Source organism: Zingiber officinale, chromosome 8B (assembly GCF_018446385.1).
Source record: "Zingiber officinale cultivar Zhangliang chromosome 8B, Zo_v1.1, whole genome shotgun sequence".
Classification (NCBI taxonomy): Eukaryota; Viridiplantae; Streptophyta; class Magnoliopsida; order Zingiberales; family Zingiberaceae; genus Zingiber; species Zingiber officinale.
The window spans coordinates 5,321,693-5,393,781 of NC_056001.1; the positions used below are offsets into that span (position 1 = coordinate 5,321,693).

Below are 72,089 nucleotides of genomic sequence, written 5' to 3' on the forward strand. Positions count from 1 at the left end.
TACTGCCTGGACTTCAGAGTGCTTATGTTTGTACATCAATATAAGTCTGGGCAATAAATACCAAAATCAAATTAATCAAGTTAAGTTATCCATGCTTAGTCAAACTAACTGGAATACTTATTTAATTTGACTAACCAAGTGAAAGCTACTACCTCATAGTAAACAGCTAGTATCTAAAGGTTAGACATTTGTTTAAAAGTAGATGTTTAATTTTGAAAATATGTTGTTATTCATGTTTGGACTCTAGGACTCTAAAACTTTAAAAAGTTTTTGACATTAATCAAGAGGGGAGTGAAAAGAACGAAGTTAAATATCTTTGAAAGTTAAAGTATTTTTTCTCAAAATTTCAAAGCTAAATGTTTTCATTAAAAGTTAAAAGTATTTTTTTTTTTAAAAAGTTCAGTTTTTATTTTAAAAAAATATCTTTTTTTGGTTTAAACAAAATTATTTTTAAGCTTAGTGCTTAAGCAAAATTATTTTTAAGCTAAATGTTTAGGTAAAATTATTTTTAAGGTAAGTGTTTAAGTAAAATTATCTTAAAGCTAAGTGTTTATCAAATCGTTCTAAACCTAAGTGTTTATTAAAATCCTTTCAAAACTTAAATTTTAATTAAATGTTTATTGAAAAAGCTAAGTATTTTCAAAAGCATTTTTAATTTAGTTAAGTCTTTATTATAACTAACAAGCTTCATGAAATTTTTTCCATACTCTTAAAAACTAAAGTATCTAATTTTTTGATATATGTCAAAGGGGAAGAGAAGCTAGAAAATTTTAAAGTTAAGAAAAAAAATTAAGTTAAGTGAAAAGGGGGAGCTATAACAAGGATTGTTGTTCTAAATGTAATTTTAAATTAAGTGAAAAAGGGAGAGCTATGACAAGGATTGTTGTTCTAAATGCAATTTTTTGTACTTATGCTACATTACTTAAAATTACATTTCTGTTCTACATTTCTTAAAATACATTTCTATTCTTCATCATTGCGTTATGTTTTACTTAACTTTGAATTTTGTTGCCATAATCAAAAAGGGGGAGATTGTTGGTACGAGAAATATTAGACGATCGAACATGAGTTTTGATAATGACAAAGGGTTCAGAGATAAGGTTATTTGTGGTCTAACGAGTTTGAAAGAGATTGCAGGAAAATCCTAAGTGTACTTAGACAAAAGCCTAGCTGCGGTTAGGCAGGTGGAAAACTCTAGGGGCGGTAACCCTAAGTCCTATGGGATGGTAACCTTATACGGAAAGTCTTGGCGGGTCGAGTGCTTTGAGCAAAATTCTAAAGTTGGGGGCTCTAGGTTGAAATCCTGGTGTCACGAATAGGGTGGAAGTCCGGACGGGTCGTGGAGCGGACATCCAGCATAAAGACCGAAAGCCTCGGGCGCTGAGTAAAAGTCCAGTCGGTCTGAAAGACTGGTCTGGCAATGGATAAACTCTCCCGAGTGGAGTAGGTGAGGGTGCGCTCCCCAGTGAGGGAATAGTAGATGTCGGTTCGATCTAGGGTTTCCGGAGGAAATCCGGAGTCAGAATCGGACAGTCCAGTGACTGTCAAATACTTATATTTATCTTATTGTGCTAACTTTATTTTGCACGGTATACTTTATTTGTGGACTAATATGCCTTGCAAAAAGGGAGTTGCACAAGAGAAGCCTATGATGAACAGTACCCGAGGCACCCCCCATAGAGTTTGGAGGAACCTCGAGTGCATTAGTCGAAGACTCTGCGCAGCAGGACAGAAGGCGCCCTCCAAGGCTGCTGGAGGCGCCTTGGACGCTGGATGGAGGATGCTCTCCATAGAGCTTGGAGGCGCCTTCGGGTGGATAAGCAGCGGGTGCTGCGCGTGTAGTCTTCCGACGCCCGACCAATGCTACGTGCACGGCCGATAGGCCAATTAGGGTTGTGTGCGCGTTCAGCTACCTTGCCAGTGTTGCATGCACGACTGGCAGGCTAGCTAGGGTTGCTTGACGTTCAACTTCCTTGCCAGTGCTGCGCGTGCGATCGACCGATTGGCCAGGGCACGAGGTTGAGGTCGCACCCGACCTCTCGACATTGTTGCAAGGTCGTGCCAAGGTGAGACCTCGCTAGTAGGCCACTTTGCCAAGTTGTGACCTTGCTACGAGGCTACCACAAAGGCACGACCTAATCACTGGCATGGTGAGTTCACACCTCGGTTGCCCTACCAACAGAGGTGAGAGGGGAGAGAAGCTTACAAGAGGAAATCACGTGAGGAGAGTGAGAATTGGCCGCGATAGGAAATCCGGAGAAGACGAAGAGGAGATCAAGAAAGGAAATGGGAATCGTGTGAAAATTGTAAAAGTGATCGCGGAACGTCGAAATGTGAAATCAAATAGTGATGGAAAATTAATTCCATAGCTATTTAGCGATGGAAAATTTAATTTTCGTTGTCATTTCAGTGACGGAATATTATTTTCGTCGATAAAATAACAAAAGAATTAATTTTTCATAGCTAATTTAATAAAACATATTCATATATATAGGCATTTAAGGATCATATTACAGACTAGATTCTACTTCTATCACTAAATTAGTGATCGACTTAATGTTCGATCGCTAATTAATGACAAAATATATATTCCGTTTCTAATGAAAGATCGAACAAGCGATGGAATCATTCTGTCGCTAATTCTAATGCTTTTTTTCACAGTGCGTGTTATGTTAGGGATATAAGTTGGAACCTTGCAACCTGAACTTTGCTAATTAAAGATATTTGTAAAATATTGGATTCATCACTATTCACTGATAGCATTTAGTCAAAACTTTGATAAGTATAATTGGAAAGTGTAATCCTCTGAGTCGGAGGAAAGACTAGAAGTTGATATATATTATAACTTAGCTATCAGAAGGATCATAGGTTGACAGAGAGCTCTTTCGAAGAGGACTAAGTTGAGAGGCTGTTAGAGAGCCATGACTGATTAGAGAGTAACAATTAGTCGAATCTTTGACTAATATTCTGTCAGGACTGAAGAAAGATCAATAAATAATATTTACTTGAACTCCAAGGATGCAGCAAATATGTCGACCAAGACTACGAACGTCATTTCATCGATGTATCTTTCCCCGACTTTAGACTGATTCAAATCAACCACATGCCCAACCCCGTCGAAAACGTCCGACAACTGAAACTGAAAGAATGAATCCTGTCCGAGACTGAATTCGCATGCGTGTACCCTTTCTTATTGATTTTAACACTAAAGAAAAATTATAACATCCTATTAATACATGCTCTTAATCCTATCGCACAACAGAAGTCAACAGTCAATGATGTTATTATTTCTTTTTCTTCTTTTACATACAGAAAGAAATATATATATATATATATACACGGTGAAGGGAGTTCAATAGTACCAATCAAGGAGTCAAGGATGACTGCAAGCGGTATCGGCGATGGCGAGAAGGGGGCGGCAGCGTTGTGGTCGATCGCGGCCAGCGCTATGTTCCTTTGGCCCTTCGTTTACCGGTACTTCCCCGGCATCCAGTACTATCTCGCTAAATACTGCCACCGCCTCGTCTCTCTCGTCTCCCCCTACATCCACATCACCTTTCCCGAGTTCTCCGGCGAGCACATGAAGCGCAGCGACGCCTACACCGCCATCGAGTCTTATCTCGCTGCCTCCTGCACTCAATCTGCCACCAAGCTCAAGGCCGAGCTCGGGAAGGACTCTTCCTCCCTTACCCTCAGCATGGACGAGCACGAGGAGGTCACCGACGACTTCCGCGGCGCTCGAATCTGGTGGACCTCTGTCTCCCGCTCACCACCTCAGAACTCCATGTCCTTCTACCCGCAGCCGGACTCCCGCCGCTACTTCCGACTCATCTTCCATCGTCGTCACCGCGACCTCGTCGTGGGATCCTACCTCGACCACGTCCTCGCTGCGGGGCGCAAGGCCACCTTCGCAAATCGCCGCCGCAAGCTCTACACCAACAACCCCAGCAACAATTGGTACGGTTACAAGAAGTCTGTCTGGAGCCACGTCACGTTCACCCATCCCTCGACGTTCGCGACCATGGCGATGGACCCCGACAAGAAGAAGGAGATCGTGGCCGATCTGGAGGCGTTCCGCAGCGGGAAGGACTTTTACGCCAAGATCGGCAAGCCATGGAAACGCGGCTACCTCCTCTACGGCCCTCCAGGAACCGGCAAGTCCACCATGATCGCCGCCATCGCCAACTACCTCGATTACGACATCTACGACCTCGAGCTCACCTCCGTCAAGGACAACACCGAGCTCCGGAAGCTGTTTATCGAAACAACCGGCAAGTCCATCATCGTGATTGAAGACATCGACTGCTCGCTCGACCTCACTGGCGAGCGGAAAAAGAAGGACGACAAGGAGGACGACGACAAGGAGGGTAGCAGTGACGGAAAGCCTCCAGTGAAACCGCCCGGGGATAATGAGAAACAGAGCAAGGTGACCCTCTCGGGACTTCTTAACTTCATCGACGGATTATGGTCGGCGTGCGGCGGCGAGCGGCTCATCATATTCACGACCAACTACGTGGAGAAGCTCGATCCGGCGCTGATACGGCGCGGAAGGATGGACAAGCACATCGAGATGTCGTATTGCTGCTTCGAGGCATTTAAGGTGTTGGCGGCCAACTACCTCGGGATCGTCGATGGCGAGCACTGGCTGTTCGAGAACGTGAGGGTGCTGATAGATGAGGTGAAGATGACGCCGGCCGACGTGGCCGAGAATCTGATGCCCAAATCGGGGGGCGATGCAGAATCGTGCCTCCGGAGGCTGATCCAATCGCTGGAGGAGGCCCGGAAAAAAACGACAGCGAAGGCGGAGGAGGGAAATAGCACCGACGGGACGGCGGAGAGCGAGGTGGTTAATAATTAATTAATACCTAATTCCTAATTAGAATTATAATTTTACAAATTACTCTTAATTTGTAGTGGTCATATCGATTCGCAACTTGTTTGGTGGAGATGTATTGTTAGAAAAAGAATTATTAGAGAAGAAATAAAAAAAATATGGGAGAAAATAATATGGAAGAGGAGGATAAATTCGAAGAGAAGGAGAATAAAACAAAACTTAACTTGTTTCATTCATAAAAAATAGTATATATTTATAGATTTATTGGATAAGCATCAAACTTAGATAATTATGATTTATTATTATTATTATTATTATTATTATTATTTTATCTTCACGAAATTCTTGTTCCTATCATGATTGTCATTTCATCTATTCTATCTCCACAAAACTTTATCAACAACTTTTATATCTAAAAAAACAAGTTTAATTTTCAACACCCCTCTTAAACTTGATTTTGTGACTCCAAGCAAATATCGCATCTTGATGAAGTCTTCAAATTTGAGTGACTTGGTAAAAATATCAGCAACTTGATCTTGAGACTTTATGTATTCCACTTGCACCTCTTTTCTTGTAATACACTCTCTGATATAGTGAAAGCACGTATCAATGTGCTTGCTTCTATCATAGAAGACTGGATTTTTTACTAGTTTATTGTAGACTTGTTATCAACTCGAATCTTGGTTGCCTCTTATTGTGGTAATTAAACTTAACTCATTCAACAAATTTCTGAGCCAAACAACACGACAAACACATGAAGTCGCAGCTATATACTCTGCTTCACAAGTAGAAAGTGTGACAATAGGCTATTTTTTGACATCCAAGCGAAAGCTGTATCTCCCATAAAGAACACAAATCCTGTAGTGCTCTTTCTATCATCTATATATATCTCCACCCCAATCACTGTCGTTATATCCTTCAAGTTTGAAGTGGTTAGATGTTGAATAAAGTAATCCAAAATCTATTGTACCTTTGATATAGAGCAAAATTCTCTTAGCGATCTTAAGGTGGGTAGTAGTTGGATCTTCCATGTAGCGATTAACAAGTCCAACAACATAAAGAATATCAAGCCTTTTGCACGTTAAGTATCATAAACTTCCAACCAAACTCTTAAAAAATATTGGATCAACTTTTTCTTCTTCATCATGCTTTGACAGCTTGACTCCATATTCTACTGGGATATTTATAGACTTACTGTTATCCATCTTGAACTTCTTTCATATCTCTCTTGCATAACCTGCTTGTGAGATGAAGCTTCCATCTTCCCTTTAGTTCACCTCAATGCCTAGATAGTATGCCATGAGCCCAATATCAGTCATCTTAAACTCTTTAATCATCGCTTCTTTAAATTCTCCAAACATACTTGGATTGCTTCCTGTGAAGATTAAGTCATCAACATATATGCATACAATCAAAACATCTTTATCCTTACTATGAATGTATAATGCATGTTCATAAGGACATTTGATGAAACCTTTCTCTTTCAGGTGCTTGTCTATTCGGCTATTCCATGCCCTTGGTGCTTGATTTATCCTGTATAGTCTTTTTCAATTTTAGAACTCTGTCTACTTGTCCTTTAACTTCATAACCTGATGGTTGCTGAATATAGACTTCTTCTTCAAGAACTCTATTTAAAAAAGCAGATTTTACATCCATTTGATGTATTTTCCACTTATTTTGAGCTGCTAAAGCAATGATTAGTCAGACAGTTTCTAATCGAGCAATGAGAGCGAATACCTCATCATAATCAATGCCAAATCTTTGATTGTAGCCTTTTACCATCAATCTTGCTTTATATCTTTCAACTTCTCCTTTGGCATTCTTCTTTATTTTGTACATTCACTTCACACCAATTGTCTTATGTACTTTAGGAAGTGATTAACTCTCATGTCTCATTCTTCTCTATCGCCTTGATTTCTTCATCCATCGCATCTGATCCGGTGATAAGGATGGGGGACCCTCGTCCGAGGAAGGTCAATGACACGCGGAGGTCAAAGGTTAAGAGATTCAACCCTGAGACCCGACCGACCGGACTGAGAGGGCCGACCGGCCACCCGACCTACCGAAATGAGATGGTCGATCGGCCGGGTATCCCCCGAGCCGAATAAAAGACAACCCGACTAAGGGTCGGGTTTCCGATGCTCAAGGTAAAAAGGCTTCATGGCCGAGCGGGCTGTCCGTTCGGCCGGGGCACAAGGCAACAAAGTTAGACAGGAGCAATCTCATCCGAGCATACGATTGAGGCAGAAGTGATATGCCCGCCGAGCGGCCGAACCGCTCGGCCCTGGAACAGACAGGAAGTGTAAGAGGACAAAGGAGACAGGGGATAACATCATCCTCGAGACGTCTGCGGCCAATAGGCAGCAAGGTTGGCGGCCGAGCCATACACAGGATCATATGGTGGAAGCCTCCACCGTCACATCCGGGATATGCTTGGATGATTGCGGAATGGTGCCAGAGGTACTTTTCTGATAGGGGCTCATTAAGGTATGTTTGGGGAAGTGTGCACGCATAGAGAAGCATGCCCGTGCCTCCCCGGGGTCCTATATAAGGACCCCCAGACGTCGACGAAGGTATGCGCAATCTTCACTGTAGCCACATTTACGCTGCCTCTCTCATTTCTCGTTTCCTGACTTGAGCGTCGGAGGGACGTCGTCGGGAAACCCCTCCCGGCTCGGCTTCTTTGCAGGTTCGCCGGAGATCTACACCACCAGCCGGAGACAGCGGAGCGTGCCACGTCCCCAGCGTCCGTTGACTCAGCGCTCGGACAGGATCAAATTGGCGCCGTCTGTGGGAACGCACCTGAATCCGAGCCTAGAAGATGGAAGAAGCTGGACGTCAACTTCTGGTAACGCTCTATCCTGAGGAGCTTGAAGCACTCATCCAAGCGCGAGCAGCAAAAATAGTGGAGCAGCAGCAGAAAGCTCAGGCCGAGAGGGCAGCACAGCAGGTGACATCAGCATCGGGGGATCGAGCTCCACCCGAAGAGCGACCGGAGCATCTCTCAATATGGGGGCAAAATAGGGGACCGACCAGCACCCAGATGGGGGCGTCGCTCGCCCCGATACCTTTTCATCGGGCTCTGTTCCAGACGCCCTCGGAGGTCGCGCAAACTAATTAGGACAAAGGTTCTTCATCAGACCAAGCACTCGTCCGGGACGTCAGAAAAGGAAAAGCGCCCCGAACGGATGCGTCACCCGAGCGGATCAACCGGCAGTTCTCAAATGTCATCCTGCGGGATCCACTGCCGAAACATTATGTGCCCCCTGCGATCGGGGAATACAATGGGATAACCGACCCAGACGACCATCTGGGTAAGTTTGACAGCACTGCTACTCTACACCAATACACAGATGGTGTGAAGTGCCGAGTGTTCCTCACCACCCTCTATGGGATCGGTGCATCGGTGGTTCCGAAGGTTGCCGGACGGGTCTATCACGAGTTTCAAGGAATTCCGAACGGCGTTCCTCCATCATTTTGCGAGCAGCAGGCGCCACCAAAAAACCAGCGTCAATCTATTCGCCATCAAGCAAGGCACGAGAGAGTCGCTCCGAGCGTACATCCAGCGCTTCAACCAGGTGGCCATGGACATTCCGACGGTCACCTCGGAAACAATGATGAACGCGTTCACGCAAGGGCTCGTGGACGGTGATTTCTTCCGCTCGCTGATCCGGAAGACGCCTCGGGATTATGACCACATGTTGCATAAGGCCAACGAGTACACCAATGTGGAGGAAGCCCAGGCGGCGAGAAGAAAGGAAGCCCTGAGTGACCAACCAGCTTCCACCGAGCGGAAGCAGCCCGTCAGTCATCAGCCCCTCAGAGGATCGCGAGCCGAAGCCGCCCATTCTAATCAGCACATTCGGCCACACGCCGTCCAGCAAGTCGCGGCTGATCAGCCCAAGCCCAAGGGGAAGGTATGGACCCCAATGTTTTGTTCACTATATCAGTCAGCTACTCACAACACCCGCAACTATCGGAGCCTCCCCCCCATCGCTCATCCTGCACCAAGGAGCTACCGCCACCGATCACCTTCACCAGACCGACGACATCGACAACGGAGCCCCGTTCAAAGGATAGAAAGGAGATCCCCCGAGCGGTAGCATCGTCAGCAGCTCAAGGCCCACCATCGGGCGTCGCATGAACGACCTCGACATCCGCTCGGGAGGAGGAGGAGAACAGGGGAAACACATCTCGAGGCGAGATCAACATCATCGCCGGAGGCCCGACCGGAGGAGACTCCAATAGAGCCAGAAAGGCACACGCAAGGCAGATGAGGATACACGCGGTCGGCTGCAGCCAGGAGAGGGCGAGCGGACCCGAGATCAGCTTCGGGCCTAGGGACCTCGAAGGAGTCGAAGTCCCACACGATGACGCCCTGATCATTTGAGCGATAATAGCTAACTACACTATTCACCGCATTTTCATTGACACAGGCAGCTCGGTCAATATAATATTCAAGAAGGCCTTCGACCAACTACAAATCGACCGAGCTGAACTACTGCCAATGACAACCCCCCTCTACGGGTTCACTGGGAACGAAGTCTTGCCGGTCGGCCAGGTCTGGCTGGCTATCTCGTTAGGAGAGGAGTCGCTCAGAAGGACAAGGACCACCAGCTTCATTGTGGTTGATGCTCCTTCGGCGTACAACGTTATCTTGGGGCGACCGGCTCTCAACGAGTTCCGGGCGGTCGTCTCTACCTTCTGCCAGAAGATCAAGTTCCCGGTGGAAGATCAAGTAGGGGATGTGCGGGGAGACCAGCTGGCAGCTCGAAAATGCTATGTGGAGATGGTCCGAGTTGAAGCCAAGTCCGCTTGGAAAGTGCCATGAGTCGAGGTAAATACTATAATCGAAAAACCACCTTCTATGGTTTATGAAGAAAAGGAGGTGGTGCAGATTGACTCTTTCTGACCGGAGGCCACCACCTTCATAGCGTCCGACCTGGAGGAGAAGCAGAAGGAAAAGCTGATCAAATGCCTCCAGCGAAACTGCGACGTCTTCGCTTGGTCGACCCATGAGCTGTCAGGGGCCTCGCCAAGCGTAACGCAGCATGAGCTTCACGTCCGGCCAGACGCTCGTCCGGTGAAGCAAAGGAAGAGGGACTTCAACGTGGAGCAGAATGTAATTATTCGGGCAGAGGTAGAGAAGATTCTGGAGGCCGACCACATAAGGGAAGTACAATTCCTGAGTTGGCTCGCAAATGTGGTACTGGTCTCCAAGCCGGGCAACAAGTGGAGGGTCTGCATCGATTTCCGGGACCTGAACAAGGCATGCCCGAAGGACTTCTACCCCCTGTCCCGGATAGATCAACTGGTAGACTCCACGGTCGGGTGTGAGCTGATATGCATGCTGGATGCATACCAAGGCTACCATCAAGTGTCGCTCGCTCGAGAAGAGCAAGAGAAGGTCAGCTTCGTCACGGCGGACGACACCTACTGCTACAATGTAATGTCGTTCGGGCTGAAGAATGCGGGAGCTACCTACCAGCGTTTGATGAACAAAGTATTCAGAGAGCAGGGGTCTCGCCAAGCGTAACGCAGCACGAGCTTCACGTCCGGCCATACGCTCGGCCGGTGAAGCAAAGGAAGAGGGACTTCAGCGCGGAGCAGAATGTAATTATTCGGACAGAGGTAGAGAAGCTTCTGGAGGCCGACCATATAAGGGAAGTACAATTCCCGAGTTGGCTCACAAATGTGGTACTGGTCTCCAAGCCGGGCAACAAGTGGAGGGTCTGCATCGATTTCCGGGACCTGAACAAGGCATGCTCGAAGGACTTCTACCCCCTGCCCCGGATAGATCAACTGGTAGACTCCACGGTCGGGTGTGAGCTGATATGCATGCTGGATGCATACCAAGGCTACCATCAAGTGCCGCTCGCCCGAGAAGAGCAAGAGAAGGTCAGCTTCGTCACGGCGGACGACACCTACTGCTACAATGCAATGTCGTTCGGGCTGAAGAATGCGGGAGCTACCTACCAGCGTTTGATGAACAAAGTATTCAGAGAGCAAATCGGACGCAACTTGGAAGTGTACATGGATGACATACTTATCAAGTCCTTCCGAGCGACAGATCTCTACGCGGATATGGAGGAGACTTTCCAAACGTTAAGAAGATACGGAGTCACGCTTAACCCTCAAAAGTGCCTGTTCGGAGCAAAAGGCGAGCGCTTCTTGGGCTACATCGTGACCGAGCGGGGCATAGAGGCGAACCCCAGCAAGATAAAGGCATTACAAGACATGTCGCCTCCCAGAAATCTTCGAGAGGTACAACGTCTCACCGGTCGAATAACGACGCTGTCAAGGTTTATTTCTAAGACCGCCGACTGGAGCCTGCCGTTCTTCAAGATTCTGCGTAAAGCTACCAAGTTTCACTGGGACAAGGAGTGCGATCTGGCATTCGAGGAACTGAAGACTTACCTGAATTCCTTACCCGTGTTGGCAAAACCGACAGTAGACGAGTCACTCCGCATTTATTTATCTTCAACCGAGCATGCTGTGGGCTTGGCATTAGTGAGGCCGAACGGCAAAGAACAGCCTGTGTACTTCTTAAGCCATATCTTAAAGGATGCTGAGTCTCGCTACACCGGTCTCGAGAAGTTGGCCTTCGCCTTGGTCCTTGCCGCTCGGAGGTTGCGCCCTTACTTTTTGGCGCACACCATTATTGTGATGACGAACAGCCCGTTCAGAAGGGTACTCCTGAACCCTGAAGCATCCGGACAGCTCATCAAGTGGACGATGGAGCTAAGCGAATTCGACATCCAATACCAACCCCGCTCGGCGATCAAGGCACAGTCCTTAGCAGATTTCGTGACTGAGGTACAAAAGCCCGAGCCCAAAGCTACATGGAAAGTAAATGTGGACGGGTCGTCCACTCGGCTTGGAAGCGGAATTGGGATCCTGCTACTTTCCCCTTAGGGAGAGCGGATGCATTTGTCCGTCTGGCTGGACTGTCGGGCAACAAATAATGAAGCAGAGTACGAAGCCCTCATAGCCGGATTGTAGGCCGCACGGCATGTTAGAGCCAGCCGGGTGGTGATCCACTCGGATTCCCAGCTAGCCGCTCAACAACTCATGGGAGCCTTTGAGATAAACAATGCAAGACTCAGACTGTACGCGGAGGCCTTTGAAAAACTCAAGACTAGCTTCACCGAAGTGGTGGTCCAGAAGATACCCCGAACGGAGAACCAGGCGGTAGATGAATTAGCCAAGCTCGCAAGTTCGATATCGCCGGTTGTCATCCAGCAACCAATCGAGCAAGTATCCTTGGTAGCGCACGTGGATCGGATGGAAGGCCTCACCTTCTCGAACGATTGGAGAATAGCCATCGTGGAGTTTTTGCGCTCAGGTGCCACGCCGTTCGATCGTGATGAGGCCCATCTACTGAGGAGGAGAGCCGGCCGGTTCACGCTCATCGGCGATCATCTTTATAAAATAGCATTCTCCCGACCTCTGTTGAAGTGTGTAAGTTCGGAAGACGCCGAGTACATTCTCCAGGAGGTACACCAAGGGTCTTGCGGAGGTCATCCGGGTGGCCGGTCTTTGGCTAGGAAGATCTTACTGGCTGGATACTTCTGGCCAACTCTACACGAGGATGCCGCTCGGACTGTCGCAACATGCCTCTTTTGTCAGAAGTACCACAGTTTCTCTCATAAGCCGACGGAGGAATGAAAACGTCCACAGTGTCCTGTCCGTTCGACCAGTGGGACATAGACATCGTAAGACCTTTCCCTATGGCAACTGGACAACGGAGGTTCCTGTTGGTAGCAGTCGATTACTTCTCCAAGTGGGTGGAGGCTGAACCATTGGTCAAGATAACCGAGCAGATGGTCAAGAAATTCATCTCGCAACACATCATCTGTCGGTTCGGCATCCCACGTCGGCTCGTGTCGGACAATGGGCGACAGTTTGTCGGAAAGCAACTCGAAGAATGGTGCGAGGGATATGACATTGAATAGCACTTCACGTCTGTGGCGTATCCCCAAAGTAACGGTCAAGCAGAAGTAGCTAACCGGGAGATCCTCCGAATTCTTCGGGCTCGACTCGACCACATGGGAGGAAGCTGGGTGGACGAGCTGCCGGGAGTCCTATGGGCCATCCGCACGACCCCCAAGGAGGGAACGGGAGTAACACCTTTCCACCTGGTGTATGGAGGTGAGGCGGTCGTCCCAGTCGAAGTCGGCGTAGTGTCCGTCCGGATCCAAAACTACGACGAGGATAATTCCGAGCGGAGGCAGCTAGAATTGGACTTGATCGACGAGGAGTGAGCCAAAGCGTCCGTCCGACTGATGACCTACAGGTAGAGAATGAAGCAGAACTACAACCGCCGCGTGATTCCCCGAGCATTCCAGGTGGGTGACTTGGTCTGGAAGAAAGTGAAGCCGGTCGGGGACGTAGGCAAGCTGGAGGTTCCCTGGGCAGGACCCTTCAAAGTTGTCGAGAAACTCCGATCGGGAGCCTACTACTTGGAGGATGAGGATGGGCGGCGGCTGGATAGGCCATGGAGTGCAAACCACCTCCAGCCCTATCGGGCCGGATGAAATGTGCGCCGATGTAATATATTTCATGAATATTTCGTTCAGATGTATCCTTTAGCTGCAGGAATGAAAAATTATAAGAACAAAGCAAAGGCATGAGCAATGTGCGCCAAGCGGGTAGCTGCATGAGGGCGCGGGGAAGACCCCGTGCCGTTCGGCCGGGCATATATTATCCGAGCCACGGGCTCGATGTCGAAGACCCCGTGCTGTTCGGCCGGGCGTATATTATCCGAGCCACGGGCTCGATGTCGAAGACCCCGTGCCGTTCGGCCGACCGTATATTATCCGAGCCACGGGCTCGATGTCGAAGACCCCGTGCTGTTCGGACGGGCGTATATTATCCGAGCCACGGGCTCGATGTCGAAGACCCCGTGCCGTTCGGCCGGGCGTATATTATCTGAGCCACGGGCTCGATGCTGAAGACCCCGTGCCGTTCGGCCGGGCGTATATTATCCGAGCGACGGGCTCGATGCTGAAGACCCCGTGTCGTTCGGCCGGACGTATATTATCCGAGCCACGGGCTCGATGCTGAAGACCGTCGAGCAACGACGTTAAATCTTAGAGTCGGACCGGCGACTATAAACCCTCCGGCCAGAAGACCGTCGTGCAGCGACGTTAAATCTTAGAGTCGGACCGGCGACTATAAACCCTCCAGCCAGAAAACCGTTGAGCAGCGACGTTAAATCTTAGAGTCGGACCGGCGACTATAAACCCTCCAGCCAAAAGACCGTTGAGCAGCGACGTTAAATCTTAGAGTCGGACCGACGACTATAAACCCTCCGGCCAGAAGACCGTCGAGCAGTGACGTTAAATCTTAGAGTCGGATCGGCAACTATAATCCTCCGGCCAGAAGACCGTTGAGCAGCGACGTTAAATCTTAGAGTCGGACCGGCGACTATAAACCCTCCGGCCAGAAGACCGTCGAGCAACGACGTTAAATCTTAGAGTCGAACCGGCGACTATAAATCCTCCGGCCTGAAGACCGTCGAGCAGCGACGTTAAATCTTAGAGTCGAACCGGCGACTATAAACCCTCCGGCCTGAAGACCGTCGAGCAGCGACGTTAAATCTTAGAGTCGAACCGGCGACTATAAACCCTCCGGCCTGAAGACCGTCGAGCAGCGACGTTAAATCTTAGAGTCGAACCGGCGACTATAAACCCTCCGGCCTGAAGACCATCGTGCAGCGACGTTAAATCTTAGAGTCGAACCGGTGACTATAAACCCTCCGGCCAGAAGACCGTCGAGCAGCGACGTTAAATCTTAGAGTCGAACCGGCGACTATAAACCCTCCGGCCTGAAGACTGTCGAGCAGCGACGTTAAATCTTAGATTCAAACCGACGACTATAAACCCTCCGGCCAGAATACCGTCTTGCTTGGACGGGACAAGTCATGCAGGCTTCGGCTCGGTGATAAACACCAGCAATCGACAAGCCTTGTTCTTAGGGGCAAGAAGAAAATAATAACGTACTCCCGTCCGGGTCGATCGGCAAGAAGATACTAAAAAGGTCGGCCTATGAGCCGAGCGGACGATTGGCCAAGTTACAAAAGGTCAAGTTACAAAAGGTACTTCGCGAACATCTAACGGGAACTCCATTTAAAGAGGTGGGTGTGTTCAGACGAGCGACCCAGTTATCGAAAATACTTTGTGAAAAATTCCTTTGGAGAGCTAGGAAGGCAGGACGAGAGACGATTAACGAGAAGGAAAGGTGTGGGATGCGAATGGTGGTAGTTCGCGCTCCAATCGGAAGACACAGGTACTGGCGATTTAACGAAAAAAGAGTAAGCTAACAAAAGGACGGCATATCTTCATTAAAATTCAGGCCATTAGAGCCGGTCGGAAGGATTACAAAAAATACTTTATTCAAGGAAATCATAAATGGTTTTCGGGATGGAAGAAAGGAGCGCCGCGTAGTCTTCGGCCGGGATGGTAGCGGAGTCGGGAAGCTGACCCTTGGACTTCAGATAGTCCATCGTGGCGGCAATGGCCAACTCAAAGGCAGTATAAATCCGCTCGCAAACCTTCTCAGAAAATTCGTTCGAGCGGATGTGCTGCAGCCTCATGGCTGCGACCCGGCCTGGCTCGGCCTCTTGATACTCCTTGAAGGTAGCTTGGGAAGCTTCAAGAGCCTCCCGCAAGGTCTTCGGTTCGTCCTTGTGTTTGGTCGCTTCCCCCGAGCGGCCCGCCTTCTAGCCGTCCAGCTGCTCCATCAACTCTTTAACTCGTTGCTCCAGGCCCCGCGCCTCGACGTTTTTCTTCTCCAGATCGGCGATGGCCGTCTTCTTCCAATCGGTGGCAAGGCTTATTTTCCGGTCAAGACTTTTGACCTGTTTTTCGAGTTCGGCCAGAGTATTGGCCTGGTCGGCCATCTTCTTTCGCTCAGCCTCCAACAAATCTTTGGTCTTCTTGAGCTCTTTCTGTAGCTCGGCATATGAGGGGCCCTGGGAGGACGGGCCGCCTGAACTCTTCAGCCTCTTCAGCTCTTCGTCCACCATGGCCAGTCGATTGGCGACAGCGATCTCCTCCACCCATCTCTGACATAAACAAGAGTATTAATAGCCGATAGGAAAGATGGCGTAAAGGACTTCGGAAGAAAACACACTTACCGCAGTGGCTTGCTGCATTTGGCTGTTGGCTAGGTTGCCAAGCGGAATCATCGCAACACGGGCTCGAGCATCGACCCACATCTCGGCGAGAGACCCCTTCATGGTGATCATATGCTCGGGCGCGGTCGGCCGATCAGACTCGGGCAAAAGCTCCTCGATGGGAAGGTGCAGGGTGGCCCTGATGGTGCGGCTCCGGCCGGGAGTCGTGTGAGCAGATGCAGAGGGAGCAGAGGCCGGGGCGGAGAACTTGGACAAAATAGTCGAGCGCTGGACCCGGCGGGAGGCAGGTGGAAGAGTGCTGACCGGCACAGCCTCAATAGGGTTGGCAGGCGAGTTTAGTTGAGACGGAGTCCAATCGGAGGATAATGCCTCCACCATTGGAGTTTTCCCACGAGAATCGGATCCCGCCCGCTCGGATACACGAACAGCAGAAGTAGCCGATCGCAACGGTGTCTCAGTCCGACGCCTTTTTTGTCTGAGCGAGCGCTCGCCTTCCCGATCGGAGCCTTCTTCTTGAACGGTCGGTTCCCTGTTTGACGTAGCGCCTCCCGTCACCTCCACGGGGGAGGCCTGAGCGGTCGACTCCTCCGTGTTTGTCTCGCTTTCACCCTCGTGAGAGCCGACCGGGGTGATGCCCAGTTGCTCCATCTCCTTGGCAGTTGCCGCCTCAAGCGCCTCAGCTTTCCTCTTCAAAATCTCGAGCATCACGGACTCCATGACGATATTTGCTGCAAAGGAAAAAGAAGAAAATCAGTTAGCACTCAAAGTACATAAGTAAGTGAAATTCTTACCGAAGCTGCTCGGGAGTGGAGTACGGCTCGGACTCAGGCCGAATATATACAGCACGCCTTCAGGTAGATGCTTGTTGATATCGAGCTTCAGACCGGCGAGCATGTTCGCGGCCTGGAGATAGTCCGGTCGGGTCTTAAATCTTTTTAGCTCAGGAGAAGTAGGTGGTCCGACCTGCCATTTGGCTTGGAAGGGAGCCCGCTCGGGGAGACGAAGATAAAAGTAGTTCTCCTTCCAGTGTTTATTGGAGGAGGGAAGTTTATCAAAGAAGACTAGACCGGGCCGAGCCCAGAATAGATAGGTACCCAGCTCGGATTGCTTGGGATAATAAAAATAATAAAAAAATTTCGGGCGGAGAGGAATGCGGTGTATCTTGAACAGTACCACCACTCCACACAAAAGGCGAAAGGTGTTGGGAACTAATTGGGCGAGCGGAAGACCAAAGAAATTGCAAATGTCGACGAAGAAGGGGTGGAGAGGAAACCGCAGACCGGCTGTGAATTGGTCGCGGAAAAAACAGATGGCTCCGCTCGGCGGTTTGTGAGGCCGAGCGGATGGTGAGGGTAGAATGAATTCAAAGTCGGACGAAATATCATAACCATCAAGCAAAGCCTCGGCGTCACGTCGATCGAAGTGAGACTCCATGGTAGTATACCAGGGACCTAAAGTGAGGTCTGCGGGTCGGGAAGAACTCGCCATTGTCCGATCGGACAAGAAAGCAAAAGGCAAGAAAATGACATACGGCAGAAGGAAGGAGATGATGAAAGGGACAGCAACCAGAAGACAAGAACTCGACAAAAAACACGAGGAAAACAGAGAGGAAAGGCGGAGGAACCTTACGAAGAAGCTGGGGATCGAAGGAAGGCGGCGGGGAATCGTCAGAAAACAGTGAAGCGGAGTCGCCGGAACGCTGAAGCACCGAAGAAAGGCGGCGGGACATGCGAAGGCAACAGTGCGGCGGAGGAAGAAGGTGACGGCTTTATAAGGTCGGGCCCGATCGGCTTCGACCGTCGGATGCAGGTCACAGGAACCGAGGCCCACATCGGGCCATTCATTTCAAACCGTCGATGTCCCATCGAACACATCGCCGAGCCGTACGATGACACCAGCGGAGGCGCCACGTGGCACCATGCCATAGGGGCACATTTAATGGGCGCCATTACGGCACGCAGCGCGCGTGCTCGATCTTAATGGAGAGGATTTGCATGAATCCCGAGGAGATCCGAAAGGCGTCAGCGTTGACCGTCGACACGGTAACAAAGCCAACGGCAGTAAGAGGCCGAGCGGCCGTGAGGAGGAACATTCTAGAAAGTGACAGAGCGGTGTCACTCCGGTCGACAGGCAGTCCAGTCAGTCGGACTTAGCGCCTCCTTCGACTAGACTTGAGGGGGAGGCATGTGATCCGGTGATAAGGATGGGGGACTCTCGTTAGCGGAGGTCAATGACACGTGGAGGTCAAAGGTTAAAAGATTCAACCCTGAGACCCGACCGACCGGACTGAGAAGGTCGACCGGCCACCCGACCGACTGGAATGAGATGGCCGACCAGCCGGATATTCCCCGAGCCGAATAAAAGATAACCCGACTAGGGGTCAGGTTTCCGATGCTCAAGGTAAAAAGGTTTCATGGCCGAGCGGGATGTTCGTTCGGCCGGGGCACAAGGCAACAAAGTCAGGCAGGAGCAATCTCATCCGATCATACGACTGAGGCAGAAGGGATATGCCCGTCAAGCGGCCGAATCGCTCGGCCCTGGAACAGATAGGAAGCGCAAGAGGACAAAGGAGACAGGGGATAACATCATCCTCGAGACGTCTGCCGCCGACAGGCAGCAAGGTTGGCGGCCGAGCCGTACACAGGATCATACGATGGAAGCTTCCACCGTCACATCCGGGATATGCTCGGACGATTGCGGAATGGCGCCAGAGGTACTTTTCTGACAGGGGCTCGTTAAGGTATGTTTGGGGAAGCGTGCACGCATAGAGAAGCGTGTCCGCGCCACCCCGGGGTCCTATATAAGGACCCCCAGACGTCGACGAAGGTATGCCCAATCTTCACTGTAGCCACAGTTACGCTGCCTCTCTCATTTCTCGTTGCTTGACTTGAGCGTCGGAGGGCCATCGTCGGGAAACCCCTCCCGGCTCGGCTTCTTTGCAGGTTCGCCGGAGATCTACACCACCAGCCGGAGACAGCGGAGCGTGCCACGTCCCCAGCGTCCGTCGACTCAGCGCTCGGACATGATCAACATCTTTCCACCTTTTTCTCTTTATAGCTTCTTGGAAATCTATAGGTTCGCAATCCGTAAAGAGACAAAATAGAGTAATATTATCTTGATTTTCAGTTACCTCATAAATGTCTCGTAAGTTTCTAAAGTGTGGTACTCTATCACTTAAATTTTCACTTGAAGTTGATGCAGATGAATTTCCTTAAGTACTTGATGTTGGTGTTACTAGTGGAGTAGTAGGTTCCTCCCTTGGTTGCTCCATCCTTGGTTGCTCCACCCTTAGTTGCTCTACATATTCTTCTTCAAAGTACGGGAAGAAGTTGTAATCTTCATTTCGAGATTCCCAATTTCATTCTTCTTCTTCATTAAATATGACATCTCGGCTGATGATTGTCTTCCCAGTATCTGGATTGTATAGCTTATACCCTTTTGAGTTAGTATCATAACCAATAAAAATAAACTTCTTACTTTTATCATCCAATTTGCTTCTTGCTTTATCAGGCACATGTACGTGGGCTCTACTTCCAAAAACTTTTAGATGAAAAATCTCAGGCTTCCTTCCGCTCCACGTTTCTTGTGGTGTCTTGCCCCACACACTCCTTGTTGGTGATCGGTTGGATAAGTATACTGCACATGCAACCACTTCTGCCCAAAGTTCCTTTGGTAGCGTCTTGCTTTTGAGAATGCTCCTTGCCATATCAAGGATGGTCCGATTCTTTCTTTCTGCCACTCTATTTTGTTGAGGGGATCTTGGAACTGTCAAGGGTCGTCGTATTCCATTGGCTTCACAAAATTCTTGAAATTCCTTTGAGGTAAATTCTCCTCCTCGATCAGAACGCATAGCTTTGACCTCGAGACCGCTCTCCTTTTCTATGGTAGCTTTAAATTTCTTGAATATGCGGAAGACCTCCGATTTTTTCTTCAAAAATTATACCCAAGTTTTCTGAGAAAAGTCATCTATGAAAAGAATGAAATAATTACTCTTACCAAGTGAACTTGGCTTTATCGGCCCGCAAATATCTGTATGTATAAGTTCAAGTGGTTTTTGAGCTCTTGAACTTGACTCCTTTGGAAAATCTTTTCTAAATTGCTTCCCACGTAGACATGCTTCACATACTTGATCAGGATGTTTAATGCAAGGTAGTCCTCTCACCATCTCTTTCTTTGAAAGCAGTTCTAGTTCTTCAAAATTGAGATGTCCAAATCGAAGATGCCATAGCCAAGTGATGTCTTTGTAACAAGCTTTGAGACAGTTGACAACATCATTTTGAATATTAAGTAAGAACATTCAATTTTTTGGCATAGACACCTTAGCAATTAAACAACCAATATGATCTTTCAAGATGAGCATACCATCTTTTAGATGAATATCATATCCTTTTGCCAAAAGTTATCCTAAGCTTAGGATAAATTCATGTGAGCAACCCAAGATGAGCAACCCAATGTGATCTTTTAGATGAATATCATATTTGACACAAAGAAAACATTTGAGATAAATTCATGTTTTCCATTCTTCAAACAGATGAGAATGTTACCTTTGCCTTTTGCCTCAATCTTTGATTCATCTCCGAAGGATACATTACCACCAACTGATTCATCAAATTCTACGAACATGTTTCTTTTCCCACACATATGATTGCTTGCACCAGTGTCGAGATACCAAATTGTATCTTCTTCTCTATCATTATCTTTATACGCTAGCAGTAGGGTGTCATCTTCTTCTTTTCTTTTTTCCATATAATTTGATCTTTCGTATACTTTATTCTTGGGCAACCTGCATTCTTTTGTGTAATGCCCAAATTTATCACAATTGTAGCACCTAACTTGATTTATCGTACCTCGAGTTTGTGTACCCTCTTTCACGTCCTCTTGTTGAATGTTCTCTTCTTTCATTGTTGTTGTTAGAAACCCATCCTTGCTTATTAGGACGACCTCGTCCATATCCATGACCTCTTCCACGTTGACTTTTATTGTTACTGAAGCTTTCATCTTTCTTTGTCGGTTGAAGAGTCGTCTTTAGGAGTTGTTGAGTAATTTCTTCATTTATCTTCTTCTTTTCTTCATGGGCTTGTAATGGACCCAGGAGTTGCTCAATCGTCATGACTTGTAGATCTTTGGTCTCTTTGATGATGGTTGTAATGCTATCAAATTTTAAATCCATGATCGAAGAATTTTCTCAATAATAATTACTTCTTCTAGTTTCTCACCATTTCTCTTTAGTTGATTGGAAATGGTAGAGACTTTAGAAATTAATCGGATACTAACTCACCTTCTTTCATACGAAGAGCATCAAATTGACTTCTTAATGTCTGAAGTCGTACCTTTTTTACTTTTTCTTCTCCTTGATATGAGATATGGAGTTTTTCCCATGCTTGCTTGGCCGAAGTCGCACTTGAGATTTTCTCAAAACCATCCTCATCTAAAGCTTAATAAGTGAGAAAAAGAGTCTTCTTGTTTCTCTTTCTTAAATCTCTTAGACTGTCTTTTTCAGTCAGAGTTAGCGTCAAGTCGTCACGTGGCTCAACATAGTTTTTTTCTACAACCTCTCAAACATCATGAGCTCCAAGAAGCGTCTTCATCTTGATACTCCAATTGTCATAATTACTCGCTTTGAGGACTGGAACTTGGAAGAGAATCATACCTCTATTAACTATGACTCTGATACCACTTTGTTAGAAAAAGAATTATTGAAGAAGAAATAAAAAAATATGGGAGAAAATAATATGGAAGAGGAGGAGAATCTCTACTTAAAAGAGAAGGAGAATAAAATAAAACTCAACTTGCTTCATTTATGAAAAAGAGTACATATTTATAGGTTTATTGGATAAACATAATCATAATCTTTTTATTATTATTATTATTATTATTTTATCTTAATAAAATTTTTGTTCCTATCATGATTACCACCTCATTTATTCTATCTCCACAAAATTTTATAAATAATTTTTATATCTAACAAAAAATAAGTTTAATTTCTAACAGTTGTATAATTTTCGTATAATTTTCATGGAAGGGGAATCAAGCACGTGTCCTTTAATTCTTCCATCTAATTAAAGTTTTTAATTTATAATAAGATCAAATAAAGAAATTGTTAATGTTAGTGGAGTAGGTAACATGTCTAGCTAGTTGACTTGTCTTAATTATTCAACTTACTTAGCCTTCGTTTAAATTTATGTTTTATTTTTATAAATCCATTTTCTTGATTTGTTAGGAAATGAATGCATCTGATCGAGCTATGGCAGTTCAGACTAATTTACACCTCTGATTATCAGATCCACAATTCTTATGAAATAAAATTGATTAGTCTTACTACCAAATCATCTAATTATTCTTTTATTTACATCGATAAATCAAGAATGAAAAATCGGTGTAGACAACCACCTCAATCATAGCTTGTACTGAAGTCGGTGTAGACAACCATCACACTCCTCACCTGATGCTTTCCGTCCGACCAGATGACCGTCGCCGGCGCCGTCGAGTTCCCTGGCAATGGAACGCCTGAAACTGACACTGTGAACTGCCTCTTCTCATTCAACTCCGAAAACTCCAACTCACTAGGATTCACCGTCACATTAAGTTTGGAATCAGCCGTGACCTTCGCCTTGTACTTGCCGACGCTGCCCACGTTGGTCACTGTTCTCAAGAACTTCGCAGCGAAGGTTTTCCCGTCTTTAACATATAGGCCCATGGTAGGATAATTGAGATCCCTCGCGTTTCCCTTGGCCTTGGCAGGGCAGGAACTGTTGTGGCCGGTGATGATCTTAATCAGGGTTTCGTTGTAGCCCGTGTTGCAGAGCATTTGAACGTAGTCACTTTCACCAGCGTCGTAGACAAGACCTGGGTCGACGGCCTTCACCGGGTTCAGTTGTCCGGCTCCATATGATAATTGGTCTTGTGTATCCGAAGGATGCATCGGTTTAGCTGTGTGTGTATAAAACATGGATAAAATGATAAATTTTGCTTCCATGCACAAATTAATTATACAAGGTTACATTGAAGAACAAATTACGGGTAAATAATTAATGTTTAGGCGGGAGACCTGTCGTCATGAGCGCAGACATGATGGCTGCCGGCGACCAATTTGGGTGGAAGGACTTGACGTAGGCGGCGGCGCCAGTGACGTGCGGGCAAGCCATGGAAGTTCCCGAGATTATGTTGAAGTCTACGAACCTCGTGTCGCCCGTGATGCCTGACACTGGTACAGCCTTTGACCAAGCAGCCAAAATGTCAATTCCTGGAGCAGTTATATCAGGCTGCAAAACACATCAAACATGTATTAGCTAGCTAGCTAGCTAGATTTATAAATTTTAATTTCCAAAGCTGCTAAACAATTATATTAATTAAATCCCTTAAAAAATGTGTGAATTAGGTACGTAATTCACCCAAGGATATTGAATTAATGACCTTCAGGATGTCTCGGGTGACGAGGTTGGGGCCTCTCGATGAGAATGAAGCGACCAGGGGAGCCCTGGGGTCGAAAACTTGTTCACTTTTGTGGATGTTAGCCACTGGATTTCTGACCAAGATCATATATATTCATTGATTGATTAAATAAATTATTTAATCAGCATCTATATTTTCTCTCTGTACACTAAATATAAACACTCACTCAGTGTTGTTTATATAGTGCTTAAGCTTGAGGCCATCCGCGGTGCTGAGCAAAATTGTTGGTCTTGGAAATGAGTAGGAAAAGTCAAGTTCAGTGTCATCGCTACATAGAATTCCTTCAAAACCTGTATAATTAAAAGTTCCGTAATAGAAGAAGTTGCAGAAAATAATCTTCCCTTTCACCACATCCAAATATTTAGATAGGTCAGTGCAATCCCTGAAACACAACAAACAGTGGACAAGTTTGATAATTGAAAATACAATATATAAGCTAGTTCCATTTATGAAGAGAAGATAGCGTTATATATCTTCGTACCCTTGAGTTTCATGTAGGAAGATGAAGGGGTAATTGCTTTTTTCAGTGGGAAACGTATTGGCACCGGCTCCCTGTAATTTTTGTTTCAAATAATAAATAATAATATGATTTTATATATTATTTAAACGCCAATTCTCATGCAAGTAGAGAAAAAAAAAATCATTACTTTAATGTGGTTATGATAAAAATAACTAAACTATAAATAATTAGTACGAAAGAAATATGGCTAATCAGTATAAGGAAATGGAGTGCGACTATGAACAGAACTTTTGCATATGATCAAAATCACATTATCTTTAAATTGTATAATTACTCACCAAAGTGGACACATTATCTCCGGTGACCACCCTGCCAATTATGTGTCTATCGATACTGCTCGCCGCCACCGACATCAACCATGGTGCCACATTGGTGACCGTGTTATGACTGGGCCCCATGTTTCCGGCGGCAGTCGATGTTAAAATCCCATTCGCCATGGCGTGGAACGAACCAATTGCTAATGAGTCATCGAAGTAATACATTTGGAAGAGAGAGCCGATGGACGCGGAGATGATGTCGACACCGTCAGAGATCGCATCGTCAAATGCCGCCAAGATGTCTACCTCAGCGCATCCGAACGTCCAGCACACCTTGTACATCGCGAGCCTTGCCGATGGCACAGCCCCTCGGGCGGTGCCTTGGGCGAGGTCATAGAGGCTAGCGTGGGAGACACTCCGGCCAGCGGCGGTGGAAGATGTGTGCGACCCGTGACCTTCAAAGTCACGCGGTGATGGTTCGTCGAACGTGTAATCGCCTAGACTATTGTAGTAACGGGCGCCGATAATTTTGCTTAATTATTCAATCAATCATAAATTTATATTAGTCACAATTTTAAACATAAATTCTAGATTTTGACTTAATTAGCAAAAATTCAATCAAATAATTATAATTAAAATCATCAAATTTTATATGCATACTTGTTGCAAGTTATATTTACGCAAGTGCCCTTCCATTTCCTCGGCGGCGGCCGCAATCCCCCATCACTGAAGGACTTGGATTCCGGCCAAATTCCAGTATCTAACATTCCAATGATGATGTCACTTTCCAGTGTGGGATTCCTATTAACTGTCTGTGTGAAGTTGAGGAAATCCCATGACCTCGTCGTGCGAATCTTCAGGATTTTACTAGGAAACACTGAAACTATTCCCTTCCTTCCTGCAATTATTTCATGTTTCCAGTATTATTCATTTATTATATATCTATCATCAAAATAAAACTACTCAATATACCACTCAATTTTGCAGCTTCATCAGTAGAAAGTTTAGCAGCAAATCCGCTGAAACTCTTCTGGTAGCTATACACCAGAGACTCATTTGGTGAACTGCATTATCAATTGTTTTAGTCAAGAAATTCGACAAAATATATATAATTTTTCACAAAATAATGTATATCAACTTATTGCCTACTTGTTCACGAGAATTTCTTTAAGCAAATTGAGATGATGTTCAGGAGTTGGATACTGGGATGAGGGTTGAGCTCCCATGTACACAATATAAACCTGCAATATGTCATTCATTTATGGTAATATTAATTGATTTAATACAGATTAAAGAACAATTTTTACAAAGTAAATTTATAATTGTAATTACCTTTCTTTCTTCATTTGATGAGGCTGATGCAAAAAGAAGAATAAAGGATATGAAAAGTGCAAGTGGAATTAGATAGGATGGTGGACAAGCCATTATAGTTCCTAAGGAAAATCCTATTTCTGTACATTTTGAAGGTGAAATAACGTTAATTTATAGGGATCAATTTTTAGGGATAAAATTGCTGATGAGTTATCTATTGGATGTCAACTAACGAAGAGTTTACACGTATTAACTGTTAAACATTACCACGTTGATGCAACGACCATATGGATCACATTTTTTATGTTGAGATATAATATATATTATTAATCATATATATTTATAATTCTATCAATTAGAGAATGAGTCAAAGATATATATCTTTAATTTCTGTTACGATAGAGATTTAAACCTATTAATTCGCTAGAAGAGACGGCATTTCTCAATTATCTTTGTTTATATTTTTTTCATTATATAAAAATTTCATATAGTTAATTTTTTTAATAACATATAAATTGATCAAGTTGCAAAACTTTTCAGTTGAGTAATATGTGTCTTTTAAAAACTTTTCCTTTTTTTTTTTTAGTTTATCCTACATTTTTACCCATGTTACAATTAGGGATGTAATCAAGTCGAACTGAACTTTTAAATATTTGAGTTTGACTCATTTATAACCAAGTCAAACGCAAGCTTTATTTAACGAATATGTTCATAACTCACGAGTTTATTCGAATTTTTATCGAGCCAAAAGAAGTTTAATAAATATAAATTATAAATTTAACTATTCATTAAAACTAAATTATATATTTAAAGAAAATTATAATATTCTTATTAAAATTTATAATTTTATTCTAATAAATAAATTTAATATATTTGTTTATATTTTTCACAAGTAGAGTGTAAAATGTAAAAATTTACTATTAAAACTATAATTTTTTCATTTAAAAGTCGATTCATGAGCTTACTAACCAGCATGACCATGAGCTAACTAGCCGAGTATTGTGAAACTTAAGCTTAATTTATTTATTTTAATAAGCCTCATTAAACGAGCTCAAATGATTTTTTATTGAATTAAGATTCGAATAGATCATGACCAGCTTGACTCATTTACACCCCTAGTTACAATACAAGAAAACTATCAATTTGTAACATATTTAATAATCGAATAAAATTGGTTGATAATTAATGATTGTTAGTGGTCCATCTTTAAAATTGATTGTTATTTTGTGACTGATGTAAAAATTTTGTCACTATTTAAGGACCAATTTAGATTTCAGTCATTAATTTTAATGATGAAAAAAAGTTATTCTATGCTAAATTTTTTTCATTTTAATTTAGTTTATGTTTTTATCATTAGTGATTGATCTTTTAAAAGGGAAAATACCTTTAACCCTCTCTATTTTCTATCAAGTAGCATTTTATCAACTTATATTTTAAAAATAACGTTTAACCCCCTTTGACTAAAGTTAAATGTGAAAAAAATTTATAAAAGATAATTATGTTCTTGTCTTTTTGATATTTTTTTTGATAATCTTAGAGGAAAAAATTATATTAAATTTATTGATAGTTCACATCCACTTTTGTTTTATCTGAACTAATTTTAGACAATTCAAGACCCTAATTGATATTTTCAATATGTGTATAGTTGCTGATTTAGTAATTAAAATCAATAAAGTGTATGTAACCTCCAACAATATAAAAATATTAATACTTAATTATACAAATAAAATAAAATTAAGTAGTTTAAAATGTATATTTTGTCACCGTGCAACCTTCGAACACATTGTGTAATAATTATTTACTTTATTTCTCCCTAAATTTAAAATTTTAGATCCGCCTCTGTCCACAATTATATAAGGGTTCACGAAAATTGGTGAAGGTATAATTTTCTTTTCTTACACGAAGGCAAATTTTCTTCGTCTTCTTCAAGCTCTTTTGCTTTTTTATGCATGTACGCAAGCCTCACATAGCACCGACAATGTCAACCCTCATCTGACAAGTTTTGGTTTGCAAGATACAAAGAGCGAACACATCGACAAACCGACATTAACCACATATCCTAGTGAGTGACGAAGGGCACCATCACTAGATGTTTATATATATATATATATACATTTTATGTATGTTTTTCTCCTTGTGTATACTATCGTTCCGACTAATCAATAATTAAATAGTTGACCTCGAAGGCATGTAATTATTTTTCACATAAATTTAATATATTTTTTCCCTCCTAAGATTATCAAAAAAAATAAATCAAAAAGCTAAGGACATAATTATCTTTTATAATTTTTTTTCATATTTGACTTTGTTGGAGAGGTAAGTGTGTCTATATATATATATATATATATATATATATATATATATATATAACTTTGAGAAGAATGGGAAGCATAATTAGCTGATTGACATGACGATCACATGAGCAAGATGGATATCAAATAATTTATTAAGCACTACCCAAAAAAATTACAATTTAGCGATAAATATTTATGACAAAAATTATTCATAACTTATTTATGACAAAAAAAAAATTATCATAATTTAACAACCATTTTGCGATAAAAATATTTTTTTCTCAAATTAGCAATAAAATATGATTCGTCGCAAAACTCATTGGAAATTAGTGACAACTTCCATATTTGTTGCTGAATCTGCGACGAATCCTAAATTCGTCACTAATTCAGTGACGAAAAATAGATTTGTCGCACATTCTGCGACGAATAATATATTCGTCGCAAATTTTACGACGAATTCAGGATTCATAGCAGAAATCAATTTTTTTTAATAAAAATTTAGACTTTTTGAAACTAGTTTCTATGGGTTACTAGAAATCTCATGATCATAATATACTCAAATATTAATTTTACTTAATATATTGACATTGATGATTTTTTTAATGTGATTAGCATTTTTTGGGCATCTTCATGGTAAAAAAAATCACCAGTTGAGTAAAATTAGTATTTGAGAAGATTTATAAATTCAAGAAATTTATTGAAATTCATAGAAACTTGTTTCATGTCATTCTGAACTCTCTAGGTACCTCAACCAGTTTCAAAAAGTTTAAATTTATATAAAAAATATTTATCAAATCTACAACTAATTTAGAATTCGTCGCAGAATCTGCAACAAATTTAAAATTCATTGTAGAATTTGCAATGAATTTTGAAATTCATCGTAGAATCTATGATGAATTGACGAATTTCAAAGTTTGTTGCAGATTCTGCGACGAATTTCAAAATTTGTTGCAGAATTGACATTTTTTTGTTTAAAAATAAACTTTCCATTGTCTGTGATACTTAGAGAGCTCGGAATGAGATGAAATAAGTTCCAATGAGTTCTTATAAATTCCTTGATCATATAGATGTCTTAAAATATTAATTTTACCCAATATATTGAGATCGATGATTTTTTGAAGGTGGTTAATATTTTTTGGGCACCTTTGTGCCAAAAAAATCACCTATTGGGTAAAATTAGTCTTTGAGGAGATTTATAAATCAGAGAATTTATAAGAACTCATAGGAGCTAGTTTCATATCATTCTGAACTACCTAAACTAGCTTTGAAAAGTTTAAATTTATATATAAAAAATTTGTCAAATATGCAACGAATTTTGAAATTCGTCGCAGTCTCTGCAATGAATTTCAAAATTCGTTGCAAATCTGCAACCAATTTCAAAATTCGTTGCAAAATTCATAATTATTTTTTTAAAAATATACTTTCAAATGTCGACTGAGGTATCTAGAGAGCTTGGAATGAGATGAAATTAGTTCCTATGGATTTTTATAAATCCCTTGATCATAAGTGCTCTTAAATATTAATTTTATCTAATATATTGAAATCAGTGATTTTTTGGAGGCGATTAACATTTTTCAGACACCTTCTCACCAAAAAAATTATCGGTTGGGTAAAATTTATGTTTGAGGAGATTTATAAAATCAAAGGATTTATAGGAACTGTTTCATATCATTCTGAGCTCTCTAGGTACCTAAACTGGCTTCAGAAAATTTAAATTTATATATATAAAAATTGTTAAATCTACGACAAATTTTAAAATTTATCACAAACTCTGCAATGAATTTCAAAATTAGTTGCAAATCTATGACAAATTTCAAAATTCGTTGCAAATCTGCGACACATTTCAAAATTTGTTACAGAATTGATAATTTTTTTTAAAAAAATATACTTTCAAATACCGATTGAGGTATCTAGACAGATTGGAATGAGATGAAATAGTTTCTATGGATTTCTATAAATCCCCTAATCATATAGATGCTCTTAAATATTAATTTTACCCAATATATTGAGATCGATGATTTTTTTAGGGGCGATTAATATTTTTTCAGACACCTTCATGTAAAAAAAATCACCAGTTGGGTAAAATTTATGTTTGAGGAGATTTATAAAATTAAGGAATTTATAGGAACCCATAGAAACTAGTTTTATGTCATTCCTAGCTCTCTAGGTACATCAACCGGCTTAAAAAAAATTAAATTTATATATAAAAAATTATCAATTCTACAACAAATTTGGAATTCGTTGCAGAATCTGCAACAAATTTCATAATTCATCGCAAATATGTGATGATTTTTAAAATTTGTTGCAGATTCTGCGACGTATTTCAAAATTCATTGTAGAATTGACATTTTTAAAAAAAAATGCACTTTCCAATACCGGTTGAGATACCTAAAGAGCTCATAATAAGATGAAACTAGTTCCTATATGTTCCTATAAATCCTCTGATCATATAGATGTCCTCAAATATTAATTTTAGCTAATGCATTGAGATTAGTGATTTTTTTAATGTGATTAATATTTTTTGATACTTTTGTGCCAAAAAAATCACTAGTTGGGTATGTTTGAGGAGATTTATAAAATCAAGGAATTTATGGGAACTAATAGGAACTAGTTTCATATAATTCCGAGGTCTTAGGTAGTTTAATTGACTTCAAAAAGTTATATATATATATATCAATTTGGCAATGAATTTTGAAATTCATCACGGAATCTGCAACGAATTTTGAAATTCATAGTAGAATTGAAAAAAAAATCTGAAGCCGGTTAACGTACCTAGAGGGTTCGAAATGATATGAAACAAGTTCTTATGAGTTCCTATAAATCCCCTGATCATAAAAATACTCTTAAAAAATAATTTGACCAACTATATTTTTTTTCAATTTCTAAATCAATTACGTGTATGTAAGACTTAGTCAAATTTTTATAAGAAGTTGTAATTTACCAGGTTACACTTATTTTAAAATATCCGAAGAGGGTTGAGCTACTTAGAGAGCTTGGAATAAGATAAAACCAGTTTCTATGAGTTCCTATAAATTCCCTAATTTTATAAATCTCCTCAAATACTAATTTTACCCAACTGGTAATGTTTTTGGTGCAATGGTGTTTGAAAAATGTTAATCGCCTTCAAAAAATTATCAATCTCAATATATTATGTAAAATTAATATTTGAGGGCATTTAAATGATCAGGGGATTTACAAAAATCTATAGGAACTGGTGTCATCTCATTCCAATCTCTCTAGGTACCTCAACCATCTTTGAATATTTCAAAATAAGTGTAACTTGTTAAATTATAACTTCTTATAGAAATTTGACTAAGTCTTACATGCATGTAATTAATTTAGCAATTGAAGAAAAAAATATAGTTGGTCAAATTATTTTTAAGGGTACTTTTATGATCAAGGGATTTATAAGAACATATAGGAACTTGTTTTATGTCATTCATAGCCCTTTATATACGTCAACGGACTTCAAAAAGTTTTTTTTTTAAAAAAATGTCAATTCTATGATGAATTTTAAAATTCCTTGCAGAATCTGCAATGAATTTGTGTCAAAAATGTGAGGTAGAATATCCTGGGTTAGAAATGCGAGTTATAAAATTTATATGTTGCTGATTTGACCCTGTCAGAGGAATCTTAAAATAAATCATAAGAGATTGTATAAGGAATATGAACCATTTGTGTTGTAACAATAAGTAATTCAAGTATTCTATGCTTCATATCCTAGTTTGAAATGTGACAAAATTGATTGATGGGCTGTTTGTAAAACGCAAGCACCAAAAAAAAAAAAAAAAAATTGAAGCACGTTAGGAAGATATTGCATATCAGCAAGAGAAAGTTATGAATATCTTTCAGACCAAGGAATATATTATTCCACCATTACGAGATCCCAGCGAAGCAATAGTGATAAATGTGGATGCAAATGAAATTGATGATGAAGAGGAGGAGGAAGAGGAAGAGGAAGAGGAAGAGGAGGAGGAGGAGGAGGAAGACGACGACGTGATGAGTATGACAATGACAATGAGGACTTTGCTTGTTGATGATGGGTAAGTTTTGTTATCTTAATATAAAAAATTATGAACTTTATTTTTTATATAAGGTACTACTTTTTATTTTGAGTAAATTTTGTTTTTATCTATAACTTCAGAAAAATCATAGCTCAATTATTTGTATATCTAATAACTCATTCGTAAACTTATATATATTATCTGTTAATGCTCTGTATTTCTTGCTATATATTATAGGTCATTAGTGTTGGGACAATTTCCCTAGGTCAAGTTTGACCAGTTTGACTAAGCTTGAGTTGAGTCAAACATGAGTCGGGATTTGAGTTTTGATGTTTGACAATATAAGGAGATTGTTGGAGCAATCCTCCGGTTATGGAGATGATCAAAGGGTTGATCAGGTTGATGAGAATACAAGTCAAGTAGGTCAAGGTTGACAGGAGACTTGACTGAGAAAGTCCTCACTAGATGTTAGGCATTTGGAAAGTCCTAATGAGGAGCTAGGCAGGAGAAAGTCCTGGTGAGAATCCAGGCAACGGGAACGTCCTAGTGAGGAGCTAGGCATGAGAAAGTCCTGGTGAGGAGCTAGACAGTCGGAAAGTCCTGGTGAGGAGCCAGGTAGTTGGAAAGTCCAAGTGTGATCTTGGCAAAGGAGAAAGTCCTGGTGAGGAGCCAGGCAATTGGAAAGTCCAAGTGTGATTTTGACAAAGGTTGTAAGTCCAAGCATGTGGTCTTGGCAAGATAAGTCCTAGTGTGACTTGGCAAAGAGAACTCGATAACTAGGATGAGGTCGAAGGAAGCTCTTGAAGGCAAGGCGTGAAAGATGGGGAGATATCCGAGGGACGCAAGGCTGATGGAGGAGCCTAGAAGGCTAGTTCGAGGTTGGTCGAGTATGGTGGTATAATCCGACAACTAGGATGAGGCCGAAGGAAGCTCCTGAAGGCAAGGCGTGAAGGATGGGAGATATCCAAGGGACACAAGGTTGATGGAGGAGGCTAGAAGGCTAGTTCGAGGTTGGTTGGGTGTGGCCGGATGCTAGACATGATGTACCAACAGGTCATGGATTGACCGGATGTTGGTTTTAGGGGGCTTTGGACTTGATTGGGCAAGTCCACAAGAGCTGGATCGATCAACCGATCGATTGGCTCATGCCCAATCGATCGGTTGATCGATTGGGAGAGCACCCGCGACAAAGGTTTCTCCCAATCTATCCATGGATTGATTGGGAGCCCTTGTCGATCGCATAGAAAGCCTCTCAATCGATCGACCGATCGATTGGGAGCCTCCAATCGATCGATTGATCGATTGGGAGGTTGGTTTTTTGTGCGATATCTCTGGGAATCGTACGAAACATAGTGAATCAATTGGGCAATCGATTTAGGGGATTTTCAGAGAGCACAGAGGCGCTCTAGATCGATCGACTGATCGATCCAAAGCCTCCCCAATCGATTGGGATTCGACCGTTGGTGCAGATAAATGCATTGACGTGCGATTTCTTGGGTAGAACTTCATTCTTTTCTACACGAGCTTGCAAGGGAGATTTCCACAGCTCTCCCCGCCAGTCTTGAAGATTCTTGGAGGCACACCCAAGTCAAGAGGCGAGTTACGACAAGAAGAAGAAGAAGAAGCTAGGGTTTTATTGTATAAAATCTTGTAAGAGTTATTTGTATTTGGCTTCCTTCTTGCTTATTGTTGTATTGTGAGCTTGTAAGGCTTCTCCGTCTTCAGTAGTTACCGTAAAGGAGGGTTTTCATAGTGGAAGGTGTGTGGATCCTTGGACTAGTCACCTCTTCTTGAGGTGGATGCCAAGTAAATCTACGTGTTAGCGTTATAGTGTGTTGTTTCTTGTATTTTCCGCTGCGCATCATCACAAGAAGCAAGCAACGACAACCACGAGATCGCGACGAGCTATTCACCCCCCCTCTAGCTACATTTCGGTCCCAACAATTGGTATCAGAGCGAGGTCGCTATTCTACGGACTAACCGCCAAGAGAGCAAGAAGCTAGAGGAAGAAGAAGATGGAGAGTGAAGGACCTCTCGGATGGGACATCCGAATTCCACCTCCGTACGACAAAGAAGACTTCAATTTTTGGAGGACAAGGTTGGAGACTTGGTTCCAATCATGGGTGGTCTTGGAGGACCCATTTGAAGCTCCAATGGATAAGAAAGGGAAGCGCCTCCGTCCTCGATATTGGACCGAGGAACAACGGAAGCAAGCAGAGGCGAATAAGGAGGTAACAAATATATTGTTAAACTTATTACCCTCTAATATTATTGTGAGTGTAGGTGAATACACAAGTGCAAGTGATCTTTGGAAAAAGATCATTGCATATCATGAGAACCCTACACAATTCCAAGGTGTGGAGGAGCCCAAGGAGAAGGGCTCAGTGGTCCAAGAGGAGAAGGACCAATCCAATGTTGACACGAGGTCAACATTCGAGGAGGAGAAGGAAGAAGAGGAAACGGAAGATGAGAGATCATCCACATCTTCGAGAGAGGAAGAGGTGGAAGCATCCACATCCTCGAAAGTTGAAGAGGTGGAAGCACCCACACCCTCAAGAGGAGAAGAAGAAGATGATGATGCCACCTCCACAACACAAGATAAATCAAATGGAGGATTGAGTGCTACCCCTACAAGCAAAGGTATAGAAAATTACATTGTGAATAATAAAAATCATATCATTTACTTTGAGTGTAGGAGCATGGGCACTACAAGAGTAAGTGCCCCAAATTGGCCAAGAAGAAGGGCAAAGTAGTACCCAAGGCAAGGAGAAGCCCAAGGAGATTGGTCCCACGGAACGCAAGAGCAAGGAGCACATTGTGTGCTTCTCATGCAATCAAAATGGGCATTACCGGAGTCAATGCCCTAAAGGCCAATCAAAGTTAGAAGAGGAAGCACAAGTCTAGGGGGAGCTTTTAAGAGCAAACCCAAGGTAACATTTAATGATGCAATTCCTTTTAGAAATGGTAAAGAGCATGTTAGAAATAAGGTACATCATTCAAATGCTAATTGCCATGAGATTAGGAGGAATGATAGAAGCAAGGGCAAATATATTCCTCCTCATGCTAGATTTACCACACCTAAGGTTAGGAAGGTAAATAATGTTAGGACCAAAAGTAGCTAGAGGGGGGGGGGGGGGGGGAATAGCTCGTCGCGTTCGCTCGTTGCTCGACGTTGCTTGTTTCTTCAAAGATGTGCAGCGGAAATACAAAGAAACAATCACACAACGCTAACATGGTTGGTTTACTTGGTATCCACCTCACAAGAGGTGACTAGTCCAAGGATCCACACCACGCACGCACCCTCCACTATGAAAACACTCCTTTTCGGTAACTACCGAGGGCGGAGAAGCCAATGAGTACAGAAAACCCTAACCCTAGCTTCTCTTCTTGCCTTTGATCCGCCTCTTGACTTGGAAAGCTTCCAAGATCCTTCAAGAACTGGCGATCTGATCTTTGAGAGCGCTGTGGAGGAGTTGGCGAGAGATCTGGAGTGAATCGGAGAAGAGCTGCCGAAGACAACGTTCGCCTGCGGCTATAAACCCGACGCAACGGTCGGATCCCGATCGATTCGAATGTTCCCAATCGATCGGGGAGGCTTTGGATCGATCCACGGATCGATCCAGAGCGCCTCTGTGCTCTGGGAAAAACGCCTGGATCGATCCACGGATCGATCCAGCGCTTATCGCGCGAAGCAGCATCGTCCCGATCGATTCACTGATCGATTGAGACATCTGGATCGATCCACGGATCGATCCAGAGGCTCTCTGTTCGCTAGAAAAGGCCTGGATCGATCCACTGATCGATCCAACACTTGTTTTTGCCCAAAACCAAGTTCCAAGCCTCTCAAACCAACATCCGGTCAACCTTGACCTGTTGGTACATCATGCCTAGCATCCGTCACTCCTTTGACCTGCTAGGACTTCCCACCAAGTGTCCGGTCAATCCCTTTGACCCACTTGGACTTTTCTATTCATGCCAAGTATCCGGTCACTCCCTTGACCTACTTGGACTTCCATAAGATGTCTGGTCAATCCTTTGACCTATCTCTTCGTGCCAAGTATCCAGTCAATCCTTTGACCTACTTGGACTTCCCAACACCAGATGTCTGATCATCCTTGATCCATCTGGATTTTCCCTTGCCTGGCTTCACTCACCAGGACTTTCACCTAGCTTCACTCACTAGGGTTTTCCATCTGCCTAGCATCCCAGTTAGGACTTCCCAGTCAAGTATTCGGTCAACCTTGACCTACTTGACTCTTCTTCAATTAACATCTTATTGTCAAACATCTAAACTCAAACCAAGACTCAGCTTGGTCAACCAGGTCAACCTTGACCTGAGGGATGTTGCACCAACAATCTTCCCCTTTTTGATGTTTGACAATACCACAATAACACTTACAATACCACATGTAAGTTAGGCTAATCCCATAGCCTCATTCTTCATGCCACTTGGTAATGAAAGCATAAGTTAAGCTCTTCATTCTCCCCCTAAGAGGGCAAACTCCCTCTTAGATAATGAAAGCCTAACTTACTCCCTTTCACTAGTCTTTTCATTCTCCCCCTATTGGCACACATCAAACTCCCCTGTAGGGCACACTCAACCCATCTTTAGGCACACACCAACCCATGCCTCAATTTGGGGTATACTTCAACAAATCCATTGTTGAAAGACTCTCCCCCTGAAGAGTTGCTCATCGTTGTTCACAACATCACTCGTTGTGATCAACACGATAATGAAGGTCTCATACCCTTCATTTATCCTTCACTTCTCCCTCAATGTAGACAAATACTCAACCTTGAGCATTTTCTAACCACGTGAGTTCCCACTTGAAATAATGAGGATATCCACTCCCCATTTCAAGTTCAAAAGCTCATACATGAGCATTTTCGTTAAAGAAGGTTAACCACCTTCCAAGGTTCATGAAAAATAATTTTCATGCCTTTAAAGAGTCCCTCCCCCTAAAGACATGGTGGTAACTTCTGTCATTGCACCAACAATGACTTGGAATCCCTAAACCTTTAGGAAACCCAAATTTAGAAATTTTGAGGTTCAAATACTCAAAATTTGAAGCAAACCTCAACCTAAACTTCAATGAAGCCTTCCTTAACCAATCCATCCTTGTTTTCACATGAAAACACCCTTTGTATGTATACAAATGTATTTTAGGGGTTTGGAATGGTTACCTAGACTCAAAGAGGTTCAAATATGCTGAAATCAGGCCTTCCCAGCCAAAATCAGCAACTTGGATCGATTGGAGTTGGGTTCCAATCGATTGAACCTTTCTGAATCGATCCACTGATCGATTCAGACTACCTGGATCGATCGGCTGATCGATCCAGCGAGCTTCTGCTCGTGGGAGAATTGCCTTCTGAATCGATCCACGGATCGATTCGGGCACTCTAATCGATCCATGGATCGATCGGAGCTCTGATAGTTGCTGAAATTCCATTTCAGTCAACTTCAGAAACCCCTAGAAAATTCTACACAAATCCAAAAATCATGAAATTTCGTGTAGACATTATTTAGGGCATACTTAATCATGGAAAAATAGCTTTCTATGAAAATACATCATATTTTCAAAGATTGACACAAACTTGAAAACTTGCAAAAACTTTAGTGTTTTCTTCAAGTTTGTGTCTAACTATTCAATGGTGATTACTATCAAAAGATAGCCTTAACCAAGGTTTTCCAAAAATATTTTAAAAACATTTTCAAAACCAATATCCCATCATGTTCCTTGGGCATAATGCACATGACTTGTACATTAGCTTTCCCAATGATGGGAAAATACATAACTATGTGTTTTGATGAACTTAAAACTCAAAAGAATGCACTAAATCAACATTTTGAGTTTTATTCATCATCATAACATCTCACTTGTATCTAATGTGTACTAAAAACACATACAAGTCATCTTATAGGTCTTTGTGAGATGTAGATTTTGGTTTTGCCCTAATCTAGGGATCATGCATATCTATCTAGGCATTTTGGAGATATTAGACACCCACCTAGGATGTCACTTGTTAATAAGTGTTGTTAAATGCCTTTTGTCCTTAATTACAAGGAATTAAACTTAATGCATGATAATGTTATGGCATACATCCAAAAGAAATAACTTTCAAAAGAAAGATTCCTATAATTACATGATGTATGAATGTCATGACATGGTATTTTTGGATTTTGCATAATAAAACATGAATGCAAAAATAGACATGATGTCATGGCATATGATGGGCAAACAATCATGGCCAGATTTAACATAAATAAAGTATACCTAGATTAACTATCTAAGTATCCTTAAAATCTTAGCTAAACTTACAACTTAAACCTAGATTGCCCTAAAGTGCTTCAAGAAAATGCTAAAGCCTAAATTGACATTTCTAATTCCCTTGATTAATGTATGCCAATTGAAAGTAAGCATATCCTCAAATGTTGGCATATTTCATTTTTCCACAAGAGTAGCACTTTTAAATTAAGGCCCGGATTGCCTTAAATTTCCTAAAAACATACCAAAATCCCAACTTGGTAGTTCTTATGAATTTCCCAATATGTGCCATTTAAGATTAAAATCAATTCTTCCACCATTAGGCACATTTTACTCTTTCAAGGAGTAAATAATAATTCCATTTCATTTTCAAAGATTAACCAACCCTTGAAAATGCTCCTTGAGTGTCAATTTCCTCAAAGTTGGGTTAACTACCCTTCTAATTGGAGTTGACACTCTCTAACCCATTTATGGGGTAGAGAAAATGCTCCTAGGAACCCAACACCTATTGGTGCTCCTTGGATGCTCTAGGTACTCACTAGGGATAACTTCCCTAGATACCTTCCTAGTGACCTTGTTGGGCTTCTTAGAAGCCTTGGTCACATTTTCTAGGTCCACTCTAGGGATAGCCTCCCTTGTGACCTTGTTAGTGACTTTCTTAGTCACTTTGGTTGCAAAGATACTTCTAGGGATATCTTCCCTTGTATCTTTGATTTGACCTCTAGACTTAGGGTTTGTTCCATAGCTATATGGAACCCTATGATAACTAGGCACATCCCTTTTAGCTTTGGGTTTGTATCCCAAACCTCTATGGCCATTGGATGACTTTTGTACCCCTAAACCTAGGTTATGCTCATTTTTCCCTTTTAGGATATTCTCCATCCTTTTTAGGGTCTTTTCCATTTTATCAAGTCTTGATCTCAAGACTTGATTTTCTATCATTAAATCCTTAGATTTTGATTTTTCATTACACCCATGAGCATTTTTGTTTTTGGGCTTGTATCTATTATCCTTAGTGTTCTTGCCCAAGTGTCCATCTACCTTCCTAACCTTAGGTTGAGTGGTTTTGGCATGTAGGGCCACATGCTTTTCCTTAAAGCCCTCATGCTTCCTATTCTTATGATAAATCGCATTAAAATGATAAAAATTAGAACTATCATGCTTTTTACCATAATGTAAAGGGGTAGGCTCAATAAAAGATACCTTCTTCTTTACCTTGGAGGCTTCCCCTTGACTAGTGCCTCCTTGAGCCTTGACCACCTTCTTCCCCTTGGGGCATTGACTTCGGTAATGCCCCTTTTGATTGCAAGAGAAGCATATAATATGCTCCTTGCTCTTCTTTGTGTTGGGGATGATCTCCTTGGGCTTCACCTTGCCTTTTTGTGCCACTTGGCCCTTCTTCTTGGCCAATTTAGGGCACTTGCTCTTGTAGTGCCCATGTTCCCTACACTCAAAGCATATAATATAATTTTTATTATTAATTGAAATATTTATACCTTTGCTTGTAGGGGTGACATCTTTTCCTTTGGATCCGGAGGTAGAAGCTTCCTCTTGATCGGACCTTAATTCTCCTCCATTTGATTTTTCTTGACTTGTGGAGGTAGTTGCTTCTTCCTCCTCTTCTTCTCTCGACCTGGATGTAGAAGCTTCTCCTTCTTCTTGATCCGGCGTCACCAAGAATTGCTCCCCCTCAATCCTAGAGGTGGAGGCTTCATCATCTTGAATATGAAACAAGGAGTATGCTCCCTCCTTGTTTCCTTCGGTGCATTCCCTTGAGGATGAAGCTTCTTGGATTTCCTCTTCTTCGGTGGTTGAGCATCTCTCAACCTCGGAGTCCTCCTCTTGGTCTTGCTCCAAAGAGTCACCCTCTCTGGATTCTTCTTGCTCTTGTACAGTGGAGGAGATTTCTTCATGAAGCTTGGCCAATTTGCTCCATAGTTCCTTTGCATCTTCAAATTCTCCAATTTTGCAAAGGATGGTGCTTGGCAATAAATTGACCAAGAGCTTGGTCACTTTGTCATTGGCCTCACACCTTTGGACTTGCTCTTGGCTCCACTTGCTCCTCTTGAGAACTTTGCCCTTTGAATTTCTTGGAGCCTCGAAGCCTTCCATTAGAGCAAACCATTGCTCTATCTCCATCATAAGAAAATTTTCGATTCTTGATTTCCAAGAATCGAAACTCGTAGAAGTGTATGGTGGAGCCACCCTTGTGTCAAATCCAAGCCCATCTTGGAATTGCATCTTGAAGTTGAGCTTGATAAAGTCTTGAACTTGAAGAATTTGCTCCAACTTCTTCACCCTCTAGCTTTTCTTGATATGCTTGACCCTTCCGGCGATGATTCCGGTGAAGAGCGGCCTTGCTCTGATACCACTTGTTAGGACCAAAAGTAGCTAGAGGGGGGGGGGGGGTGAATAGCTCGTCGCGTTCGCTCGTTGCTCGACGTTGCTTGTTTCTTCAAAGATGTGCAGCGGAAATACAAAGAACAATCACACAACGCTAACACGGTTGGTTTACTTGGTATCCACCTCACAAGAGGTGACTAGTCCAAGGATCCACACCACGCACGCACCCTCCACTATGAAAACACTCCTTTTCGGTAACTACCGAGGGCGGAGAAGCCAATGAGTACAGAAAACCCTAACCCTAGCTTCTCTTCTTGCCTTTGATCCGCCTCTTGACTTGGAAAGCTTCCAAGATCCTTCAAGAACTGGCGATCTGATCTTTGAGAGCGCTGTGGAGGAGTTGGCGAGAGATCTGGAGTGAATCGGAGAAGAGCTGCCGAAGACAACGTTCGCCTGCGGCTATAAACCCGACGCAACGGTCGGATCCCGATCGATTCGAATGTTCCCAATCGATCGGGGAGGCTTTGGATCGATCCACGGATCGATCCAGAGCGCCTCTGTGCTCTGGGAAAAACGCCTGGATCGATCCACGGATCGATCCAGCGCTTATCGCGCGAAGCAGCATCGTCCCGATCGATTCACTGATCGATTGAGACATCTGGATCGATCCACGGATCGATCCAGAGGCTCTCTGTTCGCTAGAAAAGGCCTGGATCGATCCACTGATCGATCCAACACTTGGTTTTTGCCCAAAACCAAGTTCCAAGCCTCTCAAACCAACATCCGGTCAACCTTGACCTGTTGGTACATCATGCCTAGCATCTGGTCACTCCTTTGACCTGCTAGGACTTCCCACCAAGTGTCTGGTCAATCCCTTTGACCCACTTGGACTTTTCTATTCATGCCAAGTATCTGGTCACTCCCTTGACCTACTTGGACTTCCATAAGATGTCTGGTCAATCCCTTTGACCTATCTGTATTTCCTCGTGCCAAGTATCCAGTCAATCCTTTGACCTACTTGGACTTCCCAACACCAGATGTCTGATCATCCTTGATCCATCTGGATTTTCCCTTGCCTGGCTTCACTCACCAGGACTTTCACCTAGCTTCACTCACTAGGGTTTTCCATCTGCCTAGCATCCCAGTTAGGACTTCCCAGTCAAGTATTCGGTCAACCTTGACCTACTTGACTCTTCTTCAATTAACATCTTATTGTCAAACATCTAAACTCAAACCAAGACTCAGCTTGGTCAACCAGGTCAACCTTGACCTGAGGGATGTTGCACCAACAAATAACAACTTAGGCAATAACACCAAGGACTCTAGATATATGCCTAAGAATATAAATGCTCATAGAAGCCAAGAAAAATCCAAATCTATGGATTTAATGATGGAGAACCTAGTCTTGAGGTCAAGACTTGATAACTTAGAAAGGACCCTAGCAAGAATGAAAAATATGCTTAGGGGGTCAAAATGAGCACAACCTAGGAAAAGCTAGACAAGAGACATCCAATGGCTATAAAGGTTTGGGATACAAGCGTAAGGCTAAGAAGGATGTGACTTCTTTTCATAGGGTTCCATATAGTTATGGAACCAACCCTAGGACTAGAGGTCAAGTCAAAAGTACAAGAGAAGAAATTCCTAAGAGTACTTATGGCAAGATCGATGTGACTAAGACTTCTAAGAAGTCTAACAAAGTCACAAAGAAGGTCACAAGGGAGGTCATTCCTAGAGTTTACCTAGTAAAGGTGACTAAAGCTTCAAAAAGGCCAAACAAAGTCGCAAAGAAGGTTACAAGGGAAGTTAGCCCTAGAAGTGACCTAGTGGAAGTGACCAAGGCTTCTAAGAAGCCAAGAAAGGTCCTTAGGAAGGTATATAGGGAAGTCATCCCTAGTGAGTACCTAGAGCATTCAAGGAGCATCAATAGGTTTTTGGGTTCCTAGGAGCATATTCTCTACACCCTAAATGGATTTAGAGAGTGTCAACTTCAATCAGAAGGGTAGTTAACCCAACCTTGTTAAAGTTGACACTTGAGAGCATTTTCAAGGTTATTGTTAACCTTTGAAAACGAAAAGGATTATTAGTGTTACTCTTTGAAAGAGTAAAATGTGTCAAAATTTGAGGAGTTGAATCTAATTTAAATTGACACACTTGAGAGAAGCAAAAGCAATGTCAAATTTGGAATTCGACATTTTCTTATGGAATTAAGGGAAATGTAAACCTTAATCCAAACTGTCACTCTTGGAAAGAGTAACATATGCCAAATCTTAAGGAATTATGTTTGAATTAAATTGGCATAATTTGGAGAATCATATGAACTACCAAGTTGAGATTTTGGTATGTTCTTAGGGAGTCAAGGGAAAATTCAGGCTTAAAATATAAGGTGATTACTCCTTTGGAAGGATAAATTTATCAAAATTTGAGGAATTAAACTTAATTTAAATTGGCACAAACACAAAAAGAAATACCAAGTTAAAATTTTGGTATTCTCTTAAGGGGTTAAGGAAAATTTTAAACCTTAATCAAATCCATTACTCTTTGGAAGAGTAAGTTGTGCCAAACCTTGAGGAATCACATCTAATGTAAGTTGGTACACTTGAAAAAGGATAAGACTTGTCTAGTTGAGATATTAGTATGCTCTTAAGAGATTAAGAGTAAAATTAAGTCACAATCTAAATATTTAATCCTTAAAAGGAGTAATGTGTGCCAAACAAAATTTTTAGGATTTAATTCTTAATCTCAATTGGCACAAATAGGAAAGGATGAAAGACATGCCAAGTTGGGTTTTAGCATTTCCTCAAGAAATAGACAATCTAAGTTAATTTTAAGGTTTAGCTAAGAATTAAGGATACTTAGATAGATTATCTAGGTATATTTTACTTATGCTAAAAATGGCATGATTGATTGCCCATCATATGTCATGACATCATATTTTTTTGCATTTATTTCTATTATAAAAAACATAAAAAAAAATACTATGTCATGTCATACATACATCATGTAGCTATAGCTTGCTTTTCGTTTGGAAAATTATTTATTTTGATGTATGTCATATAACATCATGCATTATTTTAATTTCCTTGCTATTAAGGACAAATGACATCTATTATAAATGGTAAATATCCCAACAAGTGGGATGACACCAAGTGACATCCTAGGTGGATGATCACAAGTTTTCTAATGCCTAGATAGTTATGCATGATCCCTTAGTTTAGGGTAAAACCAAATATACATCTCACAAAGAATCATAAGGTGACTTGTATGTGTTTTAGTACACATTAGATACAAGTAAGATGTTAGGATGGTAAACAAAACTCAAGATGTTGATTTAGTGCATCTTGTTGAGTTTTAGGTTCATCAAAACACATAGTTATATGTTTTTCAATCATTGGGAAAGATAATGTACAAGTCATGTGCATTGAGCCCAAAGAACATGGTTGGATATTGGTTTTTAAAATGGTTTTTAAATACTTTTTGAAAGCCTTGGTGAAGACTATCTTTTGATAGTGATCATCATTGAATAGTTAGATACAAACTTGAAGAAAACATTAAAATTTTTATAAGTTTTCAAATTTGTGTCAATCTTTGAAAATAAGAAGTATTTTCATAGAAAACATTTTTTCTTGATAATATATACTCTAAGTAATATCTACATGAAATTTCACGATTTTTGGACTTTTGTAGAATTTTTGGAGAATTTTTGAAGTTGGCTGAAGTCAACTTTCAGACATATCAGGCATTCAATCGATCACCCGATCGATTGAGCTGCCTCAATCGATCGGGCGATCGATTGAGAAGGCGTTTTGCGCGAACAGAAACGTAGTGGATCGATCCACACTACTTCAATCGATCCATTGATCGATTGAAGTGCAAGTTTTGGCTGAAAAAGGTTGTTTTCAGCATTTTAAACCAACTTTAGTCTATAAAACCTTTCCTAACCCCTTGAAACACCTTTATATACATTTAGGGGGAGTTTTCATGATGAAAACAAGGATGGATTGGTTAAGGAAGACTAAGTAGAGGTTTAGTTTCAATTTTGAATTTTTGAACCTCCAAACTTCTCAATTTGGGTTTCCTATATGTTTAGGGTTTCCAAGTTATTATTGGTGCAATGATAGAAATTTGACCATGTTTTTAGGGGGGCGCTACTCCTTGAATGCATGAAAATTTAATTTCAAGGACCTTGGAAGGGGGTTAAACTTTCATGATGAATAATACTCAGGGTCGAGTATTGGGGACCAATGGAAGATTAGTTATCTTCATTGTTAGGATGATAAATTCTCTCGGATAAGCATTGTGGAGTAGATTACTGCTCAAGGGGGAGCATTGGGTTAATGAAGGGGATCAGACCTTCATTAGTAAAGTGAAAAATGTTCTTGGATGAGCATTGAGAAGAAGATTACTGCTCAAGGGGGAGCATTAGATTAATTAAGGGGATCATACCTTCATTGGTAAAGTTGAAAAATGCTCTTGGATGAGCATTGAAAAAATGATTACTGCTCAAGGGAGAGCATTGAATACAATGAATGGGAGTTTCATTGGGAAGTTGATGTATGCTCTAGGTTGAGCATTGTGAAGTGAGTAGAGCTCAAGGGGGAGCTTTGGCAGCAATGAAGAATATGAGATCTTCATTGTGGGGTTGTTAACAACATATGAGGTTGTAAACAACGTAGAGTTAACTCTTATGGAGAAGAGTTTGTTTTCAATTTTTGCTGTGTGACAAAGGGGGAGAATGGAAGGTTAAGTTAGACCTTCATCCCAAGCAGGGGGAGTTTGCCCTCTAGGAAAGGGAGAGAATGAAGGAAACTTTCATTCATGCCTTATCATGAAAGGGTTAAGGCTATGAGATTTAGCCTTGGTATAAAGAAGAGGTTAAGGCTATGAGATTTAGCCTTGTGATAAAGAATAGGTCAAGGCTATGAGATTTAGCCTTGGTGTAAAGAAGAGGTTAAGGCTATGAGATTTAGCCTAACTTAGAGGTATTGTCAAACATCAAAAAGGGAGAGATTGTTGGGGCAATTTCCCTAGGTCAAGTTTGACCAGTTTGACTAAGCTTGAGTTGAGTCAAGATTGAGTCGGGATTTGAATTTTAATGTTTGACAATATAAGGAGATTGTTGGAGCAATCGTCCGGTTATGAAGATGGTCAAAGGGTTGACCAGGTTGATGAGAATACAAGTCAAGTAGGTCAAGGTTGACAGGAGACTTGACTGGGAAAGTCCTAACTAGATGTTAGGCATTTGGAAAGTCCTAGTGAGGAGCTAGGCAAGAGAAAGTCCTGGTGAGAATCCAAGCAACGGGAACGTCCTAGTGAGGAGCTAGGTAGGAGAAAGTGCTGGTGAGGAGCCAGGCAATTGAAAAGTCCTGGTGAGGAGCCAGGCAGTTAGAAAGTCCAAGTATGATCTTGGCAAAGGAGAAAGTCTTGGTGAGGAGCCAGGTAATTGGAAAGTCCAAGTGTGATTTTGGCAAAGATTGTAAGTTCAAGCATGTGGTCTTGGAAAGGTAAGTCCTAGTGTGACTTGGCAAGGAGAACTCGATAACTAGGATGAGGTCGAAGGAAGCTCTTGAAGGCAAGGCGTGAAGGATGGAGAGATATCCGAGGGATGCAAGGCTGATGGAGGAGGCTAGAAGGCTAGTTCGAGGTTGGTCGAGTGTGGTGGTATAATCCAACAACTAGGATGAGGCCGAAGGAAGCTCCTGAAGGCAAGGCGTGAAGGATGGGAGATATCCGAGGGACGCAAGGCTGATGGAGGATGCTAGAAGGCTAGTTCGAGATTGGTTGGGTGTGGCCGGATGCTAGGCATGATGTACCAATAGGTCATGGATTGACCGGATGTTGGTTTTAGGGGACTATGGACTTGATTGGGCAAGTCCACAAGAGCTGGATCGATCAACCGATCGATTGGCTCATATCCAATCGATCGGTTGATCGATTGGGAGAGCACCCGCGACAAAGGTTTCTCCCAATCGATCCATGGATCAATTGGGAGCCCTTGCCGATCGCACAGAAAGCCTCCTAATCGATCGGCCGATCGATTGGGAGCCTCCAATCGATCGACTGATCGATTCGGAGATTGGATTTTCGTGCGATATCTCTGGGAATCGCATGAAACACAGTGAATCGATTGGGCAATCGACACAGGGGATTTCCAGAGAGCACAGAAGCGCTCTGGATCTATCGGCCGATTGATCCAAAGCCTCCCCAATCGATTGGGAGCAATTCAATCGATTGAGACTTGATCGTTGGCGCAGCTAAAGGCATTGGCGTGCGATTTTTTCGGTAGAATGTCATTCTTTTCTACACGAGCTTGCAAGGGCGATTTCCACAACTCTCCCCGCCAGTCTTGAAGATTCTTGGAGGCATGTCCAAGTCAAGAGGCGAGTTACGACAAGAAGAAGAAGAAGCTAGGGTTTTATTGTATAAAATCTTATAAGAGTTCTTTGGTATTTGGCTTCCTTCTTGCTTATTGTTGTATTGTGAGCTTGTAAGGCTTCTCCGCCTTTGGTAGTTACCGTAAAGGAGGATTTTCATAGTGGTGGGTGGGTGGATCCTTGGACTAGTTGCCTCTTCTTGAGGTGGATACTAAGTAAATCTACGTGTTAGCGTTGTAGTGTGTTGTTTCTTGTATTTTCCGCTACATATCATCACAAGAAGCAAGCAACGACAACCACGAGATCGCGACGAGCTATTCACCCCCCCCCGTCTAGCTACATTTCGGTCCCAACAATTAGAGGTGATATCTATAATCGTAGGGATCACACATACTCTCTCTTAACAAATATGGTAAGTTTTTTTCATGTTATTTATTATGCATCATTATATTTTAACTTTATCCTATTTTTTAATTTTCAGAACATCCCTAAACAGGGTGGACGTTGACGGAGTTCTCATGGCCAGACATCACCTAGCAGTGTACCTACGCCCGTCCTTGATAAAACTGCAGGACCATCATATTCACCTTACCCAGTACAGGCAGGACCATCACATTCCCCTACGCCAGTACAGGTAGGACCATTACATTCCCCTTCACCAGTACATGCAGGACCATCACATTCACCTTCTCTAGTACCTTCACTACACCATTTGGTAGATCTAGTTCCTACTAGATACTCATTTTCTGAGGTCCAATATGTTTTAGAATTTATAATATCCTGCAGAGATTCATAAGTATAAAAAAGAAAGGAAAGAAATCCCTATATTTGAATTATAATTTCTATCTTATAAAAAAGGAAAGAAATTATAAATGTGAGATACGACAATTAGATAATAAGTGTTGTCAGAGAAATATATAGGACTAGTGCAGTAGACAAGAGGGGAGTGAATTGACCTGAAAATATAAAGCAAAAATCCTTCTCAACTTTTTGAACTAAATTAAGAAACACTTGTTTAAAAAGAAACCACTTAAAATAAAGGATCGAAGAGGCATAGGAATTACTTGATTTGCAATCAGAAGATTGCTAGTCCAAGGCGTTGAAAAGCTCACTAGAAGATATCCTTCTGGCGGAGTAGCCTCTCACAACAGTTTAAGTATAGAAACAGAGAGTAGACGGAAAAATGAATTGGATTACAAATGTTGTTGTGAACTATTGAGACCAAGGCTCTATTTATAGTCCACTGGTCGAATTTGACCATTTGTTAACGTGGCAACTCTGGACACTTGGATGGGGTTTGGGTACCTGGACGTGGATAAAACTTTATCCAGGTCGACAATAGCTAGCGGATAGAAAGTTATCCTGGTCCAGGTGCCCAGACTTAGTTGACGTGTCCCTGCTCAACGTCTTGTTAAGGAGGCACCCCTAGGTGCTCGGACAGTCAACATTGAGTTGAATGTCCTATTTCTCCTTCGTTCTAGCTCCATTCGCTTGGGTGATTTTGACCCCATTCGAAATTGGGCTCACCCGAACCCATCTTCTGTCCTTCTCCTCGAGCAATCTTCCACTCTGGTTTCTCGTCCCTTGGAAATGTCACGTGCTTCCTTCTCATCCGCCAGTGTGCTTAGGGGTGTAATTGAGTCGAGTCGAGCCAAACTCTTGAATGTTTAAGTTTGGCTCGTTTATAATCGAGCCGAACTCGAGCTTTATTTAACAAATATATTCATAGCTCACGAGCTTATTTAAACTTTTATCCAGCCTAAACGAGCTTAATACATATAAATTATAAATTTAAATATTCATTAAAAATTAAATTATATATTTAGAGAAAATTTAATATTCTTATTAAAATTTACAATTTTATTCTAATAAATAAATTTAACATATTTGTCTAGATTTTTCATGAGTGTAAAATCTATAAATTTAATATCAAAACTATTATTTTTTTCATTTAAAAGTCGATTCATGAGCTTATTAATGAACATGTTCATGAGCTAACGAACCGAGTATTGTGAAGGTTAAGCTTGATTTGTTTATCTTAACGAGCTCAAACGAGCTTTTATCAAATCGAGCTTCAAATAGCTCATGAGCAGCTTGGTTCATTTACACCCCAGAGTGTACTCTTCCGTAGCACCTTATCTCTCGGTTACACCGAGCTTGTTTACTCTCTCTCGTGCCATCCTTCTCGCTAGTTGTGTCTTTCGCTCAACTTCTTGTGCTCCTAAGTTCCTGCACACTTAGATACAAGACATCAAACATACACAAGACCTAATTTAACTTGGTTGACCATATCAAAATTACCTTAGGATACTTACAAAATAAAGTTAAGAAAATTATGGGAATTTTTAGGTATATTTTGGGGTTAGAATTGAACCCATATGGCCTCATTAAAGGGAGAAATGGGATTAATCACTCTTATGCTAATTAAGTTGATTAAACTCTAACTATATAAGTATTACTACAATGACCTAAATCTTTAAATGCAATTTCTCTTCCTCTCCTTCCTGACTCCTCTATCTGTTGCATCTCCACACCTGACGCCACCAAAATCCCAATCATGCCGACATCATCGAACCCCTCCTCCGTCGGCTGAAACACCTATTTCCTCCACTAATCTCTTGAGTCCGTCGAGCAGTCGTCCTTCTCCCTGAGTCCCCACCTTTGCATGGGCTGACCTTTAACCAAGAGGGGGAAATTCGAGCCCTAGCTTCGATCTCCCATAGTCGCACCTATGAGCCATAGATCTTACCACCAAAATCATCTATACCATCCAACCTTTGCTAGAGACTGAGCTCTCTCCCTCCCCGTAGAGAGATTTGACTCTAGCAGGGATTTGGCCATGGGTGGCTAGCTACAGCCACTAGATTCTCCACTCCATCTATCCTTCTACCTCTAGGATTAGTGCTAGACCTCACCCCTTAGTCCCTTGTGAAGTTCTGAGCAAAATCCCCCAAATAGCATTATGTTAGCCAAGCGATATCAATCTAGCCAGAAAGTGAGGATCGATTGAGGGTAAGCTGTCTAGTTTAAAGGTTGTGGATTAAGAATTTGGGTCTAACGCTCAAATGTGAACTTGTTTATTGTGTTTTAGGGTATTTGTTTTGGAGATCAATAACTCCACCTTGCTCTAGCAACAATTTTAGATAGCAAGCACCTTCGACCATGAGTCAATAGAGGAGCCTCCAAATTTGGGTGAGTTTTGGGGAGGTGATACATGCTTAAATCTATCATAAGGGGGGGGGGTGGAAAGGTTAGGATTATTTAATCTAGTTTGATTGTGAAATTATTAAGATTAATTAAAGATCTAATTTAATCTAATCAGTTGGATGGATTGAACTAGAGTTGGGATTAGATTTGAATTCATTAATAAGGAAAATTAACCAAGGTTATCTAATGATTTGGGGTTAGCTGTTTATTTCGGGATGTGATTTAGCTATTTGTAAAATATGTAATTAGCTAAATTACACATGTGATATAGGACTCTGATTTGTAAATTTCTTGTAGCTCGACTTCTTCCTCTTTTCATATCCATACCTTACATAATGAATATTATTTCTTTAATAGGTGTAATAACAATACTATTAGGAGCTACCTTGGCTCTTGCTCAAACAGATATAAAAAGAAGTTTAGCTTATTCTACAATGTCTCAATTGGGTTATATTATGTTAGCTCTAGGTCTAGGTTCTTATCGAGCTGCTTTATTCCATTTGCTTACTCACGCCTATTCTAAAGCTTTATTATTTTTGGGATCCAGAGCCATTATCCATTCAATGGAACATGTTGTTGGATATTCACCAGATAAAAGTCAGAATATGATTCTGATGGGCGGTTTAAAAAGATATGTTCCAATTACAAGAACTACTTTTTTATTAGGTACACTTTCTATTTGTGGTATTCCACCTCTTGCTTGTTTTTGGTCCAAAGATGAAATTCTTAATGAGAGTTGGTTGTATTCACCAATTTTTGCAATAATAGCTTCTTTCACAGTAGGATTAACTGCATTTTATATGTTTCACGTGTATTTACTTACTTTTGATGGGAATTTGCGTATAAATTGTAAAAATTACAGTAGTACCAATAATAGCTCGTTCCATTCAATATCTTTATGGGGAAAAGAAGTTCCAAAAAAAGTTGATAGAAATTTTCTTTTATCAAAAATAGAAAATATGGTTTCTTTTTTTCAAAGGATAGATATAAAATATCTAGTAATCTAAAAAAAAGAAGATCATATTCTTTTGAAAAAAAAGTACACTTATATTTCTATGTATCCTCACGAATCGGGCAATACTATGCTATTCCCTCTGTTTGTTTTGGTACTATTTACTTTGTTTGTTGGAACAATAGGAATTCATTTTGATTATGGAATAATATATTTTGATATATTATCAAAATGATTAACTCCATCGACAAATCTTTTACATCCCAATGTGAGTTATTCAGTGGATTGGTATGAATTTTTTACAAATGCAATTTTTTCGGTAAGTATAGCTATTTTTGGATTACTAATAGCATATGTTTTATATGGGTCTATTTATTCATTGTTCCAGAATTTGGAATTCATTAATTCATTTATAAAAGGAGGTCCTAAAAGAATTTTCTTGGACAAAATAAAAAATAGAATATACAATTGGTCCTACAATTGTGGTTATATAGATATTTTTTATACTAGAGTTTTTACCTTGGGTATAAGGGAATTAACCAAACTAACTTAGTTTTTGATAGAAATATAATTGATGGAATTATCAATGGGGTTGTTGTTGCAAGTTTATTTATAGGGGAAGGAGTTAAATCTACGGGAGGTGGACGAATTTCTTCTTATCTATTTTTATATTTATTTTATGCATCAATATTTTTATTTATTTTTTTTTCTTTTATAATTTATTTTAAGTTAATATTTAATAATTTTAGTTTTATCTTTTTTAATTTTTCTTTTTGATTCGGCCATAAATACACTGTATAGAAATTTTCTTTTTTGTAATGAATTGATCGTCTTTTTCTTTTTTATATGAAGAAAATTTCATTGATTCTTTATTGTGAATCGTACAATTTTGATTGATTTTTTTGCAATGCAAGCTCAAATGGTTTATTATGCTCGTGATCCAAAGGAGCAAGATTGGTATTGTGTCATTCCTCACACACTAAGAGATACATAGAACATGGGAAATGAAGATGATATGGATATGATACATTTTATTCATAATAATTTTTCTAATATGGAATCAATATTAAAGGATGTAAATAGAGTAGAAGTTAAATTAATTAGAACTGATGTAGAAGGTTCAATAGTTGATACACGGGAGAGAGCTGACAGGCTCGGTGCTTCCGAGGGATGAGATGTTGTGGAAGAGTACGCGGGCGGATGAGAAGGAGGCGCACGACGTTTCCGAGGGACGAGAAGTCGGAGTGGAAGATTGCTCGAAGGCCAGAAGTTGGGTGCGGGTGAGCCCTTTTCGGATGGCCGAAATCACTCAAGCAAGCGGAGCTAGAGCGGAAGACCTGGACCAATGCAAGCGGAACCAGACCAGAAGACCTCGACAAAAAGTCAACAGAATATTGACTTTCCAAATCCGAGCGTCTGGAGTAGGTTTTTATCCAGAACGCGACGTGGCACCTTTCATTGCGACGGGGATAAAAGTTTATCCTCTCAGGCGCTTGGAACCCTTCCAAGTGTCTTGACCAGGGCTATAAATACAACTCTGGTCTCAAAAGTTTAGATAGAACACTTGTAATCATTTCTCTTTTAATTTAGCTTTCTGATCTAGTGCTTTAATGTATGTAAAGAGGCTTCTCCGTCTAAAGGAGAGTTTAGTGAGCTTTCAACTTCCTTGGATTAATAACCTCTCTGGTTGTAACCAAATAAATCCCGTTGTGCCTCTTTCTTTTTAGTTTCTTATTTCTTTTATGCAAGTATTGATTATTGTTAAACTATAAAGTCAAGAAAGGTATTTTTGTGTTATTATTGTGTAGACTATTCACCCCCTCTAGCCGGTTGCCAAAGGAACCAATAGGAATATCATGTGTTTTTTTCAACCATAGAGGTAACTATTTTGGGCCAATAGTGGGCTATTGGCAATTAGAAAATTCTTAGCCTAATTAGTTGGTATATTTAGATTTAAATTAAATATGATGTGTAATTTGCAAGGTTTTAAAAGTCCACTAGAAACTATAATATATTTTGATTGTCCAGTATGATTGTTTTTTATTCTTATGATAATTGAAGTTTGTCAATTTAGGTAGAAATTATATATATATATATATATATATATATATATATATATATATATATATATATATATATATATATATATATATATATATTTTATTGATTGAAAATAATGCTACTTTAAAATTATATGGTGATTTTTATAAAAGAGTTTTTGGTTATTATGATTAAGGATTTAGCTCAATTGTGAAATTGTGTTTTAATTTAAAGAATGATTTTTTATTATGATGAACAAATAGAACTTTCAGTTTTATTATCAGTCTAATGATAACTATGAAATATATAAGATTTTCATCGTATTTTTGACTACATTTGACCTACTTTTACATGCATAATTAGAGATAACTTGATTCTATACTTCATTTTTATGTTTTATTATTCTTAGATACTACTCTTGTTTATTATGGATGACAGGAGTAAAAATTTACATGCATAATTAGAGATAACTTGATTCTATACTTCATTTTTATGTTTTATTATTCTTAGATACTATTCTTGTTTATTATGGATGACAGGAGTAAAAATTAAAGCAATACAGGGAGCAAAAAGACCAAGGCATGGAGCCCTGTTTACCATGAGCGACCATGGCCAGCGCCACGGCTCATGGCAGGCTCTACCGTCTTGCCACGGGCAACTGTAACCAGTGCCACGGCTCATGACAGCCTCTGCCGCCAAACCACGGATGGTCGTGGCCAGTGTCACAACCCATGGCAGACTTTGCTGCCACACCACAGCTTGGCCTTGGCAGACTCGACCGCCACACCACGGGTACTCGTGGCTATCTGATTGCGCAACGCCTCGCCACAGGTGGTCGTGCCCAGCGACACGACCCGTGGTGAGCAACCAACCCAAGTGACTATAAATGACGATTCATTCATCAAAACTAGGGAGCTTAATTTGGGGTTGTCCAAGGACCCCCAAGTCGGCGGAGGATTCTTTGAAGCTATTCCAAAGCCATCTACGCACCAAAGAGTCATCAGGAGTATCTAGGAGGAGGATTTTTCAAGCAATCTGAGCATTTTCTTTCTTTTCTCTGCTTTATTTGATTTTAAAATTGTTTGATTGCTATTGTTAATCATGTTTGTTGGCTATAACCCCTTGATTATGGGATAATTTACTGGAGTCTAGGGTTAGGGAGTAATTCCTATGTGATGTAAACACTTTGCTTTGATCTATGCATGCTTTCTATCTTGCTTCTATGATGTGTTGGATTATGGTCCTGATCTACTATTTTAGCATGATCTCAATGCCAAAAGTACAAGATTCGTATCCCATGAGAGTTCGGAGATAAACCAAAAGGAAAATCCGACCCTCAGACTCGTAGACAGCCGAGACGCAGAGAGTTGGATACGAAAGTGCTACTTAACTTTTCGCGAGGAACCCTAGGCAATCATAGAACTTACTAGATCATACCTAATACGTTAGACGCGCACTTAAGGTTGGTATGTCGCTGTAGAAGCAAAAGTTCACATCGGATACCTTAGGATTGTCTACCTACACAAACTAATATTGAGGACAAGAATTAAAACATAGATCAAGTGTTTACTTGCATTGAAATAAAACTGAAGTCCTATGATCATTCTCTTTGATTGTCTTTTCCTTTATCTACTTGCTTTGATCATATTTTGGCTTACTTTTGTGACCTCTTCAGATTCCCTCTCTCTCACTCTCTCACTCTCTCACTTTTTTTCACATTTAGATTTTGATTTGCAATCATGACAACCAACACTTTTGATTTTATCTAGGCCGTTAAGTTTGATTGGTAATCTAGTACTTGATCCCCAGTCCCTGTGAATTCAATTTTATTATTACTTGACAACACTTTCGTGTAGATTTACCACAAATCATGTTACTCAATGGTCCTTAATTAATATTAACATTTATAGTGTACAATATTAATATATATATATATTTTTATAAAAAAATAAATTTAAATTGGTTAAATAATAACATTAATATTAATAAAATAAAATAGCACTTAGATTTACTTCCCTCGCACTCCCGCCCCAACATTTTACATTCCCTCTTTATGTCGATTACTCTCCTTCCCCATTACCTTACCTTACACTCCCACCCTATTTCATTGACTATTCTTCTCTTCGTTGCTTGTGTCGTTGTTTCCACGACTATCAATTGGGTCGTCTCTCAATTTCCTTGCAAGCCTGTGTCATCGCATCTAACCATTATAATAGACTCTTCTTTGTGTTGCCTTGCAAGCCTATGCTGTTGCTTCTCCACCCTAGCCGATTTCTAGGTTTCCAAGGTAGTTTTTTTAGCTTAGTTTTAGAGTAGTTTTTCATCTTAATTTTATAGTTCAGAGGATGAGGGTTTGCTTTGGACATGTTCAAAGATTTAATTTTGTTTGGATTTGAACATGAGTCTTTTCTACTTTTATAAAGATCATGGGGATTTGCTTTGGGTTTTAACTCTCTTTTTGTGGTAGCATCAAATACAAGTATTGTGGTTGTTTGAATGTGAATTTTTAGCATTTTAGCATCTTATGCATGCAGATAGAGTTCTAGAAGCACCTTTTGGTATAAATCTGAGCTACCAGAATTGGTCCCTATACATTTAAGTATTATAATTTTAAATTTTTGTGTGCTAGGTTCTTCCTTCATCTATACTAGCAGCTTGTACTTAGAATGGAAACATACTTGTATCTAAATTAGAATTTCTTTTAGATGAGATATTCAAATTTTCTTTGACTAATGGTGCATGGAGTCAGTGGTTGACACATAATTTGGATAGATTGAATAAGCATTTAGATTGAGTGGATAAAATATCTTGTATTTTTTTAGTGCCCTATGTCTATTCAAAGATAGATGGAATATATCACCACCCCCAATTACAATATTTATTTGTTTTGTATCTTTGTGATTAACATCATACAATTCTATATTGTTATTTTTAGGTAACTTTCGAAAATAGCAAACAAAGGAATACAAAAGCTAATCCAAAATAGCTAAAGATGAGTACCAGAGGAGAAGATGATGAAAATGAATCACAAGACAACATTTTATTCACCATTGAAGATACAAAATGATACACAAAATGAGAAGGTTAATGACCAAGGTGAAAATTATTTTTGGATATAAACAGTGAATAATTTTTGCAGCACTAAGTGAAAATTATATTTTTCAAATGAAAATGAGGTCATCTCTTCATCCCAAGCTCAACAAAGAAGACGTGGCAAGATTATTATGAGAGATATTCATGAATTACACCCCGATCATGTGCTAGTAGTAAAATTTAATAAAAGGGGATAGCCTTATGGGGTGATCTTCAACTGACACGTGTAAATTTTATTAGGATTATTGCATGGAATGGACGTGTACTATTGCCTCTAAACTTTTTAGATTAAATAAAAATGCCGATAAATAAGTTAAATGATGCATGAAAACTTGTTACTATAAGTTGACAAGTGTTTTCAATTTTGAATTTAAAGCATGAACATATTTCATTTTATGTTTATAGGCACATTTCCGTATCCCCAATTGACATAGAAGAGTTATAATGCAAATATTGGGGGCCACATGAAGATGGTGGAGGACTGAAGTGAATGCTATAACATATGATTCAAATATTCCACTAGAAGAGCTTGTTGCAATATGACCCATTCCTCATGGGCTGACGCTTCAAATTTGGAAAGTTTTATATAACTATTGGAAGTTTACTGAGATGCAGTTAATATTAATTGCTTTCGATATATGTTTATAGATGTTATAATTTTATTATAAATTTTTATGTCAGAGAACTTCAAAAATCAATAGAGAAAATACAAACAAAAAGAAAGAGACTCATGCACAGGAACACACTAGTATTTCATCATTGGAATATAAGTTTGTAAAAATCAAAATTATTTCTTTTCTTTCTTTCAGTTAGCTTCTCACTGCTCATTTACTATTTTACACTTTAATGCTCTTATCCTTGAAGTTCTAAGGTTTTATGGGATTCTAGATATTGATTACAATGAATATAATGTATATAGTTAGCTTTTGGTGGAATGTGTAAATTTGCAATATAAGTTGTTGCGCAGATATACAAATTTATGTTGTTAATATTTGGTATTAAATGTGAATTTGTTATCATATTAATCTCAAGAGAAGTAGAAAACTAAGTCATATTGGAACACAACAATTGAGTTGAGGAAATATGTGAATTTTCTTCCTTTGATGATGAGGCAAAACGAGCCGCGGTAATAATATATTTCACTTTTTAAGTTTACTTTTATTTTTTTCATTTTATTAATAATTTATTTAATTGTTAGAATTTATTTAAAGAGACTATGGATCATCACCTAGATAAACCTAAAGGAACACTGCTGGATTTTCGGATACATATTTTAAAAATTTGTTTTAAAAAACAAACAATAGAACTTTAATAATTTCCTAAATTATTACAACTAACATATCACACACATACAAGATGCACACATGCGCTAGATATAACCATAGATCAAAGTGTTCATTTAGGAATTATACATGCGAGTTCATAATCGAACCTGATAGAGAGTGTTTGCCAACCTTGCAAGCCTAACCTTTATCGAAATCAACGAGCAAGCTTACCAAAGTTTGCCTCTATCGATATCTATGTCGCACGGTCAATCACAGCTTCTACAAGTCGTCTTTATGCATGCATGTATCGGTTTAGGACCGTCTATAAAAAATATTCACAAGCAGTTAATAATCACTTCTAAAGGTATGCATTAGAAGTGGCTGGATGGTTTAAATCACCGGTTAGTTTTAAAACCGCTTCTAAATTAATTTTTTTTTTTAGTGTTCATATTTATAAATATGTCATTTTCAAAATAGAACATTGAATTGTAATATAATTTTAATATAATTATCAAACAATAGTTTACATTGACAAAATAGAATTGTAATATAATATTTTCTTACACATTGTCATTGATCAATCAAGAAAAGAAATCTGTATAATCCGTGTAGACAACCATCACACTCCTCACTTGATGCTTCCCGTCCGACCAAATGACCGTCGCCGGCACCGTCGAGTTCCCTGGCAATGGCCCGCCTGAAACCGACACAGTGAACTGCCTCTTCTCCTTCAACTCCGAAAACTTCAACTTTCTAGGATTCACCACCACATTAAGTCTGTGATGAGCCCAGACCTCCGCCTTGTACCTGCAGCGTCGGGCGCCGCCGACGTTGGTCACTGTTCTCAAGAACTTCGCGGCGAAGGCTTTACCGGACTGAACATGTAAGGCCATGGAAGGGTAATTGAGATCCCTCGCCGTTCCATTGCTGCTGGCAGAGCAGGAACTGGCGTCGCCGGTGACGATCCTGATCATGGTTTCGTTGTAGCCTGAGTTACAGAGCATTTGCACGTAGTCACTGGCACCAGCGTCGTAGACAAGACCTGGGTGGACGGCCTTCACCGGGTTCAATTGCCCGGCTCCATACGATAATTCGTCTTGGCGGGCCGAAGGATACATCGGTTTGGCTGTATAAAGCATGGACGACAAATTAAAATGAGAAATTTCGCTAGCTTCAAAAAACAGGGTTGAAGAACAAAGGTATATATAATGCTTAGTCATGAGACCTGTCGTCATGAGCGCCGACATGATGGCTGCCGGCGACCAATTTGGGTGGAAAGACTTGACGTAGGCGGCGGCGCCGGTTACGTGGGGGCAAGCCATGGAAGTGCCCGAGATTATGTTGTACTTTACGACCCTTGTGTCGATGATGATGCCTGACACTGGTGCAACCCGTGACCAGGCGGCCAAAATGTCAATTCCTGGAGCACTTATATCAGGCTGCATATGCAAACATAAACACTTCCAAGTTGCAATAAAAATATATATATGCCAAAATAATCGAACTGAATGATGAATTAATGACCTTGAGGATGTCAGGGGTGATGGTGTTTGGGCCTCTCGATGAGAACGAAGCAACCAGGGGAGCCTCGGAGTCAAAAACTTCTTCGCTTTTGTGGATGTTGGCCACGGGATTTCTGGCCAAGATCATATATATTCACGGATTAATGCTACTACCTACGATTTCTATTTATGAAATATTATAAATAAACACTCACTTAGTGTTGTTTATGTAGCTCAAAAGTTTGAGCCCATCCAAGGAACTGACTGTAATGAATGGAACTGGGTATAAGTAGGAAATGTCAAGTGAAGAGTCATCTATAGATATCAATCCTTTAATGCCTGTACTAAAAATTTCGTCAGAGAAGTACTTGCAGAGAACAATCTTCCCTTTCACCATGTTTATATCTGGCAAAGCAGTGCAATCCCTGAAACAGCAATAGACAAGTTTGATAATTATTGAATATATCATTCCGCATATATATATAGCATTATCTTCATACCCTGGTGAAGTAGTTGCATTTCCCTGCAAGTAGAACAAGGGATGATCATCCCTATTTTTTGTCGCAAACGTGTTGACAGAAACTCCCTGCATTTTCCCACCGAGATTAATAATAATTTCTTATTTTCATGCAACATGATCTACGAATAACACATAAATAAGACTACGTACTAACACAAGTTTTTTGCATTAATTGATTACTCACCAAAGTGGACACATGGTCTCCGGTGACCACCTTGTCTATGATGTGCCTATCGATGCTGCTCGCAGTCGCGACCAACATCCACGGTGCCACGTTGCAGACTGTGCCATGGTATGGCCCTGCATTCCCTGCAGAGGTCGACGTCAAAATCCCGTTCGCCATGGCGTGGAAGGAGCCAATAGCTATCGAGTCCCGGAAGTAATCCGCGGCGGTGGAATGGCCGACAGACAAGGAGATGATGTCGACACCGTCGGAGATCGCATCGTCAAATGCCGCCAAGATGTCTGGATCTGTGCACCCGAACGACCAGCACACCTTGTATATTGCGAGCCTTGCCAACGGCACTGCCCCTCGGGCCATGCCCTTGGCGAGGCCGTAGAGGTTGGCGTGGGAGACGGTCCGGCCAGCGGCAGTGGATGCTGTGTGAGTCCCGTGACCTTCAAAGTCGCGTGGAGATGGCTCGCTCAACTTGTAATCACCTAAAAATCTATTGTAGTAGCGCGCCCCGATGATTTTACTTAATTAATAATTCAATCAATCAAAAATTTATATTAGTAACAATTTTAAATCAAGTCAAATATATAGATATTGCAAATGATCAAATTTTATCAGTATACTTGTTGCATGTCATATTTACACAAGCACCCTTCCATTTCCTAGGCGGAGGCCTCAATCCTTGATCGTTGAAAGACTTGGATTCCGGCCAGATTCCACTATCGATCATTCCGATGATGACATCACTTTCCAGTATGGGATTCTTGTTTACTCTTTGCGGGAAGTTGAGGAAATCCCATGATCTCGTCGTGTGAAGCTTCAACGTTTTACTACGAAACACTGAAACTATTCCCTCCATTTCTACAATATAATTAATTCGTGTTAAATTGTCATTAATTTATAACATATCTACAATTCAAACTATTCCCTCCAATGGAAATTATACCGCTCAATTTTTTTGCCTCATCTATCGAAAGTTTGGCAGCAAATCCGCTGAAACTCCTTTGGTAGCTATACACCAAAGACTCACTAGGCGAGCTGCATTATCAATTATTTTAGTCTTAGAATTTGATAAAATATATAATATTTATATATACATCAATTTATTACCTGTTCACAAGAATTTCTTTAAGCAAATTAAGATGGAATTCATAGGTTGGGTACTGGGATGAGTGTTGAGCTCCCATATACACAATATATACCTACAGGATGACATTCATGTATGGTAATATTAATTGTAATAATACAGATTAAAGAACACTTTTCAAAATGCAAATTTACAAACTTCGGAATTACCTTTCTTTCTTCATTTGAAGATGCTGACGTAAAGAAAAGAATAAAGGATACGAAAAAGGCAAGAGAAATTTGATGCGAAAGTAGAGAAGTCATTACTCTTCCGATCCTATGAGTTTCTGTCAATGTCCATCAAGGTACATGGAATTTTATAATGGATGCCAACTAATGGAGAGTTTAGGATTAATGGACATGATGAATTACATTGTCAGTTGTCGCGGTGTCACTGCTAGAATAGAAATGATTATTGGCAAAATTCTAGGGGCTAAAATAAATTGTACAGGTAATTTACTAAACAAATATAATTTTAACCAATGAAATATTTAGAACTATCAATAAAAAATAATTTTAATTGATAATTAAAATCATTCATAGTAAAAATAATTTTGACTTATATTTTTAATTTTTTATCCTCGAAATGAATTTTGCAGATATAAAAATTTAACTAGTAATTATATTAAATTTGATTCATAATTATATTAAACTTTAGCTAATAAAATATTTTAAAATATCAGTAAACAAATTTTGATCACTAAATATAATTATTTATTATTATAATTATATTAAGATAATTTTTAAATATTATGATTTTGTATTCATAATTTTTTTCTATAAAAAATATTAATGTTTTTTAATGTAAAAAAGATATGTGCCTAGAACAGTGCTAACTTTTTTTTTCAGATTAATTTCCATAATAATTTTTTCTCTTATAAAGGTGTAAATGTAGACTGATTAATTTTTTTTCATATTCGTAAATGAAATAGTCTTATAATTTGGGACAAATTTCGCATTTTTGTATTAACATAATATGAAATTAGTATATTATGGGTTTAATGTTATTTTAATTATTCTTAAATTTAAAAATGTTAATGATTTCAGAAATCAAAATTAGAACCTAAACTTTAACAAAAGAAATGTTGTTTAATTTATGACTAAAATATTTACCGTCAACTGAAATAATATTTATTTTATATCTAATTAATTTTATTAATTAGACTAATTGAATCTTTATTGGTTATCTATTGATAGCCCTACAACTTTAAGAAACCAATTACTTCACAAGTCTATCCTAAAGTCCTCTCATCCGTGCCTACTCATAGTAAAACCCCAAAGTTTTCATCTATTGATTGATATATTGATACTGGAGCAACTTATCATGTCACATTAAATTATAATATCCTTATAGACGTAATGTCATATTATGGCTCAGATGCAGTTCAAGTAGGCGATGGTTCAGGTTTGTAAATTGTTAATCTTGGAAACACGTATATTCATTTATCTAATCATACTTTTCACATGCGCAATGTCATTCATGTTCCATCCATCACAAAAATTTACTCTCTTCACGCTAGTTTTGTCTTAATAACAATGTCATTTTTGAGTTTCATCATAATCATTATCTTATAAAAGATAAAGGAACAAATACTATTGTGTTTGATGGGAGAATAAAAAATGGTTTCTACTATCTTCAAAGCTCTTCAATCAAAACTTTTGTTCGTGAACGCACAAATAAACCAGCTTGACATACTTGACTTGGTCATCCTTCTCTTCACATTGTTCAGTCAATCATCAATAGGTATGGTTTACCTACTTCCTTTACCTCATCTTCATCTCATTCATGTAGGGTCTGTATAAAATGTAAAAGTCATAAGCTACCTTTTTCTTCATCTGATCATGTCTCTAATTTCCCATTTGAAATAATTCATTCAGATGTATGGGGCCCTGTACTTATTTTGTTTAACTAGGGTTTCCAATATTATGTTACTTTCATTGATCATTTTAGTAAATATACTTGGTTCTATCTTATGAGAAAGAAATTTGATTTATTAGATATATTCTGTAATTTTCAAAGTCAAGTTGAACTATATTTTAATCGTAAAATACTCTCTTTTTATTTTGATTGGGAAGACGAATATCAAGCTCTCTATCATCATCTTGTTTCTTATAGAATTGTTTATCGAGTTTCTTATCCTCACATTCTAGAACAAAATGGCTCTACTGAGAGAAAACATAGACATATAGTTGAAACTATCTTAGCTGTTCTTCACCATGGCTTAGTTCTACTTAAATTTTGGGATGAAGCTGTTAGCACTGCCGTATATCTCATAGATCGATTTCCTACTTTATTGCTCAATCATAAGTGTCCTTTTGAAAAATTTTATAATCAAACCCCTGATTACACTTTTCTTCAAATTTTTGGTTGCATATGTTATCCATGGTTACGCCATACTCTAAATACAAACTTTACTCTCGTTCACTACAATGTGTTTTCCTTGATTATAGCAAGTTGCACCATGGTTATCGTTGTGTATATACGAACAAGACAAATTTATATTTCACGACATGTTACTTTTGATAAGTCTCTATTCCCTTTTTCAGTAGCTTCTTCGACCTTTCCTCCAGATACAGGTGGCACCTTCTTGATGCCACCTAATATTGTCAAAAGTGATGACATTCTAGGTCCTGCTCTGAAACTCTCTAATAACTCCCATATACTATCAGAATCACCTCAAACTGTTGATCCAATCTCTGAAGTTTCACCAGTCGAAGATAATACAAGTTCATCATCAAAGTCACCATGTCAGTCTACTTTCTCGTCGTCATAACAAGTGATTTATTGATAATCCTCCTCATCGCATGCTTCCCTTGAGTGACATATATGCACGATGTTTACCAATGACAACTCGATATCCCCTTCCACGAGCTCTAGTAGTTTCTTCAAAATCTATTGAGCTAACTTGTTTTACACAAACGAGCAAGGATCCAAATTGGCATAGTACAATGACTACAAAATTTGATCCACTTCTTCACAATGGAACATGGAGTTTAGTTCCGCGCACTCCCTCCATGAATATTGTGGACTCAAAATAGGTATTCCGTCTTAAGCATCGAGCTGATGGTTCTCTTGAATAGCACAAAGCTCGACTTATAGCCAAAGGATTTAGTCAACGATCAAGTATTGACTTCAATGACACTTTTAGCCCAGTCATCAAAATTACATCTGTCAGACTATTATTATCGATAGTTGTTAGTTCTAATTGGCATATACGACAACTTGACATTTCAAATACATTTCTCCATGGTCATCTTGAGGAAACTATATTTATGGAGCAACCACCTGGGTTCATTCATCCACAATTTTCGTCTCATATTTGCCAACTTAAGAAATCCTTATATGGTCTTCGATAAGGTCCTCGTACATGGTTTCATCGACTATCTAATTAGTTACAAGTTCAAGGATTTTATGGATCAAAGACTGACTCATCTCTATTCCACAAATATAATGATGGATCTATGTTATTTTTTCTTATTCATGTGGATGACATCCTAATAATCGACAATGATTAGAAGGGTATCGTAACTTTATTAAGTTTTCTCAATCAAGAATTTCCTATTCGAGATTTGGATATTGCTCGTTTTTTTCTTGGTATTGAACTTATTCCATATGAGGAAGGCTATCTTCTCTCTCAGAGCAAATACATTACAAGGCTTCTCCAAAGAGCCAAAATGGATGGAGCACGTCAGATCTCTACACCAATTACTATAAACAACTTTACAACTTCATCCTCTCCTGCTTTGTCTGATCCATAGATTTATCGAAGCATTATTAGAGCCTTATAATATATCACTATCACACACTCTGTTATTACCTTTGTAGTAAATCATGCTTGTCAATTCATGCATGCTGCAACTGAACAAAATTAGGATAATATATGAAAAAAAGACTTCGCTATCTCAAAGGTACTATTCTACATGATCTTTTTTTATATTGCCAAACGTCTCAAAATTTACATGTCATAGTGATGCAGATTGGGCAAGTTCTCCTAAAGATAAACGCTCTACTAGTGGATATGTAATATTTCTTAGACAAAACCTTATCTCATGGAATTCAAAAAAGCAACTTACAGTATCTCGTTCAAGCACTGAGTCAGAATATAAAGCTATAGCAAATACAACGTCTGAAATTATTTGGCTTCAATCACCTCTCTCTGAACTTCATCTTGCATCAAATATTGCACCAAGAATTCGGTGTGATAATATTGGAGCAACATATCTCATAGCAAATCTAATCTTTCATGTTCATACAAAATATGTGGAAATTGATTTTCATTTTGTTTGAGAGCGTATGGCGACTCAACAATTATCAGTTTCTTATATTTCTATGGAGGATCAAATTGTTGATATCTTTACTAAGCCATTATCCTAATAACATTTCAACAAGCTAGCAAACAACCTCAACGTCAAAGATCTCCCGGTTACGTCAGGGCAAGCCATGGAAGTGCCGATATTATATATGTTGTACTCTACGAACCTCGTGTCGTTGGGAAGCTGGATCGGATACTAACATTGTGAATACCGGCCGGATAATGGAAGGTGAAAGTAGTGGGGTTAGTGGGGGGAACAAATCCCCACCCCCACCACTATAATGGAGTGGTGCGATAATGGAAGGTGGAAGTAGTGGGGTTAGTGGGGTTAGTGGGGGACCAAATCTTCACCCCCACCACTATAAATAATCTCACACCTATCGGAGGGAAGGTTGGATCGTAAGAGAAGACGGAACCTCGACAAATTCGTGTTGTGTAAGGAAGAAGAGGTCACCGCTGTAGTAACTTCCAAGGAAAGTGTAAGTGGACCTATTACGCAAATTCTGTATTTTTTTGAAAGTAATGGTCTTTTATTCCCTGCAATTAGTTTGTTTCACTTCTGAACATTCCTGACTACAGATTTTCATTACTTCCTTAATTTTGGGCACTAGGCTGATCATGAACTAAATGGTAGGAATACGTATTCCGAACATGTCTGACATATGATTTTCGACTTCTGCGATATTTCTGATCTCCGACCTCTCCTCTAGGAGGGATAATTCTATAGGGTTGATATCAGTTAAGTCATGCAGAACATGATCCAATTTAAGTGCCTACGTGAAAATCTGCATCTAAATTCTGTTATTTTACTACGACCTCTCAAGAATTTCAGTATTTGTGTTGTGCCCCCCACTTACTGAGTGATTCCCAAATCACTCACCCCCTTATAAACCATTACAGATAAAGATGAAAGGGGCACCGAGAATGAGATCAAGGATAGAGAACAAGCCAAGTTCTGGGGATGGTGAACCGACTCAAATTTTGGATAGGAGGACTAGAAATCTGCTGCAGCTACGAATTTCTTAATTTAGTTAGGGGGATGTAATTTAAATTGTTGAGCAGTGAAAATGACGTACTTTTGTGTTAGGTATGTAAAGACTGACTTTATGTGGCAATTACTATACTACTGAGGCTAGTTGTTTTCTAACTTGGGTTGAAAGCAACGCCGATGTCAGCCACTGGTCGGTCCCGGTCATGGGGTGTGATATTTTAGTGGTATCAGAGCCAGGTTCTATATTGATTGCTAAATCAGGAGCTAACTTGAAATGTTGATGTCGGTCCACTCCTGAACTCAAGGAATACGTGAAAGAGTTATTACACCATTAGACCCAAGGTGTTAGATGATAGTCTACCCCTTGATCAAGTTACCATTAACTCCTCGTAATGAAAGATCAAAGGGGTTTAGAATATGCCTGGTCATTCCTAGTATTTTTACCATCTGTTAGACATTAAGTGGACCCTTATTGATTTTTGGAATTATTGAACTCCTATTTGCATGTTCACGTGATCAAATTTTGACCTTTTAGCAACTTACCTATTTTTATGCTATGTTATGAAATTTTATCTACTTGCCGTTAGCAATTTTGTTTCTCTCTATTCATGCAATTTTATGAAATTTATTCCTAACTGTGTGTTGACCGTACATAGCATCTGATAAACATTCAAGTTGTAACGTTATGTATATATTTTTCTTTCTTTCAACGTTATGAAATTTTGGATAAAATTCCAAAGCTTTATAGGTATATATATATATATATATATATATATATATATATATAATACATTAACAATCGAACCATTGGCTAGCCTAGGTAAAGAAATTTCTTGACCGTATAGGGTGTAGGACGATGGCCAATACAACCCATGCAACCAGGCAGTTAGAGAGAGAGATCGAGGAACTGAAAATGACCTTATCATGCGAACGACAGGTGAAGACCGAATTTCAGGAATTAACCTACCACCTCCGAGCAGATGTAACATGACTTCCTTTTATAACCGCGCTGCAGAGAAACAATTTAAAGACTCCCTAGAAGAATTGTGAGAGGCCTGAGACAAAATTGGAGGATTCACTGCTGGAACAAATGCACTATGGGAGCAAAAACAAATCTTGCAGCAACAGATGGATCATATCCAGTAGGACTATGACGAGTACTACAATCAAATGCAGAACCAGGTGTTGGAACTGCAAGGTGAAATAGAACTCCTCGGTGAACAAAACACGGTTTTATTCGAAGCTCTGGACCAACAACAAGGAGAAGACAATAATGGGGAAGAAGAAGAGGGCCCCGAAGAGGACCCTATGGAGGATGAGGAGTTAGGAGACAGGGAAATAATAGACCAGGCAACAGACTGGGAGTTAGAATAGAGTGCCTCATTATGTTATGTTGGGTGTTTATTCGTTGAAATAATTTAAAACGATCTTTCTTTACTCTGTCCTAGCATTAAGTTACACATCCCAACGACTATTTTTTAAAATATCATGATCTTGTAGGAAATGGCACCGCGAGCGAATCGTAACACACGCTACGCTTTTTCAAGAGAAAATAACAACGAAGTAGGAGGTAGTGAACAACCACCACCAAGACCACCAAATGACAATGAAACTGGGGGTTGTGAACAACCACCACCCAGAGCACCAGGTTTAAGGCACGAGGACCTAATGGCTATTGCAACAATAGTGGAAACCACACTTCAAGGGTTGGTAAACCCAACCCCTAACCAACCACCACCACCAGTCCCTCAGCTCAATGGGACTAAGCACCATTATGAGTCCCTTCGAAGGGCAAGAGTTCCGAGTTTTGATGGGAACTCAAACCCAGAGATGGGACAAAACTGGTTGAAGGAGATAGAAAATCATCTCGGATTGCTGGGCGTTCCCCAAGAAGTTAAACTAGGGGTGATGACCCCATTCCTGGTGGATAAATCTGCAAAGTGGTGGGAGAGCGTTGTAACCCCTATGTCGGAAAGGGGACCAATCACATGGCAGAGGTTTCGGGAGGCCTTCTTGAGGCAATATTTCCCAACGGCTATGCTACTTCAGAAGCTAACTGAATTCGACAATCTCACCCAAGCTCCAGATATGTCAGTCGTAGAATACTCATCCAAGTTTCACGCACTAGGAACCTATTCCCCGCGCAATCATGGCAGATGAGACATTAAAACTTTATCGTTTCAAGAAGGGCCTGAATAGCAGAATTTAGACAACTCTTGCGATCTTCGAGCCAAGGGATTTTGAAGACATGATGGGGGCAGCAATCCAAGCCGAAATGGATATCAAGCGGTGAGAAGAGGAAAACAAATTGAAAATACCTCACACGAGTCAGGGCTCCTCCAACAATAGTCAAATGTTCAAAAGATCAAATCTGTCAACCCACCAACCCAGAGGACTTGCACCCCCTCGAACCAACCAGGAGGCCAAGTTGTGCCCCGCTTGCGGAGTGTCACACCCTGGGGAGTGTCACAAGAAGGCAGGAACGTGCTTCCGATGCGGACAAGGGGGGGCATCGTATCGCTCAATGCCCTTATCCGGAGAGAAAGGGTGGAGGTGCAAGCCATGATACCAGTACAAGGGCTCAGGGAGATAACAAAGTAGCCGCAAAAGCACATGTATATGCCATAACCCAAGAAGAAGCAGAGGCAGCTAATGATGTCGTGGCAGGTACCATCCTAATCAATAATTTACCTGCTTATGGATTGTTTGATTATGGGGCCACATACTCATTTATCTCTAAGAGATTTGTAAAGAAAATAGGGGTCAAACAAGAGAACTTAGAAAAACCTTATAAGGTAATGACACCAGCAACTGAAACCCTAGAATCACTCACGTTGTATAGGAGTTGTAGTGTCCAAATAGCAAATCAAGACTTTAGGGTTGATCTGATCAAACTCAACATGGTGGAATTCGATGTGATCCTTGGGATGGATTGGTTAGTAAAAATTGTTGGAACCCATGCACTGGTGGACTGTCATGCGAAGATCGTTCGATTCCAAACCCCAGATCAAGAAGAGATCATGTTCTATGGTAAAGCTAAGGAGCAGAAAATCCTCTTATCCGCTTCTCAAACTTGGAAAGCCATGAAATGTGGGGAGGAAGTATACCTTGCAAATGTTAAGCAAGGTCAAGGAAGATTCTAAGCTAAGACTAGAAGATATACTGATAGTAAGGGAATTTTCAGATGTTTTTCCAGATGAACTTCCAGGAGCACCTCCGGATCGAGAAAATGAGTTCGAGGTCAATTTAGTGTCGAACGACACACTGTTCAAAGGCTCCATACCAAATGACCCCAGCGAAACTCAAGGAACTCAGGGAACAACTCCAAGAGCTACTGGATAAGAAGTAGATAAGGCCAAGTACATCACCATGGGGAGCACCAGTGTTGTTCGTAAAGAAAAAGGACGGCAGCATGTGATTTTGCGTCGATTATAGGAGGCTAAATAAGATCACCATCAAGAACAAATACCCTCTACCAAGAATTGAGGATTTGTTCGACCAACTCAAAGGAGCTAAATTGTATTCCAAGCTCGACTTGAGATTGGGATACGACCAGTTGAAAATCAAAGGAGAAGATATCCGGAAACAGCTTTCTGAATGAGATACAAGCATTACGAATTCACGGTAATGCCATTCGGTTTAACCAACACCCCCGTAGCATTCATGGACCTTATGAATCATGTCTTCAAACCCTTCCTAGATAAGTTTGTAGTGGTATTTATCGACGATATCCTTGTCTACTCATCAGGTAAATAAGACCACACATAACACCTTCGGCTTACCCTCGAAACCCTCTGCGAGAAACAATTATACGCCAAGTTCAAGAAATATGAATTCTGAAAAAAAAGTGTAACCTACCTAGGTCATATAATATCGGCGGAGGGAGTATCAGTGGACCCAAAGAAGGTGGAGGCAATACTAGAATGACCACGACCGACAACAGTTATCGAAGTACGAAGCTTCTTAGGATTAGCTGGCTACTACAGGAAATTTGTCGAAGGATTTTCCTCAATAACCATACCTCTAACCAAACTCACCCAGAAAAATTCTAAGTTCAATTTGGATGAGAGATATCAGAGGAGCTTCGAGACCTTGAAAGGAAAACTAGCGTCGACACCAATAATGACTCTACCCACCGAAGGCAAGGGTTACCGTCTATAGTGATGCTTCGAAAGGAGGCCTGGGGTGCGTGCTTATGCAAGAGGGTAGAGTGATTGCATACGCATCAAGACAGTTAAAATCATATGAGAAAAACTACCCTACCCATGACCTTGAGCAGGCAGCAGTAGTCTTCGCTTTAAAGATTCGGCGATAATACTTATATGGGGTCAAATGTGAGATTTTTACCGGCTACCAAAGCCTTAAATATTTATTTACTCAAAGGGAACTAAACATGAGGCAGAGACGATGGATTGAGCTCCTCAAGGATTACGATCTCACCATCAGTTACCATCCAGGAAAAGCCAACAAAGTGGCGGATGCATTGAGCCGGAAAAATTTGGGAAAGATGATTCTTGCTTCAGTGTCAGCCGAACCGTGCATACGCGAAAGAATCAAAAAGAGCCAGAACCAAGACGCTAATTGGAGTAGACTCAAAGCCCCAGCACAGGATGGAAAAACTTCAGAACTTAAGATGGATGGTAATGACACAGTTTGGATGAGGGGACTATGGGTACCAGATACTGACAACCTTTGAAAGGAAGTACTATTTGAGGCACACAAATCTAAATTCTCGATTCACCCCGGGAGCACAAAAATGTATAGAGACTTGATAAAAGCTTCTGGTGGAGTGGAATGAAGCGAGACGTAGCATACTTCATAGCTAAGTGTTTGGTATGTCAACAAGTGAAGGTCGAACACCAGCGACCTGGGGGACTTTTACAACCATTAGAAATTCCATAATGGAAATGGGAACACATCGCAATGGACTTCATGGTAGGGTTACCGAGATCGCGCTAGAGTCATGACGCTATATGGGTAATAGTGGATAGACTCACCAAGTCCGCTCACTTCATACCAGTCCACATAAATTATAATCTCGACAAGCTAGCAAACCTTTATATGGATAACATAGTGCGACTGCACGGAGTACCAGTGAGTATCTTGTCTGACAGGGATCCAAGATTTGCATCTAGATTTTGGAAAAGCTTCCAACAAGCAATGGGCTCCAGAGTGACTCTTGGCACAGCTTACCATCCACAAACGGATGGGCAGACGGAAAGGACCGTCCAAACACTCGAAGATATGCTACGGGCATGCACACTAGATTTTAATTCAAATTGTGACAATCTGCTGCCTTTAATCGAGTTTCCTTATAATAATAGCTACCACAACAGTATTGGGATGACACCGTATGAGACATTGTATGGAAAAAAATGTTGATCGCCCTTATACTGGGATGAAATAGGAGAGAAAACTCTTATGGGGCCCGAGCTTATACAAGACACCGTGCGTAAGGTGGAAATTATTCGAGAGTGACTAAAGATAGCCCAAGATTGTCAAAAAGTTGGGCGGACGCAAAACGAAGGCCCTTAGAATTTCATATCGGTGAGAAAGTACATATAAAGATATCGCCGATGAAAGGTGTGGCGAGATTTGGAAAAACAGGGAAGCTGAGTCCTAGATACGTAGGGCCATTTGAAGTCTTAGAAAGGGTGGTTCCCTAGCATACAAACTAACCTTATCCCTGGCGTTATCAAGAATCCACAATGTCTTCCATGTCTCTCAACTGAGAAGATATGTAGGGGACCCGAGTCATATCCTGAAGGCGAAACCGTTGGTGACTCAAGGAAACTTAAGGGAAAACCTGAAGTATGAAGAGATCCCGATTCAAATTGTGGATTCAAAGGATCAAGTGTTGAGACGAAGGGTACTATTCCGTATGTTAAAATCCAATGGTCCAACCATACTACCAAGGAGGCTACTTGGGAACGGGAAGAGGAAATGCGTGTACTATACCCACATCTTTTTGAGGTTTAAGGCAAGCCAAGTTTCGATGACGAAACTTCACATAAGGAGGGAGAAATGTGAAGACCGGCAGAATAATGGAAGGTGAAAGTAGTGGGGTTAGTGGGGGATCAAATCCTCACCCCCACCACTATAATAGAGTGGTGG

General features: G+C 40.6%; 3 protein-coding genes and 1 pseudogene across 3 annotated transcripts; 2 read left to right on the plus strand and 2 right to left on the minus strand.

Annotated features, from left to right (window-relative positions):
* The first annotated feature begins 3,352 nt into the window (after window positions 1-3,352).
* LOC122017754 (AAA-ATPase At3g28580-like) lies at window positions 3,353-5,036 on the plus strand. Its single transcript, XM_042575441.1, has one exon. The coding sequence runs from the start codon at window positions 3,380-3,382 to the stop codon at window positions 4,856-4,858; it is 1,479 nt and encodes a 492-aa protein (XP_042431375.1). The 5' UTR covers window positions 3,353-3,379; the 3' UTR covers window positions 4,859-5,036.
* A 17,329-nt stretch (window positions 5,037-22,365) lies between these two features.
* LOC122015749 (subtilisin-like protease SBT4.3) lies at window positions 22,366-25,628 on the minus strand. The gene is made up of 10 exons (XM_042572770.1): window positions 25,536-25,628; window positions 25,353-25,444; window positions 25,176-25,267; window positions 24,864-25,101; window positions 24,225-24,735; window positions 23,908-23,978; window positions 23,593-23,808; window positions 23,388-23,499; window positions 23,023-23,236; window positions 22,366-22,904 (listed from the first exon to the last, which is right to left on the minus strand). The coding sequence occupies exons 1-10, from the start codon at window positions 25,626-25,628 to the stop codon at window positions 22,366-22,368; spliced, it is 2,178 nt and encodes a 725-aa protein (XP_042428704.1).
* Window positions 25,629-47,310: 21,682 nt separating this feature from the next.
* On the plus strand, window positions 47,311-51,650 carry LOC122015751 (annotated as a pseudogene).
* A 6,280-nt stretch (window positions 51,651-57,930) lies between these two features.
* LOC122015753 (cucumisin-like) lies at window positions 57,931-60,733 on the minus strand. The gene is made up of 9 exons (XM_042572774.1): window positions 60,657-60,733; window positions 60,493-60,584; window positions 60,170-60,407; window positions 59,556-60,069; window positions 59,352-59,437; window positions 59,067-59,276; window positions 58,874-58,985; window positions 58,575-58,788; window positions 57,931-58,475 (listed from the first exon to the last, which is right to left on the minus strand). Exons 1-9 carry the CDS (start codon window positions 60,731-60,733, stop codon window positions 57,931-57,933), a joined length of 2,088 nt encoding a protein of 695 aa, XP_042428708.1.
* Window positions 60,734-72,089: the final 11,356 nt, after the last annotated feature.

What these genes read in the sequence shown, in the direction of transcription:
- LOC122017754 (XM_042575441.1), top strand. Translation starts at nt 3,380, where the DNA reads ATGACTGCAAGCGGTATCGGCGATGGCGAGAAGGGGGCGGCAGCGTTG.
- LOC122015749 (XM_042572770.1), bottom strand. Translation starts at nt 25,628, where the DNA reads ATGGCTTGTCCACCATCCTATCTAATTCCACTTGCACTTTTCATATCC. An exon ending in CATCAAATGAAGAAAGAAAG is followed by an intron (nt 25,445 to 25,535) that starts GTAATTACAATT and finishes GACATATTGCAG; the next exon opens with GTTTATATTGTGTACATGGG. An exon ending in GTCTGCGCTCATGACGACAG is followed by an intron (nt 22,905 to 23,022) that starts GTCTCCCGCCTA and finishes ATACACACACAG; the next exon opens with CTAAACCGATGCATCCTTCG.
- LOC122015753 (XM_042572774.1), bottom strand. Translation starts at nt 60,733, where the DNA reads ATGGGAGCTCAACACTCATCCCAGTACCCAACCTATGAATTCCATCTT. An exon ending in AAAGAAATTCTTGTGAACAG is followed by an intron (nt 60,585 to 60,656) that starts GTAATAAATTGA and finishes TTGATAATGCAG; the next exon opens with CTCGCCTAGTGAGTCTTTGG. An exon ending in AATGCAACTACTTCACCAGG is followed by an intron (nt 59,277 to 59,351) that starts GTATGAAGATAA and finishes TTGCTGTTTCAG; the next exon opens with GGATTGCACTGCTTTGCCAG.